The sequence below is a fragment of the Apteryx rowi genome, unplaced genomic scaffold (genome assembly GCF_003343035.1).
Source record: "Apteryx rowi isolate R43461 unplaced genomic scaffold, aptRow1 scaffold_431, whole genome shotgun sequence".
In the NCBI taxonomy this organism is placed as follows: Eukaryota; Metazoa; Chordata; class Aves; order Apterygiformes; family Apterygidae; genus Apteryx; species Apteryx rowi.
The window spans coordinates 88,562-160,077 of record NW_020450685.1 but is presented as its reverse complement, the minus strand read 5'-3'; the positions used below and the strand labels follow the sequence as shown (position 1 = coordinate 160,077).

Genomic DNA, 71,516 nt, shown 5'->3' with positions numbered 1-71,516 from the left:
ACAATAAAGTACAGCCACGACAAAACCCTACAAGATAAAAAAAAAATCATAGATTTAGAATTGCAGAACTGGTTTTTAGACTAAGATGAGATATTACAAAGGAGATTGAACAGCTTGTTTTTGCCAATGTAACTCTGTTGGGTGGGGTATGTATGCTATGCCTCTTTTTCTTATTTTAAGAAAAGAGCACTATATCAAATATTACCTGGAATGATCCAAGAGCTAACTCCAAAAAAAGCTGAATTTCCACTGTGCCACTACTTGCATCTTCGGGAAAAAAAGCAAAGATGATGTAGTGAACCCCAAAGAGCGGGATGAGGAGGAGAGTCGACTTTGCGAGTCTCCTGCGAATGGAAACACAGGGAAAAGCCGCTGTACAATGGGGCGAGAGGGATTGAGAAGATGCGTTCGCGTTACGTAAAGGCACGGTGCAAAGGACGTACTTGTACTGGTTGGTATCACCACTCCTCCCTTCAGGTGAGCTGAGCTTCCTCATCAAAATTCTTAAAATGTTGACGAAAAGAATGAAGTTTATCTGAAAAGGAAAAGAAAGGAAAGGTGAAAAAAAACCCAAAACAGCAGAAACCAAAAGGAAGAGTAACGGCACGTGTAGCTGGCAGGTAGCAGCGGAGGCAGCTGGTGCCAGCAACGTGCCGGCCGCTGCAGGCTCAGGCAAGGGCTGTGCTCCCGCGCCGGCGTGCCACAGCCCCTGTTATGGGACCCTCCGGTTTTGGGGCTGTAGCTGACTGCAGGGACCCGGCAGCAACTAAATAGTTGTCAGGGCTTATTATCAGGGCAAATTGCTGGAGAAAAGAGAGACCGGACGCAGCAGGAAAATCAGTCCCAGCTCTTGTCTGCAGGTAACCTCTGCAGCCAGCGGTGCCCCGGTGGCACGGGCTGCCAGCAAAGGAGAAGGCACCAGAGCCACCTCTGGCTAACAGAGATTGCAAATACCCTCTGTTCCCTGCTGGAAGAAACAATGTGTTGCTGGATGAAGTAGTTAAAAATGGCAAGGGACGAGCATTTAAATAGTTCTTCCTTTTCTGTTTTCCCCCTCTCTGAGGGTGGAAACCAGATAGAAATACTGATCTGCTTCTAGGCTGGGGAGAAGATGAGGCAATAGCGGTTTCTGCTCATTTGACCTCCCAGGCAAAGCGCAGGAGTATCCGGAGCCAGGCTGCAGGTGCCCTTCTCGCTAAAGCGGCTCGAGCACGGAGGGGGAGAGGCTGAACTGCACACCTGCACGGCCTTTCGCAACGGCTTGTGCCACCCTGGCTTTTAACCCTTCCCTGGGCATGTTTGGAAATGCCACTGCCACAGTGCCAATGCTTAGTTGCAGGCCAGTGCGTATCGGAGAAGGACACCAAGGCCATGGGTTTCCCTAAGCCAAGTGAGTCTGGAGGGGAACATGAAGGAAGGACAGTAAATATTTCAGGTTTTGGGAGGGTAAGGAGGTTCAGGTTTGAGGATTCTGGGGTTTTTAACCCACCAGTTCAGGCATGACCAGTGGAGGCAGTGTGGGGCATTTCGCTGCTGAAGAAAACTCTTGGGAAGGACGGAGGGTGGGATTCCTGCTGGGACAAATTGCCGGTGGGCACAACAGCAGCGAAGGTTAGTCCAAGAGCACAAAAGAGTTTATCTGTGTGCATTTTCTGCCCTTTGAACTGCTAAGGATTACGTGCTGTAAGGAATAAAGAGATACGTTTGCAATTCTGCAGGTTTAACTGTTTGTTTGTCTTTGGGGCTATGGGCTTGAGAAGAGCCTTTCTCAGCAGAAGAGGCAGACTCATGCAGCCTGCTCCCGCCTTGAGTAGTTAAGCTAGATGTGATCAGTATTTTGTGGAAATTTAGAAAGGGATAGCGGGTGGTCCTCGAAAGATGATTTAAGATTGTGGTTTTCATCTTGCAGAACTTCTAGGTCTGGCTGGAATTTAAATATTGCTGCCTGGCTCCTGGAGCATAAAGGTTGTTTCATTAAGAGAAATAAATGCTGCAATCCCACTACGTTGATTCTGAATCGCTTGCATGATTGTCTTCTGCTTGTTTCAGGGGGGATGAAGGTCTGCATGGCAGTAAATGGGAGCAGAACTTCAACCCAACATCTCTGCTGTTTAGGTTACCAAGAGAGCATGCAAGGGTTGTAATTTGTGTTTTGCAAATATAATGGATCCTACTGGCAACAAGAAAACCTCAATGAACTCTTGCGTGTTCTTGCTGGGGGTGTCAGCGGGTTACTTGAGTGTAACTAGCAGGTCACATGTTTCTGTACCAGGGCTTCAGATGAATCATTGCAGAGAGGTCTACCCCAGAGCATTGCACCTGGGTAAAACAACTGTCAGCAGGGAGAGGCTTCAGCCCCTTCCTACCTAAAGCTATAAAGGTGAGCAACAACAAAAGCTCAAACCATCAGTGTTGAGTATTAGTTGTACCAAACTATTCTTTACATCACTACTGCCTCGTGTTGGGGAGGTTCGCTCTGAATTTCGCTGCCTACGGCTCACTTCAGTGAGCAATGCCTTACTAGCATAGTTGCGGTCCACTAACACATGGGGCTTGAAGCCCCTGTGCTGCTTTCAGTTCTGCAAACAAAAACTAATGGTCGTGTGAGGCAAGTTGCTTTTGGCTTTGCCAAGAGGGGCAGTGACCGGGAGACACAAAGGCTTTTGTACTGAAATACTGAAACCTGCAGCCATTTGTTTCTCCTCCAGAGCCTTCCTTGAAACAGTCCAAAACAAGCTTCCACAGGCCAGCTCCGATCCTATGAAATCAACAGGATGTGGAAACCTGATCTTCTCCAGCCTCTGGCTTCTTGGGAGGACGCTCTAGCTTTCCTTGTGAACTTAGCCCCGGGGCATTACTTACTGACTAAATCCTGCTGAGCAAAAGTTGCTTAAGCAGTAATTTGTGTGTCACACCAGCTCGGGCTAAGATCACTTCATTAACACACTTCTAAAGCATGTTGAGTAGATGATCTCTGCCTTCACCATATTTGAAAATACAGTTTGAATGTGCTTATCCCAGAAAAGACTTACAAAAATAGACAAAACTACAGGGCCTCTAATGATCCACCAGGTATTGGCATTAGTGTTAGTGTCCCAGCACCTGTAAAAATAGAAGAGAAGGTGCATTCAGTTATCAAAACACTGGCATCTTTTCAAAGGGTTTAATCTGTTTTGCACTTCAGACAGGACTCTATTCCTTCTTTTACAAAATTAATTGCCTGTTCCCACTTAGCTGGTACAGCATTTCAATAAAACTATGAAAGAAAACTATCAACCTGCACTGGACAAAATTGTATTCTGCCTTTAAAGTACAACCAGTTCTCAAAAGTTTGGAAGGGAGGAGTGAAAGGAGCAAAGTTTCACTGATCATAAAGTCAAATATAGATGTTGAAACAGTCATGGGCTGAATTCGTACTTAGAGGCCATCTCCCACCCATGAAAATGCTACAGGGATTTGAGATTCTTCTTCAGATTGGCCGGCTGGACCAATGTTCCCCACCAGTATGGGGATCTGCCCACGCTGGGACCCAGGCTTGCACCACAGTTAAATGGCATTTGGTTTGCTTGGCAGCCAGCAATTATAAATGAGCAGAAAACCCACAGAGCAGCCCACAAGTGTGTAGGGGGGTGCATGTTCCTGCATGGAGCGCAACCCTCCCTCATCCGACCAACTTACCCAATATTTTCATGGAGTTGCCTAGCTATGGCCCATGCCGCAACAAACACAGTTGGGGTACCTACGGTTGGAAAAGCTAGTTACTCATAAATCCATCCTGAAAGCACAACAATCCCGTAATTATTCTTACTGAAAGGAGACCATCGTACCCCATCCGAGGGCGATGAACCACCAGAGGAACTTCCTTTCTGAGAAGAAAGAAATGACCAGGAGAGTGTGGAGGTACAGCCCCTCTACAAGAAGCCAGCTGTAGTTAGACATGATGCAATACTGAAAGAAGACCATCGTGAGTTTACATCCGGCCTGAGGAAACAGAGTAGAATTAACTTGTGCTTCTGTTTCCATCTATTTTCTAACAGAGAGCGTGCTGGTCAATAAGTCTTGGCAAATAGAGATTTTATGGTGACTGGGGGGCTAAGCTGGTGACAAGAAAGCAGGGTTGATCTAATAGCTGCAGTACTACCCTGGATTTGGTCACAGATCGAGCATCTTGATCGTATTAGTGGGCCCTCAAAGACATAGAGGCAAAAAGATCTGATTCTTTCCTCTGTCTTTTTGCCTCAGCTGATTTCCTATATTGTATCACATAGCTGAGAGCACTCTGAAGGTAAATACGCTGAAGATGGTGAGATGCTACACTACACCAGTGGTGACCATATAGATACCAAAGGTGGGTACGAGAGCTGGCATGGGTAAGTACATTAATCAGCTGTTTCACTAACAAGAACTGAACGTGTCAAGGACACATGGGCCTGGATTACTCTCTCACTTAGAAGAGCTTTACTATCACTGCCTTATTAGTATCAGTAGCATTAATATAAGCTTAGTGAAGCATGTGAAATGTATTTCTCAGACTTCTTTTCTAAGAAGAATGGTTGACAAAAATAATTATAATTTGCTCAAAACTTCTTGTTCAGTAACAAAACATCAGCAAAACTGGGGTAAAAGAACCCTTTTCTGGTTTTTGTTTTCCTCCCTGCTTAATTCTTATCTTTTGTTTTAGAACACTGAACATGGCTTCCAGTCCCTTCCCTAACACTTTCAAGGTATTTTGCCACCAATAAAAAGAGAAAGAAAAAAACCCTTCAAAATCTGGGAGGTTCCTTTGCCAGGGTCTGCAAGTGTGAACCCGTATCTTACAATCAGCTCTCAAACTGTAGTACGTCAGCAATATTTTACATGTTGTTGGACTTTCCCTGCAAGCCCTATCTACCAGAATCTATCAGCCATATAAGAAGCCCCACTCCACTGATGTATCCTGTGTTCACAGAAATATCTGAGCTGCTCAGGCTGCCGGACGCGAGAAAAGCCAGGGAAAAGGTAGAAAATCCTTCCAGATGCACCGCTAGCTGGAAGAAGAGGCAAAGGTGGGAAAATGCCAGTGGCTGCCTGGTTTATACCATGTTCCCTTGCAGTGGTGCCTGAGCCTGGTGAGTGCACGACTGACGTGACAGTGTAATGACTACCACAACTTGCCCTGCTTGGCCACAGCCCATGGGGAGGAGCCGGTGGCCCTGTGGGGCTGGCAGGGGTTTTGGCTCCCCTGCGTGTGGCAGATTTGTGGAGGGAGGCTGGATGAGCGTGGGAGGTGCTCCTTTGGAGACATCACTCCCTCCGGAAGTGGTGCGTTGGGATGGGAGCTGCAGAAGCGAAGACCCATGATATGGGAGATTCAACATCCAGATCGGAACACCACATTTAGGTGCCTCTTTGTCAAGGTGCTGAACTCCCGCTGCCTTCTGCGGAGATCTGGTCAATGCACTCAAGCCAGTGAATGAAGATGTCCACTTCGGACTGAACCGGATGCCCTCTCTGCTCCGATGACTGTAAGGGGAAGGCAGGCACCTGCATGCAGGCATCCACACCTGGGGAGAATCTGTGCCTGGGTTTCTGTGTGTCTGGGATGCTCCAGGCAGGGCTTCTTTCACTTCCTCACCCCTCCCTCATCCACGCAGATGCCCCTTCCAAACCAACAGGGAAATCTCCAGCACTTCAATTTGCATGTCAGACAGTGACATCCTGGCCGAGCTCAAGCAACTCTTGATCACAGGGAGCCAGTGTGTGTCACCAAGCACTTCTGACCACTTGGGAGAGAAGCCCCAAAACCCAGGTTTGACCCAAGCATGTGAAAGATCAGCCTGGACCAACCAACGTGCAGGGTGAAGTGCCAGGGAAGGGACAGGGCATACCCTTCCTCTCCTGTAACCCGCTATGTCGAACAGAGAGCTAGCACGGAGGTTTCCTTCCCTGCATGCTAACCACGGCTTGAATCCTGCCAGAAAAGTGAGGTGCGGAGGATGCTGGAAGTGACAGGATTACCGTGTACACCCCGCAGTAATTTGTGTCATCGGAGGAAAACAGAACGGCATCCTTGATGAAGTTTGATGAGGCTCGCAAGATGAACGACGTGAACAGATGCATGTGGATGTAGTTCCTTGTACAGCGAAGTCTTCTGTGCCAAGAAAGAGAGAGAGCCTATGAAGTTATATTCCTAGAAAAAAGCGGACAGCTTGTTGCTGTAAACATCAGGTTTCAATGCTTACTAATGTTGAACTGACACATTAAGATCATTCAGTTTTCCTGCCTATAAGAGGAAGAGCAATTCATTTCCGAAGAGGGATGCCCTAGAGAAGACCCTAAAAAGCTAAAGTCACATCTGCTCCACTCAGGTACTAAAAAACCCCCATAATGTTGCCAGAAAAATTGAGATTTCACACTGATATGCTTGGTCTAGCTTCCCCCCTTCAATTCTGAAGCCAAGCAGCTGCCAGTTATCCAGACCTGGGTGAATTTCTTTGGTTCATTTGTACAGTACACTTACCCCTATAACGTTTTCTGTATTAAATCCCCCAAATTATCTGGGTCTGGAGGACTTCCAGCCTCAAGACTAGTTTGCAAAGTAGTTGGGGTTCCTCTGACTGGAGGATCCTCCCTGATATTTACTGTAAGGGAAAATCATTTCACTGAATAAGCAGCCAAGTGCAAATTCCAGGTTATAAGGGCACATGGAGCTAAGTCTACTCTCAGTCACACTGCTGTAAACCTGCAACATCTTCACAAAAGTTAATGCAGTGGCACTAAGAGCAGTTTTAGCCACAGTCTAAAGTGGAGAAAAGAACAGTGGGCAGGTTGGGGGGAGAGATTCTGCCCACAGGGACAATGAAATCGGAGAAAAATCTCAGCAGGGAGGTAGTGCAAGCTCCACCCTGTGAAGTATGTTCACCTAGATTTCATAAAGCACAGGAGATCACAATATGAGGAACAGTCCTGCCATTTGCTGGGAGACAGGCTCAGAGGTGATTTCCATCATTGATTTCTTTGAAGCTTTTCAGGAATACTTCCATTTTTAACTTGTCCTGAAAGCCAATTGTGTCAGCCAGGAGTGATCAGAGGTCCTGACCAAATGCAAACCAATGATGATGCTCACTTTTCCTCACCTGAAAGAGGCCAGGATCACTAAGGCTATTGACAGTGTCACGAGGGAGGTGCAGTATCCAACCGTGTACATGGTCTTCAGAGTCATGAAATAGGAACGCTGCAGAGGAACATTACATTCACATCTGTATCTTTGACTATCTAGCAAAAATCATCCCCTACCAAGAGAAGGGTGCTCCTTACTATCTTACAAATGGATTATCTTGTAAAAACAGCTCCTTTGCTTTTGCCCTGGAGCAACTCATTCTGACCATTTGGAGGAAGCATTTACAGTGAAGAACACCCATACCCACAGCCCCGCCTTGTTGTCCTCCTTCAATCATGATATTATTCAATCTCTCTTTAACAGTTTGAAAACATCCCTCCCTCCAGGCCCTGGAGCAAGGATCTACAGTCACAGGCGCTCAGACTCACTCTTGCCTCGTTCGCAGAGTCATCTACGTTGTAACCACAGGCAATATCAGGTCTTGGATATGGGGCTGACCAACCCTCACTAGTACAGTTTCGATAGATAAAACCTGCATAGGGACAACAGAAAAGGACAAAAACAGGTGTAATCGTTTCCAGTTGCATCGTTTTTCTCCTCAGCAGAGGGATGTTGCAGGAGCAAAGGGAGTGTTTCCCCCCAGGCGATGCACGCCCCATAGCTGGAAGAGAAATGCAGCTGAGTTAATTAGGTTGATATTTGCCCAGCGTACTTGTGTGGGTCACACTATTGTTTGCCAACCCAGGGATGACTGTGATGAATGTGTTTTTATTAATTGCAACATAAATAACACTGTTCGGTACATCTGGTGTTTCTTGGCCAGTACTCCAAGATCAGCAACCACGTGACTCTGTGAATCACAGATTCCTACTCCAGGCAAACCTGATACTTTCTCGAATGTCCTCCCCGCTCAGGTATCTGTACTGTGGTTTGTCATAGTCTGAAGATAACACAAATCGTTACCTGGTCAGCAGCCAGTGTGCAGGACACCACAGCCCTGCAGGCACTCTGCCATTGCTGAGTGATTTCTCATCACTTCTTTGGTTTTGTTTTTAAGCATAGCTTCTTGGTGTGATTTAAATGAAAAACTAAAAGTCTGGTCTCCACAGCCAGGTCTGGACAGCATCTTCTGCTGTTGATTTCATTGCTTATTGGCAAATTAAAGGTTAGCATGGGATTCACCTCACTTAGGTGAGACTTCTGAAAGGTCAATTCTTGGATAAAGTGGGTCAGTTTGTCCAACTCACTTCTCTCTGTGTGATACCAGGGGGCCTCAGCTCACTCTTAGATGTCTGACTTTTAGACCCCTAAAGCTGAGTGAGATGGATTCCCTGCCAAGTTGCTCATGGTTAAATATGACAGGTTTGAACATGCTCACATTTGTGTTAGGTGTTAACAGTGGAAGACAACTTACAGTCTGACTGGGAGAAAATGACCTTAGCAGGCTTATAGGTTATGAGTGAAGAGAAGAGAAACTTTTGTCAAGAAATAAGCCCACTGCCTACTGTCCTAATCACACCTGTCTGTCAGGTAGGAGTCACCCTTTGAAAATATGGAGTGAAATCCTGGCTCTGCTGCAGTGATGGCAATAGCAGCTAGGACTTGGAGAAGGCCAGGAATCAGCAGCCCTAAGCGGAAGCCTTGACAGAAAGCACCGCAAGGAGAAATCTGTCTTTGCCTGCACATTTAGCTGCAAACACAGGGACTCTGCGCAATCCTGTTTCTGCAAATAATCCCCACAGTGCTGAGGGACCAGAGAGAGATGCATATGCAGGGCCATGTTCGGCACTGGTTTATGCTCTTTGGAGCCCTGCTGGGACTGTCAGGATGGAGGCAGGACTCCTGCTACCTCTGGGCTAGTTCTGGTGACCTGACAGCACGTCTGCACTTGATTTGGACTCACCTCTGAAAAAAGGCAAGGCACAACAAACACGCTGCGATCTCCAGGGAGGATGAGCTCTGGGTGTGCCAGTGTCAGACTATTTTTCTGATGCTTTTATGAACATCCTGTTCCAGCTTAGCATCCTTGCAAGGGCCAGGCTTGTTTTTCAAGCCGTGTTTTCTATACCCTGCTGCAGCACAGCAATGACACAAGGAAGAGACATAGCTGTCCCACCGTTTCCCCTTCTCCAGCCTGCCTGGCACCCAGCAGGAAGTGGAGTGGTGGCAAATTCTCTGCTTCAGCCTCAGCCAAAGACACATTTAGAACAGACTGAAGGGCTTGTAAACATGCCTGTAACTGGTACTTGTCTAAGGGTGTCAAAGAGGACCAGAGAAGATAAGGGAGAGGAGGTGAAGTTGTGTGTTGGTACGTGCCTGTGCCTGCATTACAGGCAAAGCACAGGAGATTGCATAGCGTACTGCACTCATGGGCATGAGCAAAATTTCAACAGTGCTAGTCGCTACGGCCAATGTACATGCTGGGGCAACCTGCGACACACACTGCTTGGAGCAGCATCAAGGCCTACAGCCCATCTGGCGGTCGGTGCCCCACATTCACAGGTGTCCTAGAGGCTTTCAGAGCTGCCCAGGCACGGGGGATGCGCGATGACAGCGGGACCGGGGCCATCTGAGGTGGCCTTCTTGTCCCCACAGCCATCACACCTTTCCTCATTTCATGCCTGAGACAGGTCTGGGCCTGAACTTCAGTAATGTTCAGACCGATTTGGTTCCAGCTTATTTTGTTTCTTTGGGCCAGGAAGGGAAGGGGCCAGGCAGTCTGGGCTGCACATGGTAGTAGAGATTTCAGCCCAAAGCACAACAGCCAGGAGACCAGAGGTTGGGCTCAACCCTATCTGCGTCCCTTAACATATGGGTCTTTGGCACTTGTGGCTGCCCATCTCCTTTGTAAGTGGCAAGGAAAGAAAATTTTTGCTTTTCTTTCAAGCAAACAAATTGTTGTTTTTCTTTCTGTCAAATTGCTTAAGACAGGGCAGCAACTGTAGCAGAAATTAAACGCATGACTCACAAGCTAGCCGCAGTATAAAATCAGCGAAGAATGTGACTGTGAGAATGAGAAGAAACTATTGTTGACTTTGACCCAAAATGCCAGAAGCAGAGACTGAAATACAATGTAAACGCCAGCGGACCATGTCTTGGGTTTCTGGTTTGAACGTTGCCACTTTGGTCACAGCTTATTGGAAGCAACTCAGCTCTCAGCTTCTCGATAAGGAGGGCAGCTAAAGTTTAAAGCTGTTAGACTATCTAACTCCAAGATAATGCAGAGCACGTTGGATTTCTTATTATGACCTTTGGATGAACAAACTTCTGTTTTCCTCCCTGGACGGTGCTTTCACAAGGGCGCTGGCTGCTTGTGACAGCCAGAGGCTGCGGGCAGGTCCCTCTAGCGGCTGCACCAGCCCAGGTTGCATTTAGCCAACAGGCTTCTGCGTTTAAGGCCCAATGTTGCTACGCTCAAGACTTGCGAGTGCATGCCAGATGGTTTTCTCAGTGATCTGTGTCTTTGTATATCTTATTTTCTATCTTTACACCAGATCATATTATTCAACGGGCAGCTAGTGATTGTGTGTATACACAATAGCACGATATATCTTTTAAACTAAATGCTTTGTGCCTCATTTTAAAGGGCCCTAAATACATCTCCTCTTACTTATCTAATCTTTATTAGACAATCTAATACTTTGTCTTCTGTTTCTCCCTCCCTAAAAAGACGCTGGCTGCTTTTCTGTAGGTACTGGCCTCATTAATCTATGTTCTATATCCAAAGAATGCAGAACCCTCTTCTGACCTGAATCATTAACTCACTAAAGAGAAATGTAAGCACATTTCTCAGGCATTGGTAAAAAACAGAAATTAACAGAAAGCAGGCAGAAACTCCTACTTAATAGTTCATGATTACCATAATACATTAGGAATAAATTTCACTTCATTTCCAGCTTAGAAATCCCACAGAATGGACAACAAATGTTGCCCAAGCTCATCTCTTTCCGAATAAGTAGTTCAGTGAGCCATGAGGCTAATGCAACCTGATTTCCCACGGATTTGAGCCTCTGCTTTGTATGGAGTCTGCCCCCAGCTAAAGGATGAACCCCCACTGCAGATTTTCTCTTGGCAGAGACACAAAAGGGATCTTTGCCCCCTACCTGGCCACCTGTTTTGCCAGAACTTGTAAGACTTAATGCTGTGTGAACTTTTACCCCTTGTCAAGCTTCTCTGAAACCAACCTCTGGCTCTAAGAGTCATTAGAAGGGGAAAGACAGCCAGAAATACAGAAACACAGAGCCTGAGTGAAAAAACTCTTCTCCCTAAGACACCATGCTAAAAAGCTGCTTTTTAGAATAGCACTTACTTCCCCCACTTTTCTCAGCCTGGCTAAGGAAAATAAACTTTTAAAACACCTAGCTAATTTAATTCCAGGCTCTCCTGCATTTAGCTTAGTGTTGTGAAAGGAGCTGCAAAGTGGCCATCAGTTTTTTAAAAGAAGCAGGGACAGAATTTCACTTGGAGTTCGGATCTAACAGCAGCATCTTTGTAAATACCACATTTAATAAAAAACAACCAGGTAAGAAAAGCGTATGTTTAGTGATACCTTTTTTCCCCGTCAGCATCTGGAAGAATTTGGGGCAGTGAGCATTGACAGTCTGTCCCACCGCGGACGAAGGCCAGCAGCTCATGTTATCCCACATTCCAGCACATCTGCCTAGAGGGGAACAACAAAACACCATGCAACATCGTCCAAGGACCAAGGAGCTGTTGGAACAATGATACTCGCTACTCTGAAAAGCGAGCTGGATGGGAGAGAAGAGGTCTCGCTGAGATCTGCTGAGATCTGAATGGGAGAGAAGAGGTCCTGTAGAGACATGCTGGGACCTAGATGGGAGAGAAGAGGTCCTGCTTGCTTCAAACCAGACCCGACAGTTTCAAGGACCATCCCATTCTGGTCCTTGACTCCACTGGTCTCCAGTAGCCAGATAAAGAGGACCTTGGGCTGTGGTAGGCCTTTGATCAGACCCCTGGCTACCAATCTCTCCTCTGGTAACTATTCAATGGCCCTGTAAAGTTGAAAGAAACCAGATGTGGCTGTTTTAGTTCACATTTCAACCTTTCTAAAGCTTCCACTTGGAGTTAGCCTGGTGTTTTCCTTACATAATCCTTGTATAAATACAAAAAGACACAACTTGACCAAGAGTTTAAACGGTTTCAGAATGGTACTGGAGAAGGGGCAGAGAGGTACTGTATTGATGTCACCCTTATACCACCATAAATACTCTTCCACTTCATCATCTCTTTCATTATGCTAAGACTGTGCTGGAGTGAATAAGACCAATGGCCACTCTCCGGGCTCAGCCAAGGGTGTCAATGGCTTTTCTGCTTCAGGAGAGCAAAACTTTGCTGAGCTCTTCCAGTTTCTGTGACTGTAAAGGGAAGACCATCACAGTTACAGGCCAGGAGAAAACATGGATTCACTCCCATATTCTGCAAAATCTGCCTGTAATGTTGCTCTTTCCAAGGCCAGGCCTCCAACAGTGGGATGTTTCTGCTGGAGGCCCCATCTCAGAGCTGCCATTGAATCTGGAGTCCTGCCCTGATCTCTTCAGGCGCAAACCTATGGTTCAGTTGCCCTCACTGCACCTTCTGCCATCTGAAGCCTCCGCCAGCTGCGGAGACTGCCAGACACTGCCCAGAATCACCCAGTTTCTCTCACTTAGGTGCAGGGGCTGCTTATGTCAAGAATGTGCTTGTTCTGGTGCCTTCCTGTAGTCAGGGAGGTGAGCGAGGCTTTTGTGGTTGAGCTCTTGGCTTGGCTTTCTTGCCTTCTGGTGGTACCTGCAGAGCATCAGGGTGCTGATGGCTTGTGGAGCACAGCATGACTGTGAGCCCAGCTTCAGCCTCTTGCTCAGCTACGTGAAGCTGACATGGATGAATCTAGGCTTTGGGGGTGCTAGTAGGGAAGCTGATGCCCCTTCTGTCAACCCAGGACCACCCTTAAGCCTGCCAGGTCCTGGCATGTGCTGAATGCCCTGGACCTTCATTGAAAGCCAGGGGAGGAAGTGCTGAGCACCCTTCTCACATGCTTTGTGCTTCACAAGACCAGGCTCCATCAGCCTGACAAAAATATTTACATTTTCAGAAATATATTGATTTCTTCCTGTACAGCAGTAATAGGGCCTGGAAATGTGGAGCTTTTTCACAGCCAATGTAGCTCAGCGCTGGTGCCCTCCCTGTGCCAGTGTTTATCTGACTTGGTAACCATTTATTTCAAAGCAATATAGTTTAACTGCAAACAAAACATCACCTTGGGTGATATTTATGCCTACCCCTGCTGTAGTGTTTGGGTTGTCAAACCTTCATGCCAACAGCACTGGCATAAAGCCCCCAAATCAGACACGGTGCACAGAAAACCCTGGCAAAATTATGACGTTGGGGTGGAAAGATGTGCATCCTGCCCCTGCTTATTTTTCTGGGATTTCACTGCCTCAGGAAGGTTTGTTTGCACAGCTACAGAGGTGGACAGGGGCTTAGTCAGCCCTGTACTTTTAACTATACTTTTAATGCCTTTTCCATAGATTTGGGGGAAGGGCACAGAAGGTAGGGTCCTCCTATGTTAAACTTTCCAGCAACAAAAGGCCTCGGCAGAATTTTTAAGATTTGGGTCCACATTAAAACCAGATTAAATCTTCACCGAGGGACTGCTATTTGACTGAGATAAAATGAGACCATCTATGAAATGGCACTGCCTGCAAATGCTAGTGTTTGTCCCCACCGGTGAAGTTTAGCTTGTACATATCTTCAGTGTCCTGGCACGGAGGAAAGGCAGAGTTCAACGTCACAGCTGCGTCATGGGATCAGAGCAGAAAAATGGCTGGGTTGTCAAACTGCATCACTGCCTGAAATCACTCTCCTCCTCAGTGAAGGGCAACAGAGAAAGAAACAAGAAATATTGATTTATTCCTATAATCAAACTGCTCATATGCAATGAGACAGATCTGTATTCTGCAATATCTGGCAACCTGCAGTGGCAACCCATCCAGTCTCCCAGGCTCACAGGGATAAAACACTGATAGGGAAAAATGCTAGACATGCTAAGAAAGCAGGCAGTAAATCTTCACTCTGAGTCCTGCCCTTGGGCCAGGTCCTAGTGAAACACCTCTCTGTCTTCCATGCTCTGCGCTGGAGAGGTAGGCTTTGAAAGCAAGCGAAAGCTGCTCATCTCGCTCCCTGCAGCGGCTGGTCTCTGCAGGGGCACCCCGCGCTCAGCACCTCTCATGGGAGCTCCTTGCCCTTTCACACTGGCCAGGACGTGGGTCAGTCCATAAAGACATCCAGAAACAGCTCCGTCTGCAAGACGTTAGGAATGGTACAAACCAGTGGCAACGGCTGGTCACACACAAAAATCGCCGCATCCGCTGCCTCCATGCAGCATGCTCTGTGTGATGGTGGCTCGGCCGTTGCCTGCAGGGGCTAACACTCAGTTCACGGACAAGCTTCAAGATTTGCTCCCAGTTATCTCTCTAAGATCCCTTGTACACGAACGCATTTGCTCAGCTGCAAAGGGGAAGCGGTCTACATGCTGAGGACTTGGTACCACAAGACCTCCCCAAAGCAGAGATCCTTTATAGGACCATAAATCTGCGAAATGAGAGACCTCTGTTACGTGAAAGTAAGTTAAAGCAAGAGGGAAGCAACGAGGATCTTTTGACTGTGCGATTTACATGTTGGCCACTGGTATTCATTGATTTAGAAGGCAAATTTGTTAAGTAAACTTGCACTTAGTGGGCTGACTTCATAAGAATATTTTTGTCAAAGATGACAAGAATTCCAGATCCTCTGCAGTTCACAAGATCTGGTGAACTATTGTTGCTCTCATGTGCTCTCCAGCGGTGACAACTGCGGTCAAGCAGCTGCATTAGAAGGTGCATATGAGAGTTAAAAGATACATACGACTCCATTATTTGCTGTCACAGTAAGGTCAAAATCCTGCTTTTGGAGCCTTATAACAGACCTTATCTGTTTTCTGCTCCTAAATGAGAGATGCATGCACGCTGCATGCCTCCGATGGAAAGGCATGTGGGGATATCAGATTTTGAAGCCACCAAGTTCACCTAAGACCAATTTTTACCTTGCACGTTCATTCGCCCTTTACCTGAACCCCTGAGCAGATCATTTTCAGGTGTCCTGTTCTTTGCCTCCAGGGAAAGAGTCTCTGCACAGTTTTCTTCTTCCTTCTTCAGGACGCTCAGAAGGTCGCAGACAGGTGGGACAGCTCTGATCTGCAAATTTTAAAAACAGTGGAATCACTTTTCCTCTTAAAACTTATGCCACCTCCACAGGATTTGCCTTTCTTATACTCACATTCTCCATGCAATCTTGTCACCTGAGTGTGGGCAAAATTTCTATGGAATACACTTACTTTTTGGAATTGAATCCCCCTTTTGTGCAGTAGTAGGCAAGCACAGACTGACTTACTGCCTTCTCCCATTTGCTGATATTATATTGACAGAAACAGGTCTCTTAGCTTGCTAAATACAGCACATGAGCAAGATGCTGCTCCAAAAGACTGCAAAAGCACCCAGGGTCCCGCTGGGCTCCCCTAGGGCAATAGCAAACTAATCGTTCACCTCCGGCACTCTTAAACCATAAAACCAGCAGGTCATTTTCCAAGGAAACATTAACACGCAAACCTGGCCCAAATATCTCCGCTGGCTGCAGACCACCGAAGTCTGGTTTACTGTGATGGATCAGGAAGCTGCAGGAGCCAGCATGAAAGCAGAAGCTCGCTGAGATTTTTGCAAGAAAACTGACGGTAGGGTTTGTCCTAAGTACATTTACTCACCTTTGTGTTTCTCCCCATCCCCCTTCCTCACGAGGCAAGGGAGAAATGTTAGTCTTAACTCAATCCTGGTGTAGCAATTAAATATGCAGTTTATATTACGTGTAACTGAACCAAAATCAATGTACAAAACAGCTAATGACCATTAAAATGGCATGTATTAAAAATCACTGCAAAACGATTTGTAGGACAAGGTCCCAGCGGTTAAGTCTTGCAGTGTTTTTACTGATGACACATTCCTCAAGTGCCTGGGGTATTTCAGCTTTCAAGCAATATACAGGGAAAAATGCTATCACTATTTTGCCAGTTTCTATAATTTGTGAGAATACAAGTACTGGATACCACCAGGTGTCCATTATAATAAATTAGATAATTTATCCCTCATTAGCAACAAAAAATCTTTATAAACTCCCACTAAGGAATACATATGTACATATATATATACACATACACATACACACACACGTAAAAGACTAAGAGAAAGTAATTAGGGTGTATTATTTGAAAAGTATCAGATAGAAATTTTTTATATACTTAGTTTAGAAGAAGTTAACCCGACAGAGTCATATTAGTATTCAACCTAATAAATCTTGTAAAATTGCTGATCACTTTCAGATTAGATTTAGGAGAGAATAGTCACTGAGAACCTTGCAATGAGGACTACCTTTTCTACAGTTTGGCCCATAAGGATGAATTAAATTTTAGCCTAACAGATGTCAATGATTAAAATCCCACTCACTTCAGCTGGAAGTTTGCAGAGTTTTACATTTCTGAACAAAGTTTGATCTTTTCAGCAGTGTATTGTGTCTCATGTAACTGGTCTCTTCTATTTAACTTCAGCATCTTTCTCCCTTGTCTTTGTGCATCACGAAATAAATCAACTAAAAACCTGCATAATCCAATGAATTTTCTGGAATCACGCATGCAAAGACTTTGGGTGAAACAAACTACTCTCTGATATCAGGATTTCAATGCATTAGATCCATTAAATCTTTGAAAAAACTAGAAATGTCCTACTGGAGTAACGTATCTAAAGAAATGCAATTGCATTTAGTAATTTCAGTTGTTAATTGAAGGTTGAATTTGATCATTTCTGAACATTGTTAGATTTTTTTAACAAGAGTACTGTTTATCAATCTCTATTGTTACATATTAGATTACCAATAGTAAACAGGATTTAATACATTTTTCAGAACTCACAAACTCTGTGGTGGTACGTCTGTCTAAAAGTTACACTGAAAATACTTAAAAAAAAATTAATCTTGAGCATTTGAAGTGGCTGACAAAACTGCTTTGAACTGCCTGTGGGTTGTCCAAGATGATACTGAACATCTGTAAATATAAATGTTAGCAATCACATTAATAATGATCTCAGAAACAGGAATATTTGTCACCTTAAAGAAGCATATATATCTTGTGGGCACCACTTCCTTTGAAGAACTGTCGGTCCCAAGAAAGATTTGGTTTTAAAAAGATTTAAGAAGTCTACATTCTTTCTTTACTTCGCAGATGAGGCTGCACGGTTTTAGCATATTCGGCTGTGACAACCACCCCGATGTTTGGACACGGCATTTTTTTCTTAAATAAAACGTGTTGTTCAAACGGGAAGCTGATGTAGCTAATGCCTTAAAATTACTCTTTTTCCCCGGGGCGAATGATGCTCGCCCTGTTCCGATGAGGCGGACGCCGCCGTCCAACAACAGACACGCGAGTAACTGGATTTGGCACTCGGGGCCAGCAGGAGCCTCCGGCTGCCGGCGGGAAACCCGTGTTTTGCAGGAAGCGGGCAACGTCAGCCAGGAGCGAGCCGGGGCCGGGCCGCTCTGCGGAGCCGCTCGCCAGGAACGCCGGCGCCCCGTGCACTGCCCCGGCCGATGGCCTTGTGCCGCGCAGCCCAGCCCCGCTTTCCGTCTGCGATTCCCGGTGAACAGCCTGCCTCCGTCTTCCTTGCTCCCCGCATGCTGGGCGTATGCACAGGTTTATTTTCCTAATGCATTTCCTGCCATTTTCTCATTTAAAAACACATTTTGGGGCCAATATATGCTTTGAACTTAAAGAGGAAAAGCAGCTTCCATCTATGTGGCTTCTCCAGCTCTTCCTAAATACTTCTTAATACTGAAGAAAATAAAAAATACCTGCCTCACTTATATCAAAGCCATTACAAGCAGAAGTAGTTGCACCGATAACATGTGCTGAATGTATAGAAATCTACTGTTCATGATATTGATAGCAAGAGCTAGCTACATTTTTTAACCCATGAAATGAATGGGTCTCTATAATATTTAATATAGATAGAACTAGCAGCCGCAGAATTCACAGCAGTTTTAATTTGGAGGTTGGTGTTTTGATTTTAAGGTGGGGGTTTAACGGAGAACAAAGGATGCCAAAGCATGTGCCATAATCAAAACAGGTATTTGGAAGGACTAGAAAAAAACAAGGAGAAGGAGGTGTTCTCAGTGCAGCTCTGAGTAAAGAGATCTCTTTAGAGAGTCTGTTAGGCAGCACCTCAGAACAACAAAGTAAAATGACAGGAAAGCCAGTGCACTATTTTATTGTAAAAGATGATGAAAAGGCAAAAAAGTTTGCAAAATGCATTCATTGTGCAATCAAAATGCCAAGGCAGAGTTTGTTTTTTCTCAGAAATTGGGCCAAGTCCCTGCTAGGACAAATAAATTGATTTTCCCATTAGTTGCAATGGAACAGTGACTTTTTACATTGGCAGAGAGTTTGAGCCTCTCCCAACTTCTCACACCCTGGCTGAACGTATTTCTTGATAGTTCTATTTTATATATGCTTTTCAAAACCTAAATAAACTGACTAGCGCTTAGTGACCGTAGCTCAGGTCGCCCTTTCCTTCCCGACCGGTCTGAGTGCCTGCAACACAGGAGGAGCAGAGACCCATCTACTGCATAAATTCCCAGGCGAGTGATGAAGCCAAAGGGAAGGAAACTAAAATCTGTGGGGCAAACACCTTTCCGCTGCTTCAGTCAAAGTCAAGCGAGGAGTTAGTGGTGGCAGGCATTTCCCCCTGGGGGATGCTTTGCTGGTGTAAATCTCCAAATGGCATCGAGTCCCACAACCTGCTGCGTTACAAAGGCAGGTTAGTGACACTGCCCTCTTTAGACAGATGGGGAAACTGAGGCACCAAGCACCTAGCACCTGCCAATCAGTGCAGGAAGCAGCAGAAGCACAAATAAAACAAAAGACTCCCACCTTATACGCAGACCTTTGGAAACAAAGATGCCACCACTTCAGAGGTGCACGTATTCATGCAACGTCTGATTGCATGCAATTGGGAATAAACGGCTCTGAGCACCTACCAGGAGGGTTGAAATCCAGAAGATGATCACCCAGATGGTCCACATAGTCAGCCACAGTCCGTCTCCTTCATGCCTCGCGCCCCAGAGGTCCCCGGGCTGTGTGTACGCTCTCCAGAGGACCTCTCCGTTCGCTCACTCCATCCCTTTCCCTCCTAGCGTTTTTTCCTTGCAAGCTTTGACCATCCTGAGCCAAGGTTTCTCTGCAGCTGCAGAGCCCTAAGGAGCATCAGCGGCAGCAGGACCCCCCCGCCCCTGCCGTCCGCCCCCCGCGCTCTCCTCCCCCTCCGCAGGAGCCTCCTGTCCCGAGGATAACAGCCCCTCTCCCGAGCACGTTCCTGCTGTTGGCTGCTCCCTGCTCAGCTATTAGTCACTGCCATCGCCGCGCGTCGCCAGCGAACGACTGTCCCTCCTGCTCCCACGATAAGGGACCGCGCAGGGCTCCCGCGTGAGACGTCAGCCCCGCTGTGGCCGAGCTGATTTATCGTGGGGCAATGGGCACGATCGCAGCACGCGGATGGGACAAGCGCTCTGCAGGGTGGCGGGGCGCGAGGAGCGCGATGCAGGCTGCTCCTGGCAGCTCCGCACATGCCTCCCCACCGCGAGCACGCATCCCCGCGTGCCGGCAGTTGGGATGCCGGCGGAGGCGGCAGAGCGGAGCTGGCCACCGTCACCTGCTGCCCGGCTGGGGCCAAGTGCAGCAGCCGGTGCCCAAGTCACGCCAGAGTTTGGGGAAGACATCAGAGAAAAGGCAAAGAGAGGAGCTGCTCTTCCCACCCCTGCCAGAGAAGACTCCAAGCGCTCCCTGCACTCCACCCTCTCATCCACCATCCAGGGACACAGACAGGCTGCGCTTGGTCCGGGTGCTACAGGACGCAGGGTACCATCACGTTCAGATCCCTGTGGTAGCTCGTGGTGGGACATAGATCTGAGCCCTCCGGGGTTCCCCGGGGCACTTTTTCAGCAGTCCCCTTCCCTGGCAGCACAGCGCTCTGCATTTCTGTGAGTTTTGCATCCACGGCAAAGCTCCCGTACAGGGGCCGTGTGCTTACACTGGCTGTGGGCTCCCAGCTGCCACGGCAGGCGCTCCAAAACCCTCGCTTGCCGGGTTTACTTGTAGCATTGGGATCACACACCAATAATGAACACGGCCTCAAAAAAGAGCTGAGCTTTGCCTGTGCACTAGTGCCCGTCCTCAGAGCACTGCCATCCCCAGGTATGGCAAAATGTCTTGAAACATCTTTTACCATCTTTTCCAATTTACCATCACCCCAGAGCTGCTCAACTGTGGTGAGATGAGCTCCCTCAGGACTCAGGGTCTGCTGTCCTCATCTGCTCAGGGTGCGCTCTCCAGATCTACCAGTAAAGCCAATGACCACGGGGGTAAAACATCTGGCTTGTTACCTGTGCATGGAAAATCACTCACTGGATTAAGCAAATCATCCGGTGAGCAGCATAATGAAGCAATCCCAGTTTCCTAGAGAGTGTTGTCCTCTTCCCTGCCCGCTCCCACCCCAGTAACTCCAGCTCTGTGTCCCCCCTAGGATCGCTGAATTGCAATACTGTTTCTCACACGCGGCGCCTTCCCCAGAGCAGGAGCTGGGCAAGCGGCAGCATGTGCCCCGTCCCCCAGCTGCGGGTGCGCTGCCCGGCTGCCGGGCTTACGTGCACTCACTGCCCACTTGGCAGGCCAAGCCGAGCACAAAACTATCAAGCTCACGCAGCGAATTTCCCTCAGAAAGGCAAAGGTTTCAGTCTTCCTTGCCCCTATCCACACTAAACTTGTAGGACCTTCCATTTCTTTAAGACTTCTGCTTTCCCAGAATTTCGCTGAAATTGGTCAAAGGGTTAAAGCAACTGTTAAAAGGGGGTCTGAGAGGCAGCCAAACAATGTGATTACAGTAGTCTAAAGAAACCGCACTGGCAATGTCTCATCGTTGCACTGGGGTGCTAAGTCATTCTCTCTTTTTCTTTGGCTCAAAGAATATTTTATTATTCCATTCATAGTGTAACAACTTCCCCTGAAAGCAACCACTCTTGCTCACATTTATGGACTCTAGGGAGCTTTGCTCCTTAATGCACTTCCTAATGTGGGGCATTTTCTGAAATAGGCAATGGTTACCCAAGACTTTTGGAGAGTAGATATTGGATATTAAACACCGACAGCGGGAATGAAAAGCCTAATATTTTGTGACTCTTGCGCTACATTCTTGTGCAGTCTGAGGCTTTGAAAGAAGCTGGATGCAAAGTAAGACTTGGAGAATTCTCATCTGTTAAAACTATTGTTTGAATCACAATGTGACAGATGTTAGCTAGCTGGGACAGACACAGCGCATTAGGAAATGTATTAGCAGTAGCAGACTAAAGAGAATTATTAACAAGAATTTACAGATGCTGAAACAAGGAGTTTGCTTAATTAAGCAATGTAGCGTTGTACTTTGCTATGTACATCTACACTAACTCCTCCTCAGTATATCCATTTTATCTGTCACGTGGAATTTCTATCAATTTTGTAAGCTAAAACAGAAAGGAAACATTGGAATTTGTTCATGGAATCATGGAAGACTTAATTGTAACTTTAGGAGCAAATAAAAGAAATTACTTTGAGTTATATTACTCTGATTGTAGGATTCTTTACTTATCAAGCACCAACTAACTTTGATGTTAAATATTTAATTGTTAATACTTAAAATTTCCATTAGTGCTTCAGTCTAATCATTCATTTTTTCCATCCTTCACTAAATAAGTAAATTGCTTGTAATCCCTCTACTGCTGTCTGACAATCAGGCCGTGCATTTTTGATTCGATATTTGGAATATGGCTATAAAACTGAAGTGAGAATAACCTATTTACATCCTAATTCACAATCTTTATTTATACTGACAATCCCAAGGAAATCTGCAGATTTGCTGACTGATAATCCCCTCTTTTCAGCTACCTTTTTCATTGATTTGCTACATTTCAGGAAACCTCATAGAGTGCTTTTCCAGAGGCACATTGTATTCAGCTCCTCTGGTGTGGAAACAGAGATAGATTCTGGTCTGCACTCAATTATGACTGTGCAAATAGACAGAGATACATGTGAATTGTGTTTCTGTGGAAGGAGAAATATGTTAACATACTGTTTGCTCTATCATGTTCCCATTCACTAATATATTCCTGCAGCCTTTTTCTTGGAGACACAAACATAGAACCTGCTTATCTATGGATCTAAGCAACTTCAGCGCAGGACACTGTGAATGGGCTCTGGAACCAACAATTCTATTTTCAGTGCCACACAGAAAATGGCCAGTATTACAGAAAGTCCCCACGTTCCCCTGGGAGGTGATGCTGGCAACCCAGGCCCCTGCCAGTGCTCTCCAGCAGGTTCGTTCTGCAGGAGGAAAAAATTGCATGCACCTCTCCTGCTCTCAGCTTGTCAGGTGGAGAACAAAGTGCTGTCTGCTTTCGTCATGACTCTTCCTTTAGCTGAGGTGAACGGGTAACTTGGAAAAGCACAGTTTCACATTCTCTCCTCTTCTGATAGTAGCAGTGAGCAAAGCTTTCCCGAAGTCAGATAGCTGTGTGTGTGAAGCTAGGAGAAAGAGGTGTGCACCCAGAAGAGACAAGAAGTTTGGCAGGCAGGAGGTATTTTTGGCATCTGCCTGAGGGGTTGTGCACCTTAGAGTGATTTAGCACACTGCTGCCCATTGGTGGTCTTCTGCCTCACTCAGGGAGAAGCAGGAGCATCTCCAGCAGAAAAAGAAGCTGGGCTAGTAAAATGCTGGACTAGTGCACCAGCCTAGTTTCCCCAGCCTCGTAAAGCATGTAGGTATAATTCTTGTCTAATCAGCTGCAATAACATTTTACTAAGTATGGGAACTAAGTTCTGAGAGTTGAATTTCATGATCTGAAGTTTTTGTTCTTTCCTTTTTTATTTGAATTGAGCACCACTGCTTTCAGTCACTTTTTACCTCTGTGTAAGAGTATTGAAAGACAAGAATTTTATTCCTAGAATATGTAAAAAAAGAAAAAAGTTCTGGAAATATTTCTGTCTTTCTATATTAAGTGTACTTAAAATCTTATGCAAAAAATAGCAGGGCTATTAATATGGTTTGTTCCAAACACACACTCACGCCCAAGACAAATATAATGCAGTCATGGCAGAAGAAGCTGGGACACCACAATATTCTCAATTTTATTTTCTATATTGCAGAAAATCAGTGCAAATTTCTTCAGTGCTAGATCTTTTTCTTTGGATTTTCCACTGACTCTGTTGGGAGTTCTCAGGGCTTACAGATTTGGGTCCCAAATAAAAACACTTACAAAGAATGCTAAGATATCTTCAGCAAAACAGAATGTGTCTACCCAAGTCAATAATAATACTGTGTTCAGTGCAGCATTTCTCAGTCTCTTCAGCGTGTTATCTCCTGTCTGAAGAAAACAAGAAAAGGACAAAATTGTGCTTTCTCTTGTTGCCCACACACATGTGGGTAAATGTAAAAAAAAATCTATCATCAGTGGTAAGAGCAATAAACTGGAAAATATATTCAGGTTTATTTTTCAAGGGACTGCTCTTTAATACTGAAAAGTGAGAATATACAGGGAGTAGAGAAAAGAGATTATCTTTTCTTTATATTGTAATAAAACTTTCAAAGTCTGTTTCAAGTCAAAAAAGGCTCCAAAGAAAACGGCATAATCCCACAGGGCTTCGCCTCTCCCTACTTCAGAGAGGAACCTTTATTAAAGCCTTATCAGGAACAACATAGAACAATTCATGTGTTAATAGAAAAGTGTTTCTGAAAAAAAATTGCTTCTGCAATGTCTGCAACCACAGTAGTTTCAGAGATCCTGAAAACGATGCTGACTGGAAACTAAGTAGTAACAAAAGGGGTTTTTTTTTTGTTTTGTTTTGTACTTTTGCTATCTGAGCCAAATGAACTACAGTTATTTTAAAGGAAGTTTTAAGTTGCATCTGGAGCAACAGAGCTACCCCGGGGCTGCAGTCTTGGTACGCGCTGAGAAGTAAGCAGTGAGAAAACACCTGGGCACAAGGACATTACAGGTGGAATCCTGGAAAAGCCCGGCTAACACCGACTGCTCCCTTCCCCGGGGCGATCCGAGACACCGCCGGAGGCTGGTGTTGTGTTCAGGGATCAGCTCAACCCATTACAAATAATGTTACTGGAAGCAGTGAGCCACCGGCCACGGCGAGGGCCGTAGCCGCCGCCCCGAGCAGCAGAGCGGCCGCGGGAAGCCACCCACCCCGCCGCCATTTCGCGGTGCTTCCCCTGGAGCAGCCCGGGGGGGGGGGGTCGCCCTGGGAGCGCCGCCACCCGAGCGCGGCCGTTTTCCCCCGCCCCCCCAGATGGGAATGGTACAGCCCAGAGCCGTTGCTCGTTGCCTAGCAACCGGCGGCAACTGCCGCGGTCCGCGCGCGCCGCGCGGCCCGGTGCTGAGGTGAGTGGGCAGCCGCGGCGGGGGCAGAGCTCGTCTTGGCGGCACCCACCGCCCGCCGAGACCCAAAGGGGGCGGACGGGGACGGAAGGGTTTGTGTCACTGGGGGCTGAAGGCCAGGGAGGTTGTTCATACCGGCACGAGTGCTGGTTCGGAAGGGACGGGCTCTTTACGTCCGCTGAGCAGCTCTGGTAGACTAGTTATACGGAGAGGACCTTAAAAGCGCGCTTTCTGCTGCTCGGAAAGCACCTAAGTGCTGCTGTAGGCCTCATGCCTTCAGTCGTATCCCTTGTTTCTTCACGGTGGTGGAGTGTGCCAGGAGCTGGGAAACGCGACGGGATTAGAAAGCTTACAGCTTGGCAGAGGAAGGGTGATACCCTCACCTCAGGGCACTGGGGGGCTTTCTGCCATTACTTTAAATGGAACTAGGGTTTCACATCTGCAGAGTTCTCCTAGTGATGGTTTTACACAAAGATGCAGTCCTAAACACAGCCCCAGCTATCTTGGGAAGCTTAGGGACGTTTGTCTGTCAGTCAGCAATTCCAGGACCTTGGTACCATAAACAGTCACGCAGTGTTAGCCCTTTCACAGCGAGGAATACTGCAGTGTGTTGTTAAAGCTGGTGAGTGATGATGGTGGCATCATTTTAAATTACTGATACGATTACACTGGAAACAATATTTTGCTAATATAAGGCTGTCTCCAACTTTTCAAAACTTGTATTCCTAATGGGGAATGCTGACCAAGTGAAGGAGCTTTATAAATTAAAGTTAAGAACAGTCGAACAACATGAGTGGAAAGAATGTAGGCCTTATGTTTATAATTATTTTGGCATGTTTTTGTCTAAGTTTGGTTGGGCTCAGTTACTACCTCAGGACAAAGCTACCCTTGTGCATAATAATGAAGTTCCTTCTACAGATTTTTCTGTTGCATGTGGAAAAATTGTACGTAAAGCCACGGAGTGGAAAAAATTGTTAAGGCCACAGTATTGGTAGCACATGATTTTAAGATTTTTGCTTATTTATTATTTAATATTACACAGGGCCATAAATCAAAACAGTACTTTACAGGCTTGAAAAACCTGACAACTCCTGCCTGAAAGATCTAAAGCAGACTAGAAAAACAGACAAATACCAGACATGAGACCGCAAAATGCGATGGGGGTGGGTCACTTTAGTCCTCAGCAGAACTGATCCAGGTAACTATGTTGGACATCCCTGTGATGCTTCCCTGTGCCCTTCCTCCCTCAAACCTTTATTTACCAGTGTCATTTCAGATTGGGGTCCTTTAAGGTCATACAAGCCTGTATGAGAGTGGAAAACCACAGTGCAAGCGTTTTTTAGTTTTGATACCAAAGATTCAACTTTGGAACTGCTGAATCTTAAAGTATTGCCATCTGTAGTGTGATTCATACAACCTAACTCTGTTGTCCAAGCAGCTCATCAGCTTTCGTGCCAGTGCTCCAGGAGCAAGAAGGCGCCTTACGGCAAGAACCTGACAGAGTCTATAATGTGTTTAGCTTTGCGTGGGTTTAAGTGTGCTTTGTTATTAATGCAGCACTGTCCTGAGCTGTGCACCCACCTTTCCATTCATGAGAACCACATTCAAAATGAGGCTTTCTGAGGGATGAATAATCCAGCGTGGCTGCTTTTGAACTCAGTACTTTTGCCAAAAATATCTTGCCCTTTCCACCAAGCAGCAGATCATAGGAGGGCTAAGGCCTATGTGCTTTGTTTAAGGAGATAATTCTTTGTGGATGGATTGTGTCTGGTTTCCTTATTGCGTAATATTTGCACTTGTCATTAGATAAGTTTATGTTCTGATAACTGTGCTTACTTAACACAGGATCTATAATTGACCCTTGGCCTTCTGGGTTTACAGTTATCTTCACCAAACAAATAATCCAGCTGACACTATCTAAACAAAAAATTCAAATGCCAATTTTCTTATCCCTCATATTAATATTTAAAAATTAAAGAAGAATCTACAAGTTAACAACCCAAACACTCAGGATAGGTTGGAAAAACATCTCTACCAAAGTCAGTTTGGATAGTGCAGTTATCAGAACCTTTTTCTCCCTTCTCTGTGCTGGGGGACATGAAGGAAAAGAGAAGACTTGCACAGTACTCAAGGCTAAACATCCCCAATAAGCACAAGTACAGGTGAAAATGCCCAAAGTGCTAGGGAGTGCTGTGGGAGCAACGTTTGCTGGAGTTACTTTGCCATGTACACATGTACTTAGCACACACGCTCTCTCTGTAGGCAGACCCTCTCCTGTAAATTTTGGAAAGCGAGGGTGAATCGGGTTGCCCTAGGCACAGCATGCCAGCTCAGAGGTATCCTGTCCTGTCCAAGTGCCAGGCTTATTCCACTAACTCTACGCCTGAAGATTTGCTTTCTGTAAGGCCAGGATATGGCATGTGCAAGGGCTGTGGGAGAGTCTCATGGAAGCGTGTATATAATGAGGATAATAATTGGAGCATCTTGTCCAGTCTTTGAAGCCTCCACCCACTTGTGCAAGACAGGTTGTGTTATATGAAGAGTCATTTCTGACTGCAAACTGGACTTGGAACTGCGGTGGCAGAGTTTTGGAGTCTGTCACTGCTTTACAGCTTGCCTTTTTCTCAGTTCAGCCATACTGTTTCCATGGATGATATAACCATGAGCTTTCTTTGGAAATAACTGCTGGTCAAAACAGTAACCCCATATGATGGCTTGACTTTTCATGGAGCTTTGTAGACATGGGAAAGCTTTGCACACCTGAGAATGAGACTTGTGCAACATGTCTGACCATTGATTCCCAGTGCTCACTGACCATGTAAAATCATCGACAGCACAGAGTTTGGCTACCTGAGGAACCAACTGTTGCCTCTGTCCCCCAGTGGATCCTGAGTGTATAATGCCAAAATGAATAACAACGGTAGAGTCTGTCTCTTGATTTGACTCTTGGCTCTCTGAAGTTGACAGAAGTTTACCTTATATTAATGCCCACCTTGATGGATGTTTGGCACTTAGCCATTTGGTACTTCTGCCTGCAAGTTATAGTCCAAAATGAGAGACAGAGTAAATCCATTAGTCAAATAGGAGGGAAGGATTTTAACTGGTCTCAGGATATGATCCCTCTCCTAAAAGGCAAGCAGGTTTAGGCAACAGGAGTTATCGGTGCAAGGGAAGGCACTTTGATCATTATGGTATTTTGATTTGATTCCAGGTGCTGAGGTATTTTAGTACCCCTTGGACTCCATTTCTGTCCTAACATGGAGGTGGTTCAATCAGCCTCTACAGAATTCACTAGTGCTGAGAAATCCTTTAAGAAGATACCCAGTGTCCTTCTGGACAGCCTAGTGGAGGAACCTCAAAAAAGACATGCTGTCCCCAATCACCTGCTGGAATCAAGTAAGTTTCTGCTCTCTTACTGTTTCCCAACCTTAAAGCAATCCTGGGAGGCACTTCTCTATTTTTTTTTCTCAACTCAGGCAAAACTCCTATTCTGTTGCTTAATCTGTGGCTCCCTGTGAGACTAAATCATAGGAGAGGTAGCCAGGAAAGCATTCATGTCTGTACTGTTCCTGGCTGACCTCTAAATTTTGTGGTGTCTGGTTGAAGCCATAAAGAGTCAGATGTTATGAAGTTACTGTGCCAAGCATCACAGAATCACATAATAGCTGATGTTGGAAGGGACCTCTGGAGATCATCTCGTTCAACTCCCCTGCTCAAAGCAGGGTCAACTAGAGCAGGTTGCTCAGGGCCATGCCCAGTCGGGTTTTGAGCATCTCCAGACATGGAGACTCCACAGCCTCTAGGGGCAACCTGTTCCAGTGCTTGACCACCCTCACCATAAAGAAGTTTTTTCTTATGTTTAAACAGAATTTATTGTATCCCAGTTTGTGCCCATTGCCTCTTGTCCATTCACTGGATACCACTGAGAAGAATGTGTTTCCACTGTCTTTATACCCTTCCATCAGGTATTTATACACATTGATAAGATCCCCCTGAGCCTTCTCTTCTCCAGGCTAAACAGTCCCAGCTCTCTCAGACTCTCCTCATATGACAAATGCTCCAGTCTCTTAATCATCTTTGTGGGTCTTCACTGGACTTGCTCCAGTAAATCCATGTCTTTCCTGTACTGGGGAGCCCAGACCTGGACACAGCACTCCAGATATGGCCTCACCAGCACCCATCAGAGGGAAAGGATCACCTCCCTCGACCTGCTGGCAACACTCTTCCTAATGCAGCCCAGGATGCTGTTGGCCTTCTTTGCCATGAGGTGACATTTCTGGCTCACAGTCAACTTGTTGTCCTCCAGGATCCCCACATCCTTTTCTGCTGAGCTGCTTTCCAGCCATTCAGTCCCCAGCCTGTACTGGTGCTTGGGGTTTTCTCCTCTCCAGGTGCAGTACTTTGCACTTACCTTTCCTGATCTTCATGAGGTTCATGTCAGCTCATTTCTCCAGCCTGTCAAGGTCCCTCTGAATGTCAGCGCACGCATCTGGTCTATCGACCACTCCTCCCCATTTTGTATCATTTGTGAACTTGCTGTGCTGAGGGTGCACTCTGTCCCGTAGTCAAAGTATTAATTGAGATGTTGAACAGTAGTTTAGCTTAAGTATCAACCCCTAGGGTACAGCATTGATGACCAGCCTCCAGCTGGATTTTGTGTTGCTGTTCACAACTCTTTGAGCCTAGTTGTTCAACCAGTTTTCAGTCCCACTCACTGTCCTCTTACCTAGTCCATACTTCATCAGTTTGTCAATGAGGATGTTCTGGGAGACAGTGTCAAAAGATTTACTACAGTCGAGATGAACAACATCCACTGCTCTCCACTCATCCACCAAGGCAGTCATCACATCGTAGAAAGCTATCAGGTTGGTCAGACCTGATTTCCCCTTCATAAATCCATTCTGACTACTCCCAGTCACCTTCTTGTTCTTTACATGTTTGGAAATAGTTTCCAGGATTATTTGCTCCATCACTTTCTCAGGGATAGATATGAGGCTGACTGACCTGTAGTTCCCTGGATCTTCCTTCTTGCCCTTCTTGCCCAGATAGAAACTACTCCAGGATCATGAACCTGCTGGGGTGGCAAATGCCATCTTAACACTTCATTTAACTAGTTAGGCATCTCAAGATCCTTTCTTAGCAGGAGAAATGAGCTCTGTCTCCGTTTTCTCTTTATAACACGTTGGGTGCTGCATAAACACACTAGATAAATGTAACAATCATGATGTCTGTTTCACCTGGTCTCCTTTTCTCCCTGTTTTGTTATCTTTCTTTCCAGAGGTTTATTCAAAACTTCAGAGGAATGAAGTCATACAAGCTGAGCCTGCTGTGTTACACTATGGAGGGTATGAAATTGGAAAACATCACCAACAGACGCTAGTAAGTGTCAGAGCAGAGATCCTCTCAGGGCTTGTAAAAGGATAACAAGCTGAGTAGACGCTCATGATCATGAGTCCTCTTGCTGTATGGAGTACTCTGTAAAGCAGCACTTAAAATCAGTGGCCCTGAGGTAACAAAACAGACAAGTACCATGCTGTGGGCGTTGCTGTCCTTTGCAGTCTCTGTTTTACCTTTTCTATATCTGTATTTATGAGCAGGGTTAAAATGATATGTGACTTGCAAGTCATTCATGAAGGATCCCTGCTTTAAATCCATAAAGGATTGTTATCAGAATATATTGGACTGTCTTTGTGGCTCCAACCGTGTTCACCAGTGGGAAGATTTTGGAAGTACCTCTGGCCTTCTGCAAGTGCAGTCTGACCTAAGGAAAGAAAGTCAGGACATACATGTTTGAATCCCTTTCCTGATGAATAATTTGAGCATCTACTTTTCCTCTCTCTGCTTTTCCTTTTGTCTGTCTTTGTTCATATAGAAAGTGCTTTGAGGCAGAGGTTGGATGGCTATGATGGGCTAGGTTGACCAGGTATAAAGAAAGTAAACAAGATGCAGGACACTTTGCAGGCTGAACTGGCACAGTCCAAAGGTTTGTCACTTTGTGATCCAGAACAAAACAGTGGAATATTAAATCATTTCTGTTCTTTTGTACCTCTGTAAAAGTGAAGTCAATGGGTTGTTAAATTTTTTGTTCCTTTTGCACGTAAACAAAACAGCACCAGAATTTGATTCAGTGGGTAGCTTCTCCCTTAGAGATTAGTCTTGTTGATTTCAGGGGAATTCACATAGAATAAGCTGTAATTCTTCCTAAGTAAAGAACTGTGACTTGGTTTCAAGGATTAAAAATGTAGGTTGCAAGGTTTAAATAGTGTTTTTTTTTAAATTCGGAGCATACTCAAAGTTATTTCTGCCAAAGCAGAAATGATTACTTCCTTGCTTAATATAACTTCTTTGCTATGGATAGTCTCAAAAATACAATAGGCATTCCCAAATGACCTTTTACATTGTAAAGCGTTTGGGTGTTTGGTTTTCTTTTGTTCTACAGAAGCTGATAAATATTTCTGGTGATGTAATAAACCTTCACATTATACCACCTCAGACGAAGTATTTTCAGATCAAATACAACAAAACAGTAAGTGTCAGAAAACCTTCACCCTGCTCTTTGCACACAGCACTGTGTTTGTTTCATATGAGCAGTTTTCATGTACCTTCTCTCTGTGTCATTTTCTAGCACCGGCTTGTCCCTGGCTTGTCATTTGTGGTTACTGTTGATTTTTGTCCTGATGAGTGGCGATATTACTATGACTGCATCCGAATTCATTGTCAGGTAAGGATTTATTATAAGAAAATATAGTTCTAATGGAATAAAACAACAGTTAAGACAAGATTCAAAGATCTGCCACAAATGTATGATGGAACACTGCTTATTAGAGCCACATGAGTTCATATGAAAAAATCTGGATTGGAGTATTTTGATTTTAAGCACCCAAAAATTTTTAGCATAAATTTTTCAGACTGTAAATATCCCAGAGTTGCGGGTAGAATATCTTCCTCCTTTTGTAATTCTTTGCCCATAGATCAGTCTTTGTGCTTTACTGATGTAGCATTTCAGCTGAACAGGCTTGCAGGTCATCTAGATAGTTACTGAAAGTATAGAAAGACAGATGAATACTGAAAGCAAGCAGAATATCAATAGCCTTAGCTGACACAGTCATGATCTTCAAGGTGTTTCATACCCAGTTACTGACCAAATGCTATATAAATGTTTATTTTCCATAACATTTATTCAGTGTAAGAAATTAATATTTACGACTTTTTTGCAGGGAGAAGATACATTACTCGTTCCTGTGCATGCCTACCCTGCTGTGAATGTTGTAGAATTTCCATCATTTATAAATCTGTCTGATGTACCAGTTGGTCAGAGGTGAGTGAAGGAGACACATTTGTCCATATTTTGTGAGACAAGCACAAAATATGAAAAATCCGAAAAATGTATATATAGATGGAACTGGGGTTTCAGCTAGTTTAAATTGGTGCTGACTCACTTCATTCATCATCTGGTGAAGCTGTGTGGCTGTATACTAGGTGCTGTTCTCAATCTGTATACTCCTAAGTACTATATAGCTTTTCAGTATTAGTAAGTCCAAAGTGCATGGATCTTCCTTTTAAGAAGAAGAGTTCTGGTACTGAAAGTATGAATTAGTAATGGTAGACTTCAGTCAGTGACAGCAAATAGCTAACCTCAGTCCAGAGATCAACCAGTCATTAGATTTGTTTTTTCTATTTGTAAATATTTAAAGTAATCTTCTGATGTGGAGCACTGAATGACATAGACTTTGTGTTATTCTGGCTCTTGCACAGATCCAACACTGACCGTTTTCATGAAAAAATCAGTAGTAATTGTAATAGAAACTGGAAAGAGGGAGAGAAGAAGGGTGTTCCTGTTCATCAGGGTCTAATTCTGTACAATATTGACTATATTAGTAATAATTGTGGTGATTCTTGTTGGTAGTGTAAAGATCTGAGTGAATTCTGAGAACTGAAGGTCTTAGTAGCTGGGTTTTAGCTTAGTTTGTGAGTTAAAAGTAACTCATGAATTTTATTGAAGCATGAAAATATGAATAGGAAGGCATTTAAGAGGAAAAATGCAAAATTCTGCAGATGATAGATATGAGCCTGCCATTGTAGAAGGAACATTTGTGTTTTTTCATTTATTTGTTCTTCTAAACCCCCACGGTCTGTTAAATGCTAGTGAATCCCACAGAAATGACATCCCAGGTTTTTAGAGGACTGAACAGGAACCATGACTTTCTGGGTGCCCCTAGGTATGATGTGATTCTGCTTATTTACTCCATTTTTATAACAAATGCTGAAGTATAAAGAATTTTCGTGTTCTCAGAATACAGAAGAGAGATCAGGCAGGGTACAAAATGAATACACTTTTAAATAACGTGAAAAGTTTCCAACGTAACAGGGATCTACAGAGATGCATTAGGAATCTGGAAGAAGAAGCTGATGATTTCAAACCTTTGTTTTTACCAATATTTTTCATTATTAAGCTACTACAACCTTTCTTAAAGGTGAAAGCTCTCTGAGGTACTCAGCACTGCACAGAACCCAAGAAACTATAGTCTTGATCCATAGCCCACTGAGATCAATGGAAGAACTTCCTTTTGCTTCCACAAGTGTAGGACCTTCATGAACAGGTCATATTAAGGCAGAGAAAAAAGGCACTTGCTATTATCATTTATTTTCCTAAGCTTTTCAAAATGTGCTTTCCAAAGGAACACTGTGTATAACATGCATTCTTGGCTAATCAGCAGGATAGGATTTCAGTCAAACAGTTTATATGAAACAGAAATAAGCCTGGGTAAATTAGTCTTGATTTGTAGGATGATGGATGGAGTTATACCAACTCTTGTGTTTCAGCTTGGTACATGAAAACAGATTCAGACTAAAGCCAGGGGGCGTGAATAGATGTGTTCTAATATCTCTTCACACAACCAAAGTGAGACTTAAAGGGTTTCTATGAAAATGAGGCCCCTGCAGTATTATTTTTGCAGTGGTTAAAGTCCAATCATGCTGATGTATCAGAGTATTCAGCACTTTTGAAGACTGTGCACTAGAGTTGTCTCTCATCCTCTTCTGCAAGGAAGGCCATGGGAGAAACCTGATTTCTGATTCTGTACTTATTGTTGCTCCAGTTTGGATTGTTTGTGTTTGCTAGACAATGCAGCTTTTAAGAATGTGGGGATACACAGAAATAACTTCTAAAAAGCAAATTTTATAAAAATGTCTGTAACAAATTCTGTTTGGATAGGAGAAAGTAAGTCAAGATGTAAACTACCCAGCAATCAAATCAAGATTTAGTTCTAATTTCCCAACTGAGTGAATGGTTTGAAATATTTTGCTATTTTGGAATAATGAGAAATGACTATTTTCATGTTAATAAGTAACCCATGTCTCTGACATGGATAGATTCAATGCATGTTGTGTATAGTATCATTTTCCAGCTAGCTATTGATGATCAACCACAGTTTCATTAATTCTTTCTTCTTCCTTTCTCTCTTTTTCAGTAAGGAATATGTTATACCTTTGCAGTGCAGCTGTCCAATAGATTTTGAATTCCACATTGATTTCATTCAGCGTCACAAAGCCTTCACTGTCCAGCCAACATTTGGTAGATTGCACTTATTTAAAATTCTAGAAGTTAAATGCATATTTATTGAGTGTATTTACTTTTGACTGTTTATTCAGTGTTGGGTAGAAATGCATATAAAAAGATACAGCCTTTGACCCAGAGTGTTTGTGGTTAAATGCAGGCTGGTAAATCTTAGTCATATGCATGACTTAGTCTTAGCCATGTGGCAAATAGCCCTCTGCAGATAGTAGGTATCTTTCCTCACTGCCCAACTGTGGACCTCCCGCAAAATATGGGACTTCCCAAACAGGTCATCCAGCCTTTGCCTGCTCTCTTCACAGACCAGAGAGGCCTTTGAAAAGGAGAGGAGCAGGAAGATACAGCCCAAAGTTCACCTATCTATCCTTTCCCCAAGGACAGTGTGGCTCCTGCTCCATTAAGGGACCAGATATCTATCTTTTAGCGATTAGTATATGTCAGGTTCCTTAACTGGAGACTTTTTGTATGTTTCCTCATACCATAAAACGATAGACAATGTTTACATTTGTATAAAGTACAGTAAGAGGGGTCAAAGCCTGGCGCTCAAGTGGCTCAGTGACCCTGTGTGACACTCCTCAGTGTTGGAAAATGATTTGCTTCTCTTTTGGAGCTGCTTGTGTATTATCAAACCCAGGTTTTACAGAGGAAATAATCTCTGCTTCAGAATAGCCAGTTTATCTGCAGCTTGTTGTGAACCTCTCCTACTGAAGAAATCTAGCAGCTATCAAAGACTGTGGTAGTAACTGTGTGCATCGCTGTTGATCCTGTTGTTGATACACAGGGAAAATAAAAGGTGACCTCTGCTCCGTCAAACATATCCCCATACCTGTGTTTCCCTAGTGGTCTGGAAGAATTCAGTGCAGTTGTGTCTGTTGCCTCAGGAGCTGTTACAGTCATGAGCACAAAATGCATTGCTGCAAGTGTATCATGGGGTGGCAATGGATGTTAGAATCAGTCTAAACCTCTGTGTAGGGCTTCACAAGAGGCAGGGACTTCTGGCTGCAATAAGGTAAGCGAATTTTATGCCTAACGTTGGCAAGGACTCTCTCTCGAGGCAGGCATAAGTATTTGTAGGTCAGTTGCTTTCATAGTTATATTTGCCAGGTGCCAACAGAAGCATGTAAGAGCCCAGTGAATCTTACCGAGGTGTGTAAGTGAATGAGACCTGGCTGCCTAATTCACTTAGGCACTTTGATCAATTCCACTCAGATACATAAGGATCTAAATAAATAAAGAACGTCATAAATCTGGCCCTTAGTGCTGTTTGTGACAGTGGAATTTAGACTCCAATTACTTGTGCACATTAATAAAACTTGCAGTTGCTCCTGTATGTATAATGATATGAATGTGCGCTGTCTTGTCTGAGTTCCATTAAGCATTGTATCGCCTGCATCTGTACTAAAAATCAAAATGTGACCCCCAGGGAACAGACAAATCTCTTCCGTGTTGGTCCAGGGTCTCTGAATGTTTTGGATTGGACTTGTAGAAAAGGTAGGGTCCCACTTCCCCAGATGAGCTGTTCTGAAAATAAGGATGCCCTCATCTTTCCCCAGTTTGTTATTGTTTCCAGTGCAGAAAACTATTATGCAGGTAGTTTGATGCTGGAGATTTAACAGACAATCTGGATGATTCCCAACAGTGATATGTACATAAAATAAATTCCAGAATAACTAAATTGCCAGCCATTTCCAAATTTGTATATACACTGTCGTTTACAAAACAGAGCAACAGAGTCTTTTTCTCCGTTCTCCTCAATTCCATGGGGAAATGGGTTAGCCTTCTCAGCAGGTTTGTCTTTAACATGGAAGAAATAATTATAGTAATTGGAGCTGAATGAGTAAAAGCATACAGCAATTGAAAGTTCCTACCTTTTACAAGTTAGAGGTTATCAAGCTTTTGTCAAGCTGGGAATTATCCTACTCCATTTAATCTAGCTAATCACACTGCAACATAAGCTGTACTCACTAGAAAATTACTGTTGCAGATATGTTAGTTAATACTACTCAGAAGCATGGTGTTACCTATGGTATCAACAGGCATCAGTATGTATATATGAAGTTTTTGGATGTGGTCAGTTCTGTGTTTCCAATAGTGTTTAGCTATGATAAGCTGATGAAATATTACACATGAAGGTTCCCGTCCGTACTGACAGCTAAGTTGTTCAACATTTTAATCAACATAGTTCTTCAGATCATGTTCTGATGTGATCTGGGTTTTTTTCCAGTTTAGAGAGAACCTTAGTGGAACAGGATCTTGCCCTTAGCTCTGACAGCTTTGGTGTTAATTCTGATTATTTTTTCCAAGTTTTCTGAGTTTGGATGGATTTTCCTTCTCCGGTTCAGAGGTAGTATTTGGCCTCCATCAGATGCGTTGTTCACAAAGAAGGTGAACTATGTTGCTGCCTTGGTTTTGGTTATTCTTTCAGAGTTCTTGCTGTGTGCTTTAAGAAGTTGTAATTGTAAGGGAGGAAAAGGAAAACATTACAGTTGAGCAAAACTAGGGGTGAGATATAAAATTCATTAATAGATTTTTGTTTTTTTGCACAGTCACAGGCAAAGTTGCTGGAACTAATTCATGTTTTCTAAGTTGGCTTAATTCTGGTGAGGGAAAAAATACAAAAATCCCAGAAAAACATCAGTCTAGTAGAAGTTGGTAGCCAAAAACTTTAAGCAATCGTCCACTGAGGTGTTGAGAACCCTCTAAGGAGCACATAGAAGTTTCAGCTCTATAATCAGCAATAATCAAATAATCTAACAAATTCCACACAAACAAATAGACAATGAAACTAGCTGTTCTTTAAAACTATAGGTTGCGGAAAACCAGGCAGTGGTCACTTTACAAAGATGATGAATTAATATTGTATGACATTAATGATGAACTGAATAAACTCCTTGTTTCAGAAATGCTGAGAATTATCAGGGGCTGTATCCTCGGATTGCGCTGACTGTTCAAGGATACAAAGGGAAGAGTTAAAGTGGTTTGAGAAAATCATGGAATGGGTAATAAGGAAGTAAGATACAGTAGAGGTAGCTAATGCATCAAATATGGACCATTCCCCAAACCTGAAAGAGCACAGAGAAATGTATTTCTAATGCTTTGCTTGAGAAACCAAAAAGTAACAGCAAATTGAGAGTAGCAGATATAAGTGGAGAATTTTTGCATATAAACAGTTTCTGTCATTTTCAAAACAGTAGGGAATAGTCTTGCAGTCTTACTGTCAAATCTCACTGCTATTGCAAAATATCTCCCATTACTTGGTAACTGATAGTTCTGGAAACATACTTTGAGGCCTGAAATACTTTCCAGGCCTACTGCCATCCACTCAAACACTAATACTGTTTAAAAAATATAGTCCAGAATCCATTTCAGTATACTTGAGTGGGCTCACATGGGAGGTATTCTCATTATTTTTCTCCTCTAATCACAGGAATCATTCCAGGCAATGGAAAAGTGGAAGTAACTGTGAAATATTCTCCACTTCAGTATGGAACAGCACACATGAAAATGCAGTTGTGGATTTCACAGTTTCACTCAAAACCCTATGTATGTGTATTCACAGGAACATCAACACCCCACCTGGGTCTAACGTATGTGTGGCTGACTGATCTTTGAATATTTTTGTTCAATTCTAAAAAATACACATGAAATAGGATTTCATGCCATTTTGCTGTCATCATTTTAAGTATTTATATCTATGCAGACTTAAAATGCTCTAACATCATTGAAGTATTAATACTTGTGCCTGCTCTTTTGGTAGCATATCATCTGCTCAGAATGCTCTGACTCTGTATGAAGTGAAACTGTACCAAAATAGAAATAACAAGATGTTAAATATCCCTAAAGAAGTGTTGAGCATCCTCAGCTTCTATTACATCTGCTACATTTTACTCTTGTTGCTGAGATCTTGCAAAACAGAGGTTTTCTGGAGCAGTAAGATCTTTTGGCCTATACCTAATTTTTTGCAAACTGCAAAGTTAGTGAAATTAGAAAGTTTGGTTCCAGTCGTAATTTGGGAGAGAAAATTCCAGCTTCCTTTGTATATCTGGAAGGGATGTAAATGCATGTTCTAGGCTTACATCCCACTTGCAGAGTACTTATAAGAGCAATGTCTGTCCTTTTGACACCTAGAAAAGAAGAATTTGAAAAACAAAGAAGTCCTTCAAAGAAAAAAGCTGTGTCTGCAGGAAAATCACTGGTGTGGAGAAGAGACCAGTCCAGCCAACTACGATCCAGGCCTATTCAAAAAGTAAAGGTGTGAAACAATAATAATCAGAAGTACTTTCCAGGACTAACACTCTTCCTTGTTTCTATTCCTCCCTATTAATTCTTATCTCTTAGGAAATTGAATACCAAAACCTCAGATTCCCCACAGACTTGTCAAATCCATATGCTGTGGCAACTGTTTTGAATCAGGAACCAGGCAAATTGAAGATTAAGGACTTGAAAGAAGGTAACATAATTAAGCAGCATAAATTTGGTCTTATAACTTTGTATAGGTTTCCACTGAGGAACTCACCTTCAGAATCGTTGAGGTCATGTGGTTTTAGTTTCTGTGGGAAATGTCACCTTAGCTTCGTGTATTAATGAGTTCAGTTATCACAATGGATGTGTTTCCCAATTAAAAACTCAATCTAATTTGACATAAGATATGGCTTTTTGACATTCCTGCAGTCCTTCGCCAAGGCAATGAAGGGACAAAAACAAGACAGATGAAGGAAGCTGTATTTGAACAAAAAGTTAAACAAGCTGTGCAGGAAGAGGAAGCGAATCATCTGAAGTGGTGAGTGTTAATTAACCACTGTTATTAGCAACACTAGAGTTTGCTTAACTAAGGCTTCTATAAATGATGTATGCGTTATCTACTAATGCGTAATGCTGCCATTTAAAGTCTTGATGGGTTTGTCTTACATTTAAGTTACTATTGTTTCACTTTCATTTTTTTCACTTCTACCTAAGGGGAATCTGGTTAGTGTTAATAGTAGTGCTGAATGAGGTCTTTGATTTTACTGTGGTTGCATTCAGAGAAAAAGCTGTTGAAAACCTTGTTCTCCAAACCTTTTTCTCATACATTCCCACCTTGTGCCCCAAAATACAAAGGGAGCTTTTGCCATAGTTGTCAATAAATGTTGAATCTGGACTAAAATGTATATAATACAGAGTGAATAGAATTACATATGTACATCAAATAGTGGAGCAAGTCCAGCGAAGGGCCACAAAGATGATTAGGGGACTGGAGCATCTCTCTTATGAGGAAAGACTGAGAGAGCTGGGCCTGTTTAGCGTGGAGAAGAGAAGGCTGAGAGGAGATCTTATCAACGTGTACAAGTATCTGAAGGGAGGGTGTCGAGAGGATGGGACCAGACTCTTTTCAGTGGTGCCGAGCGACAGGACGCGAGGAAATGGGCACAAACTGAAACACAGACACTTCCATCTGAACATGAGGAAAAACTTTTTCACTGTGAGGGTGACAGAGCACTGGAACAGGTTGCCCAGAGAAGTGGTGGAGTCTCCTTCTCTGGAGATATTCAAAACGCGCCTGGATTCAATCCTGTGCAATGTGCTCTAGGTGACCCTGCTTGAGCAGGGGGGTTGGACTAGATGATCTCCAGAGGTCCCTTCCAACCTCAGCCATTCTGTGATTCTGTGATTCTGTAAAGCAACATGCATAATCATGTGTTTAAGCACACCGCAGTTTCATTTGCAATCTGCAGAGCTGCTCTTAAACCAAATGTTATAGTCCTCCTGACACCTTAGGAAGAGGAGAATTAGTTCGTTTTCCTCTAAATAAGCAAACTGCATTAAGTAAAGCATTTTTCTTTCCTCTACTGTAAATGCAGGCAAGTTCATAAAGGCAAAGATCCGATGTCTATGGAATTTAAAAAAGAGATTATTGAAAACCGACAGAGGGAAGAAGAACAATACAAGGTTAGTCTTTGCTGTTAGTTCTATAAATTTAAAATCAAACTTACACTTTTGGACTACCTCCTGTGCACTAGTGAACAGTATTAAGCTCTTTGCCTTTTCAGTTTTTCTTAATATGTCAATACAAACCTTTACTAGCTGTATTCTTCCTGCAGTTTTATTGTTATTATTTCTGCATATCACTGTTTCTTAGGTGGTTTTATCCTGGGGGAAGAGGAGGAGAGGCAAAATTATCAATGGAAGTGTGACCCCAATATTTTTCCAACCTGGTAGCTTTGCACCCAGTCACATCACAGTGCAACACTGCAGCTGAATCTTCTCAGCACTGTGGCTGCATGCAATGTTCTGTGTATATTGTACCGCTCTGAAGAGCTAATGTGCTGAATGGCTCAGAGCGAAACACAGTCAGTACGCTCGCATGGAGCCATAGTGAGATATTTTATCAGGTGCCTCTCTGTACCCTTGCCCTCCCTATCTTTGTTTTTTTCCAGTCACCTCAGACTGCAATTCGTCTTCCATGGAGGTGACAGCAGCAGCAGGTGGTGGCAAGAAACATTTGCTCCCAAATGGCACAGCCCTCAGGGACTTGCCCCTCCTATTTCCCCAGTTTGCTATGGCTCTGCTGTCACATGCAAGTAGCCTCTGACATTCCACTGACTTCCAAGGAGCTGTTTATGGGAGTAAATTTATTTATGTATAGGGTCAAGCCATAATTTACACACTGAGTTAGGCATTGTGAATTAGTTCAAACATTGTAATTAATACTAATAAATAAGGAAATTAGTAAGAAAAGGGATCTAAAATGTGAGATCATTGTATGACTTAATTAAATATGTTTGGAAACATATATTTAGTTACCTATTTGCCCTTGGGGCAGTGGAGGTCTCTGATTGGTTTCACAGTTGCCCCCATGACGTTCAGTCAGAGGCATATCTTTGCTGTTGTTGTCTGTTTGTTCACCTTGAGCGTCTTTAGGTGTCGTGGAGTATTTATTACCCCTCCATCGTTTACTCAGGTGACTCATGTCAAACACTGTGAGTGGCCATCCTGGAGACCTTTAGCTAGTCTGTCTTCTATTATCCTAACCAAAACCTCAGCCCTTCAAAATCTTGGGAATTTCACTCCACATGATAACCCCAAGGGTTTTGTTTAAGACATAGTAGTATCTAGGAAATGAAACAATAGGAAAGGAGAATTGGGATGGAAGATGATGTAATGAAAAGAAGCTCTGTTATTCATCCAGCATGCCTGAACACACAAAAGTAAGAGAGTTTCAAAGAAGTGAAGTGGTATGAGCAGTAAACTGTTTCACACATGAGCAGATTAAAGAGCAGGCACCACTGGAAGCCATGGTAGAGCAAGAGTTCTCAGCAATGGGAAAGCTGCAGGCAATTTATGTAGGGCTGTTTGGGCGCTAACTTACAGCATTCATTCTGCAACCCTTCTCTGTGCTGATTTTGGCTATGCTAAGTGATCTGTGTTTCATTAGGGTGGGGATCTGATTGAAACTCGGGCCCAGAAAGACATTATTTACTTTGTTTGATTTACTAAAGCGTTGCAAAAATTGCTCCCTGGAAGGGGAATGAAGTCTGTGTTTTGTCAACCAGCTCCAGAACGTTACATTGTGAGTTTCCACTAATTGTAAGTGAGGAAAGAATTCACTGAATACTTTGCACTAATGTGACTGTTCTTCTTGATGGCAAATTAGATCCAAAGAGGAGATCCTGTCATAGAAAAGGAGTTTCAAAGGAACAAAGTAGAAGTTTCTTTCAGACGGGTTATCCGGCCTGTTGAGCAGGTTTGTTTATACGTTACTATCACTTATTAAGCTAACAAACAGCTTTAGCAATTTGGCACTGAATACTTTTCCTCCTAATGTCCCCATTTCTGTCAGTGTCTTATTTATCACTTTTCTTCTAGTACATTATGGCCAGTACCATGCTATGTGCACTATTTGTCTTCTGATGTTCTGATCTTCTAAAATGAGAAGCAAGTGGAAATTTGCAGGCCTAAGCTGAGATTCATGTTGCTTGTTCCTCGGAGCTCTGTCAGGAGCAGCTTTCTCATGTCCAGACATAGGGTTAAGCCAATCACAAGATTTGGGAACTTTACAGGTCAGATTGACAGGGACCTTAGTGGTAATTACCTTTTTTTGTCTTTCTCTATAGTGTGAGGTACTTCCTAGGATCCATTTCCTAGGATTATCTGAGAGCTTTGTTTAATAAATACTCTGCCACTGAAGAAACCTTGGATCTTAGCAACACAAGGGATCCTTGCTACCTTCTTCCTCAGGAACATGTAGCTGTGGTAGCTGGTCTTTTACTGTACTCTCATGCCTATTACGAAGTGCTGAGAATTGTTTGGTGGGGCACAGCATGTGGTTGTGTGAAGCTGGTGTTCTGAGGACCTCCCTGATCTAAATGCTAGCTGAGCGGCTGCCCATTCATTGAGAAGGACTGTGTTCTGGGACCCAAAGGGTCCCTTCCAGTCCCACATTATCCTATCACATCAATTTAAATCTGGAGAGGAAATTCATACATCAAGAAAAAGATTTATTTGGGTTCAAAGAGCATTCAGACAATTCAAGGCATTAAATATAGTGGCATCACCTCTGTCTCAAGTATGTCCAGAGCCAGACATCACTAGAAGTTGGAAGATTATGGGAAATTATCACTCTAAGCTTATACTGGTCTTTCACCCTTCTGTATGTTTGTGCCGTCAGCCATGACTGGAGACAGGTCGCAGGATTTGCTGGCCCTTGGCCTGAGCCCCTACAGCTGTTCTAGGTTCACATCTGTGCAAGATGAAGTGTGTACTCGGTAGAGACCTGGTCCACTCCCTCCGCTGTCCAACTGCACGTGTATTGGACTTCAGCTGTAGTGTGTGGCTGTCATTTATGTATGGATGCAGACCATTCTACATTGTCTCTGCATTCCCCATATTGCATCTGCAGATGTTTCATGATTACCTCCCCCGAGCACTGTGGTGAAGATATCTGTTTAAAAGACAATAGGGTGACATAGCCCTGAAATGAAATTATTCAACTGAACATTTTTACCTGACTTAATTTCAGTGCTAGGAAATAATGTATGGATTCAGGCCAGGAATGGCTTGGGCTGGAGGACGTTCTTCCCTCATCTAATTTTAAAAAGCGCGTCCCTTTTTTTTTTCCTCCCTTTCCCCTTCCCTTTCCCCTTCCCCTACTCCTTCCCCATCCCTTTCCCCACCCCCTTCCCCTTCCCTACTATGCAGTGTCCAGATATCCATCCCACATTTGACTTGCTCCGTAATGACCTTTGGGACAAGAGAAACAGGATGTTGAGGAAATTCCAACAAGCAGCATACAAGGTAATGTGAACACAGAAAGCAGTGTGATGGCATAACACCTTGGAAATAGCACAAAAACATGCAAATTAGCACGTAAAGGATCTTCACAGCTAGCCAGGGATTTGATAGCTTGATAAATGTGTCCCTACTTCACCGGGAAATAAGGATCTGGGGTAAGTTTTGTCTTCAGCTGTTGCTTAAGGATTTTTTTTTTCAAAATCAATTGATAAGAAGCAAATTCAAAAGAAGTGAATTCAGATTTTTTTAAGTAAAAAAAAACAACTCACTTTTGCACAAAAAGAGAGAAGATTCTAAAATGCATCTAGAATACTGTATCCAGTTTGGGGCCCCAGTGCAAGATAAACATCAATAAACTGGAGCGAGTTCAGCACAGGGCCACCAAGATGGTCAGGGGCCTGGAGCACTTGGACTGCGAGGAGTCGCTGGGGGAAATGAGCTAGTTCAGCTTGGAGAAGAGAAGGCTTCAGGGGGGAGGTAATGGCAGCCAACACCTCTGAGGAGGTTATCAAAGATGGAGCCAGGCTCTTTGCAGCAGTGCATAGTGGGCCCATGAGAGACAGTGGGTGTAAATTCAAGGAAGAGAGGTGTAGACTGTATATAAGGAAGACCTTTTTCACCATGAGGACAGTCAAGCATTGGAGGAGTTTGCCCAGAGAGGTTGTGCAGTCTCCATGCTTGGAGGTTTTCAGGACCAGACTGGATAAAGCCCTGAGCAAGATGGTCTGATCTCATAGCTTACCCTACTTGGAACAGGAGGTTGGACTAGAGACCTCCTGAGGTCCCTTCCTACCTGAGTTATTCTATGGTTCAATGAATCCTTTTAAGAAGCTAAAGATGAAATCAATAAAATCACTTATCTCATTGAGTTTAAATATCTTTCATTTCCACTGCTCTTTTCCTAGAAAATTCAAATGCAGCAAGCAATATGGAAATTTCTTGCACTCCCAGTATCCAGTTTAGATATTTTTCTCAGATCTGTTCTTTACCACAATCTCCAATATTAGGCTCAGCACAGAGGTCCTGTATGGTACAAATAATGAGTTGGCTAAATGGTCCCTTCTGGTATTAAAACCCAGGGGTCTTCATTGCCACTGTGATACATACGACTGGGCGAATTGCACAGTGCACATTGCTGTTTATTCTCCTGTTTCACAGAGCCATAAGTATTCATCTGACCCTGATCAATTGGCTGTTTACTCATCGTTAAATATATATATATTTAGTAGGCACACCTGAAACGTTTTGGCCTATCAAAAAAAGTCCATTAAACTGTAAGACTAAAAGAATGGTTGCACTGTTTTTGATGTGTAAGGTCACTGTGGAGTAAATATCTATTCTGCATCTCTCCATCCCCATTTTATCCCTCCTGAACAGAAAACTATAGCAAAAATTCTTAAATAGAGATGTCTGAGTGACCTTTGTGGAATAAATAGTTGTAAGTATTGTGTATTGCTGTGGCTGTAAATCTTAGACTGCTCGGCTTAATATTAAACTTAAAAATTCATAATCGTTCTCTTAGATTCTGATTCGGATTCGACTAAATCGTTTGCTGCTTTTGTTCCGTGGACTAAACAGAGAAGCCAGAGGGTTGGAGGAAGGCTCTGTGTCTGGTAAGGAGCAGAGGAACAAGCTGATATTTTGGCAATGAATTTTGATCACTCAGGTTGTACTGCAGCGTGTCAAATGCATTACATTTGTACTCGCATACGTAAATACACAGTCCTTGCACAGCAGCCTTCAAGCAAAAAAGAGAAGTGTGGCAAGGTAGAAATGGCTGCAGTCAAAATATGTCTGTTTTAAAAATGATTTTAAAAGGTGATTAACTCTTCTTAGGAGCCCTGCAGCTTATCTCCTTAATAATAGGGCAGTTACTTTTAGGCCTAAGGGACAAGGGAGAAGGGGCAGACTATGTGAGAAACAGGTAAGCAAGCAGGACAGGTGAAGCCCAAGAGGTTGGAGATATGGGGTAAGAGGAGCTGAGAAAGACACCTAAATGTGGTTAAGACAAGATGGTTGAACTCAGTGCAGTGAGATAGTAGGAACCAGGAGATACACAGCCAGGTGGCCAGTATTGGGTTAAGTTTTTCTCCATATCATTTTCTCATACAAATGCTTGCAAGCACTCATATGACTTTGATTTTGGGCCTGTTCAGCTGAGAAAGGTAGTGGTTCATTTCTTTATAGTGAAATGAAAGTACTGACCTGGAAAAATCACTTCTTTAACAGTCACAGAAGGAAATTGGCCTTGGTTGGAGTCATAGTTCGATGGGGACAAAGGAGTATTTGTGTCTCTTGCTTCCCACTCCCTCATACGCACCCAATTTGACAACTGCTGAAACACCTTTCCATATCAGACCTTTCCTGCTTCTGCGAGTGGGGGTTCTTTAATTTCCAGTATGCAAGAAAACTCATTGCAGGAACTGCAGGGGTGCTTCAAGTAGGAGGAGTAGTGGCAGTCAGTGTAAAAGAGGCCTTCTGACTTAAGTCTGCCTTGCTGAGTGAAAGCAGATAGAGAGGACCATGCTGGAATGTGTGGGCTGTGATGACTTTCTTGAAAAGAGGTAATCAGATCTGTCTAATAGTCATGGTATTGTGCCTGCTGTCTTTTAGATGTGGCATTTAAAGCCTTTAGGAAAGATTATCTTACATTTCATATTAAAATGACTACACACATCTTGTCTTAGGAAGATGTTAAATATCTGTTTTGTGGCTTGGTTCTATTTTTGAAACAATGTATTAAGACATATTACAAAAACAGAATATTTGCTCTCTGTTAATGACAGAAAATGGGAGTTTCAGCAAACCAGAGAAGGGTGAAGAGTGTAAGGGCATTTCTTCCAGCATATCTGAAGATCGTATATTACCTTTTGAATTCCCCACTTACAGTTCCCTCCAGTTGCACTGTGATTTGGTAAGTATTGTATCTGAAATGGCAGCAAATGCTCAAGTCAGAATTTTGTTGAAGACATTGGCCCCAGGCCCGGCGCTACTTTTATCAAAACTTTTCAATGTGACTGCTGTTCTGGAGCTGCAACAAATTAATTCATGACTTCAAAAAATAATTAAAAACCTTTGCATTCTCTTAATTGTATTCTAAAATTCTGATTAATATATTAATGGCCAGAGCTAGTTAAAATACAGGATCTTGCAGAAGAAAAGAAATAAAAAGCAGCTGAAACACCAAAATCCAAGAAGGGACTGGAGAAATATCAAACAAAATGTTCGCAAAATTATTTCCATAAATTGTCAAGTAGCTATGCTGATGAACTGTTGCCAATGAAAAACAAAATTCCCACTGTATTGCTGGGTTTTTAATACTGTGTTCTTTCAGGCACCTGATGCTCTTGGCCTAGTTCCTGTCAAATCTGCAGACGTAGAAGTGAGACACTTTCTTCCCTATTATGACTTGAAGGTGAGTCAGTAGAGCTCTCAACTGTGTCATGTGTTCTATTAGTCTAGTTAGACATGTTTTCTGCCTGATTCTGTAGCCCCAGTGTGCAGCCCACTAGAAATATTGCCTTAATAAGTCTATGTGATTAGCATGCTATTATTAAAAACAAATATAATCTATTTCTGTAAATAACCAGCTGTACCCAGCAATAGGAGACAGATAGAGAAATGAATCATCTCAGCTGAAATTATTCTATCTCAGGCAGTGATATGCATCTTCTACTATGAATGAGGATACTGTGCAAAAGCCCCGCAAGCCACTCACAGCTTTTTCTTTGATTTCAGAGAACAAAAATGCCATCCTATTATAAAAGTGTCCTTCCTCTTTAGCAAGTAATGGAAATCTGTTTATTTGGGAGCCACTTATACTTGCTTAGTTGCTGCATTCCTGCATAGGAAATACAAACATCTCCTTCTTGAAACGTGTGGTATTATTTTTTCACCTTTATGAATACAGAAACAATTTTTACTTCTGATTTCTAATCCTTTTTCTCTCAAATTTTTGAATAGCAGAAGATCAAATTCTGCCTCTCATCAAAGTAAAAATATTTCCTGAGGTTCAAACTGATGCAGGTTTTAGCTCAATTTCCTTTTCCTTTTTTTCAGGTACAGAAGCTTTCTGTTAATATCTTTCCCCCTTGTTAAACAACTGCTTCATGTATCAGTGTTATGTGTATTGCTAAACATGGTTTTTCTCTACCCCATTGAGTTCAGTGCGTTTGATCAAGAAACTATTAAATCTGTGGTCTTTCACAGAAGAGCAAGAATGGAAATATTCCTTTACATGCTCATTCAACTTGTACTGGTGACGTATTGCTCCTCAAAGTTTTGGTCACATACCATGTTCCTGAATAGTGGTCAAAGTATCTATTACCACAGAGATGTGACATGTCCATGCTTAAGCTGGAATGTTCCCCTCCAACCACGAGTTAAGCAAAAGTGATTGTTATCATGTCCTGCAGCGCATCTTTTTCCTTTGCACCTAGGTTCCTCAGCATTTCCGCATTATGAGATATCAGCCATTTTGTACACACCATGCAGCCACAAGTTACAAACCTCAAAAACTTTCTCGACCACTGAGGCAGGGAGCCCAGGTAACAAGTCATCTCAAATACAAACTTCCTTTGCTGAAGTCATTCCCAGCCCTACACTTCTACGATTATTTGATTAATTTTGTTTCAAGACATTATACCAAAAGGCTAACTGCACTCTGAAATCTGTTGATGTCTCTGTTTTTCAAGGATGAGTTGATTCAAGTAGTTGCTTCTCCTGAGAGTCAGCTTAACTTGACCTCCCAGAGGATGGATTTTCACAAGCAATTGCCAGAAGAAGTAGCAGAAAGGGACATCAGCCTCTTAAAACTGGTTCCTCCCCAAGCTTTAGTCCACCCCCCTGAGAGCAGCCCACTTCGTATTTTTGTAAGTAGAAGTTTGCTTCCACAAGGAACCTGAGAAAGGAGGGTAAAGGGTGTTTGTTTCATCAGGGGCCCCATATGGAATTGGTGTGCAATTCTCTTCAGTCCATCTGTAACCTTGCCCAGATAGGTAGGACTGGTGCAGTCTTTTCCTTCTGTTCTACTAGGGCACTGCAGTTCTGCTTGATCCTTAGGTAAACTGAGAAAAGTGAAGTCAAGCTCTTTGCTTGCATTGCATCCAGATGCCTTAGAATTTCTGATAGTTCTCATAGCAACTTAAAGTAACATTTCCAAGTCACAACCAGGGTGTGTGGGAGGATTTTCAGTGACTTGATTTTTATGCAGATTGTGCTACTTGGCATCAACTGCAGAAGGTGTTTCCCGCACAGTGCAGCATGGCCTGGAGGTCCCTGAGGTGACTCTGAGCAGGCAGAGACAGCTGTACAGCTCAGTGCAGTGTAGTGTGTGGGTGCAGGCAGCATCTCCATGCCGGCATGGCACTGCGCCTGAGTTGGATGGCTCTGTCTTTCAGCATAATTTGTTTGCTCCAATGAAGGACAGGCCAGAACCCAGTGTGTGCTAGTTCAGAGATCTTGGCATAACATATACAGTATAGATTTGTTCCCACTGCTTGTGGCTAGGACTCTAGTGGACCTACTGATGAGATTCTCCGTGCTTCTCCTGCATCCCTATGTCATGTCAGTATAAGAGCCGGGCACAGCCTGATCCCACAGTACTCAGCATTAGATTGAGTTCAAGAGCAGATGCTAGTGCAGTGAAATGAATGGCAAAATGCTCACTAGCTTCTGCTACAGCAAGGCCAGTGCCCTTTCGTGGATTCTGGATTGTTCAGAGAACCAGCAATGGATTTTGGAAGCTTCAGGCAATAGTATTTTTCTCCCAGACTTGGAAACAACACCTGAATTGTTGTATTTTAGACAGCAGAGAGCATGCATGAACCAGGCAGACTATGGGTCTGTGATGTGGGGAGAAGAAGGGAGATGAGGTGTCACACTGAACAGGAGAGTCACAATGAGATAATGATGTGAGTTTGGAGTGACTGAGTTAATTGTAAGAACTGAATTTTCATTGACTTAATTCTTTGTGGTGCTCAGAATGTTTTTTTTTTTTTAATAATCTCTTCTTTGTTTTCAGAACCCCAGTCCGGGTTTATTTCCATTTTTACCTCCTTTGCCCTACTCTGAAACAAGTATTGAATATCATCTTTGTCCTCATCCAAAATACACCTTTACCAAGGAATGCCCCAAAGGATCCAGCATTCCAATCACACAAAAGAAATTTCTGCATCACAAGGTATGGCCTGTTGGGTTTATTGTATGAGTACCTGCCTTGGATGTGTTTTTGCTGAGAATTGTTCCAAGGAGTCCAAAAGAAAGATGAATAATCATCCTAAATAGAAAACATTCTGAAGTATAAATTATACATGCACCTAAATAGTCAATAAGCGTGTCAGAATAACTTTTTATTGTTAGACTTTCTCCATGTCCTTTATTTATCCCTGCGTACTTCTCTGCTCTTTCTTTCTTTTCACTCTCTGCTGAATTTTCATGGCCTTGCAGTGGAGGAAGCATCTTTTAGATATGGAGAACTGCAGCTCCCCAAACTCACTTCTCAACCAAGAAGTCAGGCGCTCTGTCCTGCAAGCCTCTCTCCCCCCTGCATTGTGTGTTAGAGGTCTGACTGCTGTAGCACTTGTCATTTCAGGAAGTGATTCGTGGAGTAATGAGCTGGAGAAAATTTTTGCCAGTGGTGTATTCTGCCTTTTCTAACACTCCCACGTTGACAAATACAACATCTAGGTAAGAAAAAATTTGAATATACAGTGCCGCTATCCTGCACCAGCTTCAACTGTCTGCAACTACACTGACTAGTAACAAGTCCCACAGATATAAATGTGGCTATAGGTGTAATAAATTGCTGATCAGAAATCCCAAACAAATGGAAAAAACACCTGCTGACCTCCTTGGAGGAAAGAATAAGATCAATATAATTAGAGGAAGTATTTAGCCCTGCAATTGGAGCTTCATTGAGGACTTTCAAAAACATCTGCTCTGAATGCTTTTTTGATTCACTACCAGAAGATTCTGGGAGGTACAAGCCAGTCTGTCCCGCAGAAGTAGTGTATGGATCACCTGCACACAATGGTAGCCAGCATCTCTCATGCTCACCTTCCCTCATATCACAGTAGTTTCTGATATATTCAGATTTTCTTGGAATATTCAAAAATACATCTTCTTCTTTGTAACTACAACTACCATGAAGTTTCAAATGTAACTGTTGTGTGCAGTTACTCTCTGCCCATCTTAAACAAACACCATTTCCATCACAGGGATCCTTACAGTTTGGATATGCTTCCAAGAGATGTACCACCAGTGCTGAATGACTTACCTGAGAGAGACAGGGAAAATATAAGTGACTAGTAAGTTTTTCCTCTATTATGTATTCAATATGATTGATGAAGTGTTAACCACTTGTATGGATGTGTCTGAACCTGTCCTGAGAGATCCTCAAAGACAAAAGCACAAAGTCCCTCTTGTGTAAGAAATACTTTTGTTTTTGTTGGCTAAAAATTACTTTTAAAGGGATGAAATCTCATTGTTCTTCAATTTACCAATTTCTAGTGAGACAGATGAAACTGAGTTCAAAGTGATACTTACTCCAGACATGGTAAGAGCTGAATTTCCACAAATTGGACAGGTGCTCTCAGAAGAAGGCAAAGAGAAATCAGCAAAAGAAGAAAGGTAATTATAATTATTGAAATTAGGAGAGAGGAATGGGAAGGAATGTGGGAACAATCTTCTCCTCTTGAATTATGTGGAAAGTCATCCTGAGATGCCCTACTGGCTTTATTGCTGAATGGCATGCAGGTCTGGCACTCTGAGCAAATCAGAAGTCTCCTGTCTTATATTTTGCACTGCAAATACGGTTTGTGGACTTGCTCCAGAAAGCAACTGTGAATGTGGCACACTGGCCTGGATGTCTCTGACTTTGGTTTTAACAATGCAGTCTGGTATTTGAGGGAGTTTTCTTACCCTCTCAGAGATGTTCGCTGTTCTTGGACCAGTAGATTTTCTGTCCTTTTTTGTTAGATATTTACTAATGCTGGCAGAAGGATGAGCCCCTAGAAATTTCCCCCAGGATGGTGGGTTTTTTTCAGGCTCTTCCTACGAGCTGGTGACACTCACTGTACTATCCCAGCTTCACACCCCCATGGATGCCCATTACGTTTTAGACACACAGCACAGATGTAAAACAACTTGCACTCATAAACACAGAGTTGCCTGCTCCCTGAAGTGTTATAAATTGACCACCGTAAGGGCCAAGTTCTGCCAGTTGCTTTCGGTGTTGTCAGGCCAATGTCCCAAGTTTGGAGCTCAGCAGAGAAACCTTGTGGGGCATCTGAGGATGAGGAAAGCCCTGAGGGGCAGGTGGGCCTTTTGTTGGGTTTATGATTACCACCATGGTTACAGAACAGCGTGCAGGACTGCCCAGCAGTTCTGTGGGGCCAGAAGCAAAGGTGGGTTCATTGTGTGAAACTTGGGGGTATGTGATGCTGCAGGAAGGATGCAGGGACGTGTATGAGTTGGTAAGAGGGACACTGGGGACAGTGGCTTGAGCAGCAGGCAGTATGGTCAGGATAAATGATTGCAGGGGAACATAGGAGAAGGTACTGGGTTCTAACCCTGTGTTTTCACAAATATTTTGTGTGGCTTTGAGCCAGTGAATTAATCTTTCTGTCCAACCGTTGCCCCCTCTTTGAAGTAGGCATGATGATGCTTAGCTGCCTAGCTAATTGGGATGTGTATAATAGCTTGAGACTTTCAGAGACACCAAGAGATTTGAATGTCTCATTTTCTTTAATTTTAGAGGGAATGATTGACATTCAAATCTTGTGCAAGTCTATCAGCCGTTAAACTTTTAAACAGTGCTAAGTATTATGAGCTCTCTGACAAGACACTGATTGCTGTATTGTGATTACTACAACATTGATTGAAAATAATTTGCTGTAAAAAAAAAAAAGCATGTGTGTCTGACTCAGTGCTGCTTTTTGCATTTTCTGACACTAGTTGTTAGAACATGTGGATTTGGGATAGCTTGTGTAACTAAAGAGTGACCTTTTTCTCCACAGTGATACAGTGCTGGATGGTGCTTTTTCTGGGTAAGCAGTTGTATGACCATAAGATTCATTCTTTTTGAAGTTTAGATGTTTTCTTCAAAACTGAAAATGCTTTCCTAAATTACACACCTCTAGTTACTGATTTACAAGTGTTCTTTTCAGTCCAGTTTGGCTATCTCTAAACCATCTGAGGAGTCTACTTTAACTGATGAGAGCATTTGTTATATATAATAGGACATAGGCATGCATTTGAGATGCTTTCTTGTGCCATTCTTACTCTTTTTTCTACAAGTATGACTACATCTCCATAACAGTCTCTGCTTTCCACTTATGGAAAAAAACCTTAGGGTTTAATAGCAAAAATGACAGAATGAATATGAAAAGTGCAATTCTGCTTAAGAATGGGACTCTGGAAACTGCTCTGAGGCAACAGAAGCTCCATCCTAATAAAAGCTGATTTAAGTTTATGTCTCAGAATGGGCACTAGAAGACAGGTGTCCCTGGAAAGTGGTAGACACTGGATATTTATATTGAATTGGTCCATAGGGCCCTGATCCTAAAAGGACCAAGGACACAGGAAAGAAGAAAATCTGCTGGCAGCTTTGGGTTGGTCTACTTTCACTGCCAGTTAGACTTGGTGAACGCTTTCCTCTTTGTTTGGCTTTGTGAAGAGGGAAACAAAATTTTAATATCAAACAATGAAGTCCCAATCTTTTCCCTTGTCATCATTACTGAAGAGGTTGTGTGTTTCACTAGATGACACCCCTTTGCTCCTCCACAATTTTTATCCTTATTTTATCCTTAAAGAAAACAAGTTTTTCATATGGATTCTCTTCTTCTGACCATTAGAGCATATGTTTCTTCATAGATCAAATGTAGAAACTCAACCTAGTATGTGTTTACCTATCAGGTGATTATCTTTCCTCCCTGGCCAAGCTGAGAGTGAATGTTTTTTTCACAATTTCACTCCCCTTCCAGTTTGGTGTAAGTAATGGAATATCCTCTGAATTCACATGGAATAGTACATATGCAGGTTATTTATTAAAACTATAAAAAAGAGAGAAATTATGTGTGTCTCTTCCTTTGTTTTTATCAGCATTGCTAAGTAATTCCCATGGCTATTTTAAATATAAATGATTTTCTAAACCTCTTGCAGAGACCCACACAACTATCCAGATGGACTTTTTCAACCCCAGAACGAGAGGCTAAGGGAGAAGATTCAAAAACATGTGGAGAAAATGAAGCTGAATGCAATTAATAAAACCCTTATTCTGGAATAAGAGTAATTTTATGAATTCCATGGCTTTTTACTGCTTATCCTGTTCAACTACATGAACTTGCGTTTGGTGAGGTCAGCAACTTCTTGTACAAAGAGAAGTGAAGCACCAGTAGTGCCATCTCTGTCAAGGACTCTCACTGTGTGTGTTGCCCCAAAAATAGTAATTGCTGCAATGGGATTCCCCAGCAGTGTGCCTGCTCATTTTTTACTGGTGTGAAGGACTGGAAAACTACAGTGCTACCATGTAAATAGATTAATGATTTGTATACAGTCCACTCTTCAAATAAAGGGTGAAAAGTCCTCATGACCAAATTGTTCAGATTTGGGGTTTTAATTATGGCCTGTCTTGAATTTTTGCAGGTAAGTCACTAAGTCTCTGTCTTGACTGTAAATCATACACTTGAGTTTGTTAATGGAAGAGAAGAGCTGAACACTATGTTACTGTCCACAAAAATAATGTCCAAGCAGATTTCATTACCTGTTCAGGGATTAATTCAATGAACATCTCTCTTGCCGAAAGGGGACATGGATCAGGGTGATAAAGGAGCACTCCAGAGCTTGATGAGGGGCCTGTGATGCATAAGCGGTATTCCTTAGGAAAGGAGACTAATAAGCATATCACCTTTCAGCTAAGATATCACCTACTTTCTTGTGGGCAAGCTGGCTGTCAGACAAACTTGGTTTTATCCTTGGGGAGCTGGTGGCTCATTTTGAAGAACGGTCCAGGCTATTTGTGCTGAAAAGCATAAATTTTCTGTACTAAAAGGCATGGAAAATGCAGCAATATATATTGTGTCCCTAGGAGCCATGCTCCTTTTGAGATATACTTAGAGCCCCCATGAAAAGAAGTTTCTTTCAGAGAGAAGAGATCAGGGTAGACAGATTGTAAAGAGCCCAGGGATACAGAAAATGGGAAAATAGGGTGGAAATGAAGCTGCAGAATAGCCTGTATTATACTATATTTGCTCCCTTCAAAGAAATAGCTGTTAAGTTTCTGACAGCTATCTGATCAGCAACAGGTTGTTCAGAATGCAGGTTTGGATATCTACAGAGTTTCTCTGACTACAGATGACTGCTTAAATACTTACACATTGCTTTTGTCTCCTGCAAGTCCTGAGGAAAACAGGTGATCTTTTAAGAGGCCCACTAAAACTTGAGCATGATTCTTAACATGGTCATGACAAAATCATTTATTAACAGTTTAAGTTAAATCCAGTGTTTTAAGATCCTTAGGAACTGTTATGGATGAGCTAAATTTCGATGTCTGGTAAAGATGGAGTAAAGATTCAGAAGCAGTGGTGATTAGAGTAACCGGAGTTGATTTCTTCTTCTTGCAGCAGTACCCTTTTTCCTCCCTTCTCCTCCAGAGTTTTGCTGTCACCCCTATGGAAACTAGTCCTGCTCCTCCACTGGTAAAGACCAGATCTTGAAGAAGTGAACCACATTCTATGTAAGTGATCCTCCTTTCTGTGTTTTAAGGCTTTTATGGGCCAGGGTTCAGTGAGAAGGTAAGATACAGAAAGCTGTTAAATTGTTCTAAATTCTGCCCCAAATCCTAAGGGACTGTTTGAACAGCCAGTAATGCAGAGAGCTCTGTCCATGCCTGTTTCCCCCCAGAATACCTTGTAATATGAGGCTGACTTTTACCCACTCGAGGTGATAATCTGTCAGAGGAAATCCAGCTGTGCCAAAGATGAAATTGGCTAAATAATTAGGTTTTTGATTTTCATATATGGGTCCAGTTAAGTATTCTGGCTGACTACAGAACGCTTTCAGAATGAGATATAACCTATAAGAATTACAGCCTGCAATTCATGGTTATTCACAGTTCTGTGCTTGTTCTGTGTTTTGTGTGAAAGCTTGAGGGATTACAGGAAATAAATCGAAAGAAAAAGGATTTGTGTCAGGAATGAAGTAATGGAAGTTGTGCTTTTGGTCTAACATTATCCAGTGCACTGAAGTATTTTTGACAGTTGCTTTTAGCTGGATTATCATTTATATTCTACTGAACTAGAGCATAAATTTTGGACTGCATTTATATATTTTTATATATATATATATATATATATATAAAATTGTCTCTAATAGAAAACTAATACCTGTTAATAAACACTCAGATGCTTTATTAGGGTTGTTTTTGAGGATCAGATTCAACTGCAATATTGTGAAATGTCTTTTCCTTTCAACATCACGTGGAAAATACTTTATTAAGGCATCTTTTAATGTACTTTCCTATGTCCATATTGAAGAAGCAAATCATACTATTTTGAAGGAAATGTATCATTCTGTTCTAGATTAATCCCATGGATATGCAGATTAAGTACAGTATTTCACATACAGTTTGTGAACTAAGATCAGTTAATGATATATATAGCCCTATTCCTGTACCTTCTAATGTTGATTTGTGGATTGTGTTATTTCTGGGAATCAAAGGGCTGCATTTGTACTGACTTAAGTGGGGAAGTAAGAATGTGTAAATTGATGTGCAGAACATGACAAGTTTATTTCCATTCACTACAAATCAAACGACTGCTTCTTGCGCTGTTTGGAAAGGATTAATTGGCTAAATGATGATGTATCTGTTTTACCAGTTAGGATATATCTATCCTGGCTAAAAAAGGCCTGTCTGATTAGCAGGGTTAATAAGCACTGACTCACACTTTAGCTCTTCTCCCTTTTATTACATAAGGAATGAGCATTAACATCTAAATCAAATAAAAGGTACATTTTGAAAATTAAGAATATATTAATGTTTTTATATGGAAATGATCTGTGAGCTTCAGTGCTCAGTAATTGGGTATTAATCTCACTTATTGGGTATTAATCTCACTTACTCTTCCATGATGAGAGAAAGACCATCAAGGTCTTTAAAATGAAAATTAATTATATTTTATAAGAGGACAGGGAGAAAAATAGCAATGTGCATCTGAGGTAAAGAAGTGGGTGAAATTGTATTTTCAGCTTGCAAGACAAGTTTCATGAGCAGACTAAAGAAACCTTCTTATCTCTGGATTTGTAACACAAGTATCATTGATTCCAACTTACTTTCCTGTGGTTTGGCATTTATGCTGTCTCAACCCTGCACAGGTTTTCTGGTGTCTTATAAGAGCTATGCTCACACTGCAGCCTTTCCCTCATGGATACACTATGAAGGTTTCTCTCCAGCTATTTAACCAGGCAGGATTTTAACTCTTGCTGAGACCTTTCCCGCTCCTTTAGTTTGGTTGGAATTAGCCAGCAGGTTTAGAAGTTATCAGGGGAGACAGATGCACAGCTGGTCTCATTTCCTCAGGGAGCTGAATAAGTGAAGAGAACAAGGACTTTTCTGTCTGCTAGTTTGAGTAAATTTCTATATAAATGTTGTAATTGTGAAGCGCTGCTCTGTAGTCAGTAAGTGTGTGATCCATACAGTTTTTGGAGAAACACCAAACAGCTGATGTACTGAGGACTTCTGTGACCTTGCAAATTGGAGCTGTCACTGATGTACCTAGCTTTTGACTAGAGGTGATTTTAAGGCAAAATTGTTTTAAAAATTATTATTTCCTCCTCTGTTCTGCTTCTCCCACTGTCAACCTGTGCACTGATTACTGACCGCACTTGCTCAGAATGAGTCCTCTTTTTCGAGCGGATGGGGCTGCAGTATCTTTTGTTCTTTTTTTGAAAAGTAAAAGGCCTTCAGAGAAGATCTTTAAAGCAGTGAGCAGTGGCAACAGCTGTTCAGTCTCATGGCCCTGACAAATGTATTTCCCCATTGGCATCGTGTCAGGGCCCCTGATCAGAATAGATGAAATATTCAGCCTCCCCTTGTCGTCTGTGTCTGCAGTGTGCAATGGCAGCCTCTCTGTTGACACTTTCAGGCAAAGTAGCCTAGCACAGGAACCAGCTCTTCTAGTTTGAACAGTGTCTTCCACCTCCTCCAGCTCTGCCTGCTGCCAGACGATGGGTAGCGGTAGCTGCTTTGGTGTGGGACCCTGGAGAACCATCAGGAATACCATGCTACAGCCACATACAGCTCTTCTCCAGGCCTTTTGGTGTGGGGTATTGTCAGTAGCAGGGTCCTAAGTATGTGTGCAGAAGAGACCTCCCATTTCCAAGAATGGAGTCCCATTCACACCCGCTCCTGCAAACTGAAGGACTTGGTCAAAACTGTCCTGTGATTTTCTGTTTTTACAAATATCTTGAGTATCCTGTGTCATTTCTACAAAGTTGGAATTGGTCAGAAGTCTCCCCAAAACACTGCTACACTGAGCCATCCTCTAGCTGGTTGTGTACCTCTGTGTCCTCTGAGAAAGCTGGATTCATTCAAATTAAAATCAATGCGATATTGTGCCAATAATGTCAACCATGAAAGACATCCAGATCACGCTATTTGGCCAAAAAAGACAGACCCATCTAATAAGGCTGCCTTGTGCCACTTAACACCTGCAGATGCTAATTGGTCGTGAGGGACTTTCCAGATTATGTCTGTATGACCACAGCAGGGACTTGAAAATTAAATCAAGCAAACTCCTAAAAACTCCAGGTGATTTCAGAGCACCTGCAGGAAGTATTTTTCCAAAGCAAAATACATCAAAAAAATCTACTGATGGGCTGCTTACTTGTGCCTGGTACTGTTTTGCTCCAGCACTTTCATGTTTTTACCAATCCAAAGATTAAACTTGATCAAAGTGGGTGAGGGCTTCCCAGGGTGAAAAGCAGTAGCACTTTGTTCTGTCTTTGAAGAAATGAAATTCCCAGGACCTGATTCTACTGTTATTTGAGCACAGTTTTTTTTAATGACTGTCATGAGCAAAATGGTTACTGCTTTTCCTGCTGTTAGAAAGCCTTTCCAACTATTTCAGTCAGGTTCTATGAGTTTTTAATTGCACAAGGGACTGAGTTAACAGTGCATTATTTTTAATCAGCTGATTTTATCTGGCTTCAGAATTCTGAACCAAATTATACGTCTCTCACCAGCTAATTACTGGTTTATAATCATTTCACAGTGTGGAGTCTCCAGTACTCTGATATGCATTGCCCACGAATCAATAATGCACTTTGACACCTCAGGGATATTGGCTGCATGCTCATTGGCTGAGTTTCAGAGCACCAGATGAAGAAACTAAGGCTTATTTCCCATGAGTTTGGATTTGCATGATTAGTTTGCTGTATGTTACCCTGAAAGCAGACCACAAGTATCAAGAGAGAATTGCTTTCAAACAATTCTCCTTTGCTTCCCTTCTTCTGAGGCACCCTTCCCTGCAGACAGCATCTTGTTTCAACAAACTTGCTACTTGTGGTAACACAGTAGGCACAGATGTCCCCCTGCAGGTACTGTCAGCCATCATGGCCAGTCATTTTATATATTTATACAACAGGGCCTGGTGCAGCTCCGAATGCTCAAAAATACTGCTGATGAACAGACAATGTCCACCACCAGATGAAGTAGCCACAAAATTTTTCTGATTCCCCTTGTAGCTAACAGACCAGGGGCTTTCAAATTCCTGATGTTCAGCGCCTCCTGCTAATAACCCCTCAATATCAATGCGAAGAATATCTCCATCCACCACTGGAATGCAACATAATTCGTAGCAGCTGTTTGGTAACATTGCCCAACAGCTGAAAAGGAGCAAAATAACTATGTCTGCTATGACAGTGATCCCCACCTTGTTCACTCTTTTCTCTCTTCTGAAGCATCTCTCCAGCCGCTTGCATGCACCCTTTCTCAATGGATCCTTCTTCCTGGAAAGAAGGACTGCTGACTAGTTCTCTTTCAAACCTCCCTTCCAGAAAAGCCCTCCCTCTTAATCTGCACCATTGGAAATGCCAGCTTTCCCAGTTCTTACCCCTTATGAAACCAGGGAAATTACAGTGCAATTTCCAGTACATGATGCATCATTTTACTATCAGTCAGTTTAGTCAGTTTATAGTTGCATTCTTGCCTCGCTAAAAGCAGATGATGTAGAAGAATGGAGCTTGCATTCATGGCACCAACTTAAGCATTCACACAGCAACACAATCTTGCTGAGGGGAATGATTCAAACTAATCTGGACTATTCAAATTCTGGTAGCATAGAAGGCAAGCTTCAGAGCAAACTGGTCGCCAGCATCAGTATCCAGCATCCAAGGAGGGCTGGCAGTGCCTACATTCAGGTCAACATTGATTAAAACTAGCATGAACAGCTTTTCTGTGCTGCAGTCAGACCTCCCACCTTCAGCAGAGACATACTTCAAGGCTCCTGCATTCCAGATTGCGTCTCTCCTTCTTCAGAATTAGAAAACTCAGACATAGCAGCACCTATGTTGCTGTGGAAAGACGACTCCTTTCAGTCTCTGAGACCCCACGGGTTGTTTATGTTTGTTGCTCTGGAGTGTGTCAGTCTCACAAAAGGACAGAGCAGTACTACTGATTTAGGCTAATAACTCTAAAAATAACCAAAAAGCTGGGGAAAAAGATCAAGGGCGCGGCAAGGGAAAAGCACAATCTTCTTATCTGCTCTCCCAGCCTCACAGACATACCAGACTCACAAAAAATCTTATTTTGAATGAAACATCATGACATGACTTTGTAAGTGTCATGACATATGTCAGAATTTGCTACTCTGTAAGTCCTCTTACACAGGAGAAGTAAAACCTATTCTTGCACTTTGGAAAAAGAAGTGCTGAATTATGATTATGGTTATTATTTAAGTGTCTAGAACATCTGTTCCAGGAGTTGGAAATTGATGCACAATTAAATGTCAATGTTTTGGTGGATTTTATGTATTACATTAAAATAGATATTCCAGGTGGGGGAGATAGGGGAAGAAGCTCTTCCCAACAGGATGAACTGAGAATAGATAAACTCTATGAAAAGGKCCCTACTGAAAAATATTTTCCAAAAGGGGCTCTGCATCAAATCAAAACAGTCTAATTCTGATAAAATGATGGTAAAGAAAACCAAAGAAGGATGTCTGTGAAGGAAAAATGTGCTCCAGTTTGATCACAGGCTTTTTGGCTTTAGACAGAAGTTACTGGATGAGACTGTACACATTGCACTGGGAAGGAGGTCGTAATCATCTCTCTTATCCTTCAAACAAGTGAATTTACCAATCTGTCTCTGATAAAGTATGCAAATGTGAGAAAGTGATGTTCCCAACATGATTTCAGGCCACTGAAAGTAAAGAAATCCAGACACTGTAACACTGAGACAAAAATAACTATTTACATCAGCAATTATTTATTTAGCCTGCAGGCAGAACTCAGATCAGTTTAAAGTCGTTTATATATGGCTTATCACTGGAAAGTCTTGCATATGTCTGAATTCTTGTATATTTTTGTAATTTCTACATTTGCCTATCTCTAATCTTCTTCCCTTTGAGTATTGGCCACACTTGTTATGTTTAGCAGAAACAGTGACAGTAAATAACCAGCAAAAGTCTAACAGTACAGACCTTTCCACTGATAGCAATGGAATAATTGCTTCTTGTCACGGAGCAGTCTTGCAAGGCTTATTTGCAGGTGATATACTTGAGGAGAATTCTTACAATGCTGACAGTCGGACAATCCAGGAGAGTAGAGCTGGGTGGAGAGGGCCCTAAAAATATTTTGATTTTATCACTGAATTTAATATTGGAGTTCTTGGTCCTTTGTCTTCATGCGTGGTAGCCAGATCTCAGAAAGCTACGCTGGCTCTAATGGACTTTCCTTCAGCTGGAAGGATTCTTGGTCTCTCCTAACACTTGAATCATTGAACGTTTTAAGGAGTGCTGTCTTACAAATACTCCCCAGAAGAGTCCTTTTCAAATATGTTCTCCCTGTGACTTAAATCTAACATGGAAGTTTTGCATTTTATTATGTTATGCTAGACTCTGGCAGGGAAGTACTTTGTTTCTTATAAAAGTCTTTCATTCTTTCCTCTTTGTTTAAAGATACTATCATACTTCTGGTTTTCTTCAGCAAGAAAGACCTGACCAGTTTTCAGTCCTGTATCATTAAGATAACCTGTTCTCAACTGTTTATTTGGGACTTTTTAATATCTTTTCTTTGATGAGATTATCAGCAACGGCTCAACTGTAAATACACAGATAATAATTTGCGGTATTATCCTCCATAAAAACCACTCATACCTGTATCTTTTGCTTATTGTTTTTGATACAGCTACACTTAACTGTGCAATTGTTCCAAGTGCATCAAGCCCTCTCAGCATGCCTACGATTAACTCTGACTGTGTGCATTCATCAAACCTGTTAGAATTCAGCCCTGAATTGCCTGTGTCATCACCTTGTTCATGTCTCCAGATAAGACTTTAGTTCATGCTACAGAAAATAGATACTAATTTATTTAAAATCTGCAGCTGTAGGCTTCAACAGATGTCTCAATGGGTCAATTAGTGATCTCAAATTGGGGTTATACTGTTTCAGACCAGCATTCAATTTTGGAAGAAAAATCTATAGAATTTTATTAGTTTCTGTCTATTAGCTGCATTCTTTATGGGCAACAGTTTCAAAAATGGCTATAGGTATTTTGTGTGACCAGCATAAGACATCATGAGAGGGGCATGAACTTAAGAGTTCCATGTGGCTGTAAGGTGTCTCCAGGCAGGCACCAGAATTTCTAATCAATTTTAGAATTTTGACTTGAGTAATTTCCTTATAAGATAGCAATTTGTATCACTACTTGATAAAAAACTTGTTGTCTGTGAGCTATGTATCTAATGCATTTTGAAATCTTTCAACTTAGCAATGTATTTTAATTTGTCTGCAGCTACTTGAGTAACATAAGAGTGAACAGCTTGTTTCCTGTGGAATGGAGATACTATTTGTGAAATAGCCTTTCCAGGAGTGAGTCAGTGATAAAAGGAAGTTCATTTATCATGTTCCCATGAAAAGTACAAAGAGAAAACTGAATTTTCAGTTTGCTTGAAAGAAAACTGAGTCTTAACAAAATCTGGCAGCATTAAATATGGGATCTTCAGTTGCCATATGAAATAAATGCTTCATAACTTGCAATTATTATTTCCTTTTATAATTTTATGGAGCTCAAAGCAAAGGATGATATCTAGATTGTCTAGAGTTTAGCATCTGAAACTGCTGAGCCAAACTCAGTCCTTGCTAGAAACAAGTGCAGTGTGAAGCAGTTGATCCAGTCACATGTAATTAACTCTGAGGCAGAGCTGTCTCCATGGTGGTAGGGGTCTTGGCAGTGGAGCGTGCACATATTGCAAGTCCAGAGAGTGGGACATCAGGTGAACGCCCAAAGCAGTCCTTCCCCAAGCATGCCCAGGGTCTGGCTGATCTGTGAGTCTGAGGTGGAGCCAGACTCCACTTCTGCTCACGCATGTCAAATGTGCCTCTGAACTGCTTGCACTGGCACAGAAGGGCCTTCCCTGAGGCCGTTTGCTAATGCTCAGAGCATTAGTTCTGCACATAATGTGGCGCAGCTCAGAGAACACGTAAAACTTATGGGCCAAATTCAGCCCTGGAGTTCAACTCTGATGAATTCAGTTGGTGATTGAGCAACTGAAAGTCCTGTTGGACTGGCTTCAACTAATAATTGTCTTGGCAGGTTTCTTTTAATTATAGTCATGGTCAGAGACTTCATCTAGGACCCTTTTTTTCTACACATAAGGAGCTATAGCTCCCATTTTATAGAATATACAACTGGAGTCTTGCAGCTGCTCATTCAGAAACAACTTCACCTAGTTCTTACCTGTAGAGTCCTGAGGGACTCATGACAGCTTCCCTTAGGACTTTTCAGCAGGTTTTGCCAGATTCAGGCCTGCCCTCTAGTGGATTGTATTTTTCTGCCCTTTGATCTGACTTAAATGTTCTATGAGAAGAAGCAGCATTATTAAAACAAATAAACCCCAAATCACACAAAAACACTGGGAAAGATTAGCAGTTTTCAAGGACGTAATTAAGTCTTGTGGTGCCTTTACTTTGTTACTCTGAACAAAAGATTTTGTAGCAACTGAAATATTAAAAACAAATGCAGGAACTGGAAAGAAAAGACTTTTCAGCTATAAGCTAATTTTCGGGAACAAAGTGGGAAAGAGCTTGGACAGAGAGAATGGACAGGACTATTGTTGTGTTTGTAGTGTGAAATCCATCATGACTTTATTGGACATCATACTCAGAAAAGGAACGTTTTCTTGGTTCACAGTAAACAGAATCCTTGGGTTCTTCATCTCACTCAGTCATAAATGGTGCCCTCCATCTTCTCATGTTGTGAGGCTAAACGGGTAGCTGGTGAATGAGTAGGCCAGGCTTTTGTTACTATCATTAGCCTGCGGACTCCACACTGAGACTCTTCTGAGCCTGCCATTGTCCAAGAAGCGTCCCCAAATGGCACTTGATTTGAAGACAAGAACAGTCATAAGGGTTCAGGCCATGAGTTAGCCCAGTATCCATAAGCAACTACTTAGGAAAGAGTAAGGACAAAGCACTTATGATACTCCCCCAAAACTTTCCCAATCTCCACATGTTCTCCTCTCAGGGATTTCCTGAGCCTGATGTGCTAAGCCTCAACAGACCTGTTCTCTCAGTACCAGTCCAGTCTCTCCTTGAATCCACATGAACTTTTTCCTTGCCCAGTTTGCTTTGGTAAGGGGTTCCACAGTTCTATTACCCATTGCATAAAGAACTATCTGTCTCCTCATATTTTCCCCAAATGTCATGATTTTGATTTTGAGTGGGAGAGAATGATAGGAACTCTCCTGCCTTGGAGTTTTTCCAATGCTTCTCATTTTTATTGTTATTTTAAAACATTATACTCTTGCACATAGTCTTTGTTTACATTTCCCAGCAAACATAGTTCTGACTATTGATTGGCTACAAAGTAACGTATGTCCCAGTGACTTGTACATAAATTCAATAATAATGGCAACCTTGAGCCTGACATTCTAGTGACTGGTTTACATAGCGGGAAACAGAAGGTCTTTGTTATATCAGTAAGGAAAAGGCTAAAAGCAACCTTTTAATTAGAACCATGGCAGAGAAATAGGGTGGGAAAAGGCTGTGGCTTTTAAATTTGTTTTGTTTCTTTATAATATATGACACCTGAATTTTGTAGGAACTCTTTTGAGAGGAAGAGGAGACACTTCTTTTTTTTCCATAATAAAATTATGAAGCTTTCTCTCCTCTGTATCAACAGGCTTTTCCATAGGCAACCACTGGAATTAGGAGCCCGTGAAAAACTGGAACTGATGGGAAGGTAAGAAAAGAATTATGATATCTCTCAAAAAGAAGACTATCTTTGTCTTTTTGTAATGCTACAGTAATACATACTCTTCTAGCAACAAATAATTTATACTCCCTAGCACTGGGAGAGTAAGAAGAAAAAGAAGATAAACTGGAAAGCTGAGTTTACAATAACTCGTGGAGCACATCAGGAAAGCAGCCCTGTTTTTCTGATGTAGGCTCAGAAGACAAAATATGTTTTTTCTGATCTTTTTGACAAGATCTCTGAATTAAAGTCCTGACTAACCAGAGTGATATTTTCCATTTCTCTGAGAGCTCTCCTGTTTGCATCTTTACCACAAAACTGCTGTTCATGGAAGAGTCAGTGTGCACGCTCCCTTTATGATGTTCCTACATCATCGCATAAAGCTGAAGGGTGAACAAATGACAGCAATTCATGTCCAAAGCTTGACTTCAGTGGTTTTGATTTGCACCACTCAAGGATTTTTGCCAGAAACATTTCATGCCCTAAACAAGGAGCTATATTGGGACCAGAACTTCTAGTGAGAACTTTCTGCTGGCTTGTTAAAGATATAGGAATTGAGATATTATGGATACCTCTCCATCAGCTCTGTGGTTTTTGGTGTGTTGCATATCATCTTCTTATGTAAAATGCTAGGCCTGTAGACTCGACTTTCCATTCCTTGCCTTTACCAATAATGGCTTTCCCATTTCAGCCTCTTCCTAATTACATTGACCTCCTACATTTACTGTCCACCAGCAGTACAAGCCTCCACTGCTTGTTTGCCCACTTCTCTGAGCAGTGTCAGCATGAACCTTAGGGTATTTTGGCTCTTGTCTCCCACTTGCTCCCGTTGGGTACCCAGATGTGAAGCAAGTCTGTGCGTTTGTCTAGCTCAGTATTCAGTCAGAACCTGGTGTTCTGAAGCCAGGGCAAGTAGAGTTGCCAGGCTACTGTACACTGATCCTGACAGCTCTTTAGGCATTAAACTCTTTCCTAAGAATATTTTGTAATGGCATTTGCTTCTCTCCCTCCAACCTTTTTGCTCTCCCTCCAACATTTTTTTCCCAAGGCCCATTTTGCTGGGGTAACTGATGTTTATTCTATTTATGTCTTTTTAAATTAAAAATGAACTAACTAAAAACTATCTCGCATAGTTGAGGTCACTATCACATACTCTTTAATCCCTTTGATTTGTTTGTACACTTGTTGTAACTCCACTTGTTACATCTGTCTTTAAATTAGATCATGTTTTTCAGGGACTAGCCTGTAATGTGGGATAAGGTAAACACGGATTTGAAGGAAGGGCGCAATATGACCAGCAATCATTTACTTTTTAAGTAAATGCAATCTTGCTGCAGTCTGGAAGCAAGGCTACATCAAGTAGATCACAGCAATGATGAGCCAGACAGGACTAGCAGCAGCAAATGGATTGCACTGAAAACATCCTCTAAGTAAAACATGCTGACCACTTTGTTAATATAAGAAAGTTTAGCTCAGCTAGGTCTTTCTGCTATATGCAGAGATAGAAACAGTTCATGATAAAGGACAGCTGCCCTCAGCCAGATGAAAAAGTGAAATGTTAATCATAGTGCCAAAATGGGACTATAGTGAACAGTGGTAGCTCCAAGCCACAAAACCAATGAAGAACCATGAAGAACAAGGGACACAAAGTCCTTTCCCCATTGTTCCACTGTAACACAGTGTGCTGTAACACAGAGATACAAATTCTCATTTTCCAGACTGCAGGTGACTCATTTCTTTACTGATTTTTTCTCAAGCCCTTTCAGAGTCTATTAAAATGTAGGATTGCACTTTACAAAAAGTAAAAAGAAATATTATAGCCCTTCTACTAATAATGTTCCTTGTCTGGGTTGAAGAAAGTGTTTCAGCCTGTGACAGTTCCCCTTCTTCTTTCCCAGTTCCTGAGAAACTATGGATACTTGTGCCTGCTCTCTGCAGGGGAAGAATTTTATCTCTCATTGACAGACATTTCCTCAGAAAATAATGTTCTGTTCTTTAAATTTCCTCTGTGTTTTAAATTTGACCTGTCTAGTAATGGATGGTTATAGGTGAAGGTTATGAGCCTGAAACTTTTAGAAATAGAAGGGCAAAAGCTAGCAGTTGATGTGATATAATTTTCCAGACAAATAGTTTCTCTAGTGCAAGGGTACAGTAAAAAGAAGAATCTGGTGTCAAGAGCTCCAGGTGGTCATATTGAAACGCATCTCCCTAAACACACATTTGTTGAACATTTCATGTGCAACAATTCAGTTTACCCTAAAGATGTACAGTATTGGCCATCTGATATAGAACTCATAAAAGAATAAGGTTACAGCAGTAGCTAGCTTTTCCTAACGCACAAAGTATGATTTGCATTTGGGGGTTGCATGCTTTGGGGTTTTTTAATCTTAGAGGTTTCAGTGCCAGAGCAGGAAACAATGACTACATTTAGTGCAAGAGTATGAGCCCAGAAGCAGTGCTGGTTTCCCCAACTGAATAATGCTGGCTCTCCTGCCTTCCGAGTAAGACTGGGATCACAAATACATTGGCCTGGAAACCAGAGACCGGCTAGGATTCCTCATTGTATTACTGAGTCAGCTGTTTAACTTCTCTACCCAAGTTTCCACTCTTGGAAATAGGGTTTTAATAACATTAGTATTGTTAAACTGTGGGTCAGACAATCAGCTGCTGTATATTAATTTGGCTCCACTGAATTTAATGGAACAAAAATAGTTTGCAACAGCCCACAATCTGTTCCTAGTCATTTACTCCAGTATCTCTCAGTGCTAAGCATTTACTTAATTTTTATAAACATTTCTCTTTTTATGCATAATGGAGGACATCTACTCTTGAGCACAGGTCTCAATATATCACTTAGGCTCCTTATGAAAGATTTGGGTGATGAAAAAACTCATTGGGAAGAGCCTTCTTTAGGACAAAGCTCAGAGAGCCTACCATGCTGGCAAGAATACCTGCACTCACACGCTGAAGTGGAATAGCAAAGACCTGGACTATCTGAGCTATTTTGCAAGGCTCTTGCTATTGTATTGCTGTCAGTGACTGAACCGAGCAACATGCTCACCATGAGCTGGGTGCTCACAGATCATGCAGTGCTGTAGATGGTGTCTCTGGTATTGTCACTGATATAATAGCTGTGTAAATATTAGCTGAATTCAGGATTGCTGGCACTTAACTAGATGCCAGGATCTCAGTCTTGGCCAGCAGAGGCCACTAGGAGATTATAGGAAGAGCTGTTGTACAAGGCCCTGGAGGTGTTCAGCACTGCCGCTGCTGGAGAAGTAGCATCTGGGCTGTGGATTAAGAGTTTTACAAAAAAGAAGGAATCTTCTGGGGATTTTCAAACTTTCTGAGATTTTAAAAATGATCATGGGACGAATATTGCTTTTGCCGCTGCACTCTGAGTGGGCTGTTACTTGCCACCAATGAGCTCAAACAGATGCACAGGGGAACTTGTTTATAGAAAAAGAACCAGGATACTTTCTTGCTTGTGCAGAGTGCTAGGGAAGACTTTGTAACTACACCATGCAGTTGGGTACAGTTGATCCGAGACAGACTGTCAGCTTGCTTGTGTCAGCTTTTGTGAGACACTGCCATCCCTTCTGGATGGGCAGTAATAAAAACTCTGGTCTATCTGAGAGGGCCCAGCTGTCTGTGTCAAAATGGCTGGGATGGGCTTTACCAAATTTACTCTAATCTTGTGTTATTCTTCATGAGGATTTTGTGTTTATGAGCTGCAGTGTTGGCTTACCCCAAAGTTTTCTTTCCTCAAGTTCTCCCAGTCTCCTTGGGCTTTTTAAAACCCACTGAATACCATTGTCTTTCCTCAGTCCAAACAATTCATCACTCTGTGCCTAACCTCATTCAGTTCTAGGAGACACTTTGCAGCAAAGGGAGCAGCATTGGGTAAAGAAAGCAGATTACGGTTCTTAGCAAATTACTTCCATAGTAGTGTGCAATTCCTTTAAGTCTTGAGCTTTTTTGTGTACAACTGCTGCTCATGCCAGGCTAAGAAAATCTGTCTGGAAGTCCACCCAGCATGCATCTTTCAGTGCAGTGCTCAGGCACAGTACATACCCGTTTGCTCAAAAAGATTTCAGGAGACTGTCGTATTCAGCACTGATTCTGCTAGGAATGGGAGGATTTTGACATGTGTGTGACAAGACAAAAATAACATCTGCCTGGAGCTTAAACCCTAGGTCTGCTTTTCATTGCTGCTGAGCACTCACGCTTTTCACTGACCTTTCTGGAGCTTCGAAGCCAGCACTTTGCAGAATCCAGGTCTTTATTTCAAAGCATCATCTCTTTCCTGAAAGTGCACCCTAAAAACAGGTGGTAGGAGCTCTGCAGAGGGAGTCAGTCAGGCTGTACATATCTTCCTTTCTCAAAGAAAAGGCTAAGCAGAAACTCAGCAGAAGCTGGGAGGCGCTGCCTCACAGAGAGGCAAGACGCTGCTACTGGGCTTTGGCAATAACTTAACTCTAGGAAGGTGGCTTCTGACTTGCTGAATTCCCAGCCCTGTGCCAGCCTGGCTGTGCCGTCTTCGGCAGCCCACACTGACATCGCGACGGGGCTCCCCTGTACTCTCCAAGCAGGAGATGGCAGGCAGGTGTTCCTGTGTCAGGATCCATTACACAAAGGGATGCCTGGGGAGGCAAAAGTGCAAGCAGCATTGCCCAGAGTTTCACCTGTGTTGCTCCTGTTTGTTATTCAGTCGGCCTTAGTCTGATCTGTGTCCCAGCCCAGACCATGTCAAACACAAACCGAAGACATGAAGAATGCTCAGGCAAATCCACACTTTAAAGGGACTTAATTAATTGCGCAGTTATGTCTGAGCCCTGCAGCAGAAAGAAAGGAGGATAAAAGATCCAAGTGTCCAAGCTTTTGCTTCCCTCTGTCCTTCTGTGGAGAGAAAGCATAGCAGATGATGCATCAGTTACTTCTTCAAAGTCTGGGTGTGAAGAAGCTAACTTCATAGGGATGATGTTAGTAGGTAAAGGGGGTACAATTTACCAAGAAACCCTTTGTTTTGTGACACTTCAGATGAAAGGGGTCAGTTAAACAAGATTTAGTCATCCAAGAAACTTACCAAGAAAATTCCTCCTTTCTGGTTGCACCATTAATGGGGATGTACCAAGTTCTGTACCAAGCAGTTCTGTAGCCTGTACAGTCCTTACAGCTCAGTTTCTGAGCACTCTTAATTCCCTGAAGAAGAGGTTTCTATGAGCTCAGTCAAGGCCTTCAAGCAGTTAAAATACAGCAAGATGTAAGTTGTTAAGCCTACAGACTAAACTATAAATTATTAAGCTTGTCCTGTAACTACATGATGAGCTTGAAAGGTAATTTTTTACAAATTAATGTGTGTCAGTAGCATGTAACAGCATGTTCATTCACTCAGCAAAGTAGAAAAGCCACTAAAAAGGATGAGGAGAGAGATTTTTTCCTAGAGTTTTCTTGTTTGCCTTTCAGAAACTGACTCAACAAAATATATCAAATAATTTGTCCTCCAAAAGGTCATGCTTTTAGACTGAAGACATTGTATCTTGTCCTCACAGATCCTGTTGCAGATACAATTATTCAGACAGAAAAATGGAGTAAATCCATGCTATAGCAAGGAAGAAATTTAAAACAAACAGTAGGTTTGCTTCTGAGGCTGTGCTTCTGAGAGGAAAATGTACAATTGCAATAATAAAAGTGTTCAGTAAGGGTTTTTAAGAATGAGTTGAAGTTGTCTGGCTCATTTCCATTTTCCATGGATTCCATTATATGTGAAATACAGTCTAATTTCAGCAAGACTTTTTGGGTGAGAAACTATTTTTCTTCAATCCAGTTTATAAATTACCTACCAAATCTGGTCTGTACGCTAACAATAATGATGGCATGCCAAAAAACCTTATGACAGCATGCATGAATCTATCATAAGTGGACAGGTCACAGCTAATCTCAGACAACTCAGCTCTAGCTCATCTCTGTCACAGGTAATCCGTTTTAGGACACATTTTTTGAGCAGTACTTTCTGTAGCCTTCCTTCCTGACGTAAAACCTGTTGTGTTCAGCAGGTGGCACCAACTGCTTACGGGTCAGTGCAGGCCGCAAGAGGACCTAAAGGTGCGTTGATGTAGCTGAGAAAACCTGAGACATGCACAGAGCCAGGAAAGTGACAGCTCCAAATCCCAGGATGTCTCCAGAAGTCCTGGAAAATGCTCTCCTCACTTGAAGGAAAGTTTATTTCTTCTCTCCCTCTGCTGCTATCATAGATGGTGCTTTGTTTCCTTTCACATTCTTGCACCTCTGCAGTTATATGATCTGTGTATAAAAGACACAACTTTTCCCGGTGCTCTGCTCATCCAGATGTCTGCTGTGGCTTGTAGTGTCAGAGCACAGAGCAGTGTGGGATTTGCTGGTGGGAAGGGCTTAGGTTGGGCAAGGAGCACTGGACCACACCAGCCCTTTACCTCTTGTGCTGTATACTCCATGTCCCACTGCACTGTCCTCCCATGAACGGCCCTCTGTAGCAAGAGGACATGTGAAACAAATTGCTGTTACTGGTTTTGTTACAGTGCCGAC

General features: G+C 42.6%; 2 protein-coding genes across 2 annotated transcripts in view; one reads left to right on the top strand and one right to left on the bottom strand.

The window, feature by feature from the left end:
• Positions 1-19,437, bottom strand: part of SCTR (secretin receptor) — a 20,663-nt gene extending 1,226 nt beyond the window's left edge. The window contains 14 exon segments of the mRNA XM_026076465.1: positions 1-27; positions 206-344; positions 444-535; positions 3,033-3,102; positions 3,679-3,739; positions 3,828-3,981; positions 5,998-6,130; positions 7,116-7,213; positions 7,528-7,631; positions 11,649-11,759; positions 15,204-15,330; positions 19,211-19,315; positions 19,317-19,367; positions 19,369-19,437. The exon segment at positions 1-27 is cut by the window's left edge and continues 15 nt beyond it. Of these exon segments, the coding sequence (XP_025932250.1) occupies positions 1-27; positions 206-344; positions 444-535; positions 3,033-3,102; positions 3,679-3,739; positions 3,828-3,981; positions 5,998-6,130; positions 7,116-7,213; positions 7,528-7,631; positions 11,649-11,759; positions 15,204-15,330; positions 19,211-19,315; positions 19,317-19,367; positions 19,369-19,437 (1,341 nt within the window).
• An 8,463-nt stretch (positions 19,438-27,900) lies between these two features.
• CFAP221 (cilia and flagella associated protein 221) lies at positions 27,901-53,769 on the top strand. The gene is made up of 24 exons (XM_026076475.1): positions 27,901-28,039; positions 29,922-30,022; positions 31,083-31,169; positions 31,269-31,364; positions 31,861-31,961; positions 34,114-34,217; positions 37,645-37,804; positions 38,346-38,469; positions 38,556-38,667; positions 38,889-38,997; positions 40,055-40,142; positions 41,848-41,937; positions 43,392-43,487; positions 45,007-45,097; positions 46,271-46,398; positions 46,819-46,899; positions 47,924-48,031; positions 48,179-48,355; positions 49,507-49,665; positions 50,077-50,171; positions 50,702-50,791; positions 50,994-51,113; positions 52,502-52,531; positions 53,646-53,769. The coding sequence occupies exons 1-24, from the start codon at positions 27,901-27,903 to the stop codon at positions 53,767-53,769; spliced, it is 2,610 nt and encodes an 869-aa protein (XP_025932260.1).
• The last annotated feature ends 17,747 nt before the right edge of the window (positions 53,770-71,516 follow it).

Bases quoted from the DNA above. Each gene is read 5' to 3' on its own strand.
- CFAP221 (XM_026076475.1), top strand. From the start codon at position 27,901: ATGGAGGTGGTTCAATCAGCCTCTACAGAATTCACTAGTGCTGAGAAA. The intron at 34,218-37,644 runs GTAGATTGCACT...CTCTAATCACAG, and splicing joins CACTGTCCAGCCAACATTTG to GAATCATTCCAGGCAATGGA. The intron at 40,143-41,847 runs GTTAGTCTTTGC...ATGGCAAATTAG, and splicing joins GGGAAGAAGAACAATACAAG to ATCCAAAGAGGAGATCCTGT.